Below are 72089 nucleotides of genomic sequence, written 5' to 3'. Positions count from 1 at the left end.
TTGACATTTTAGATATTACAAGGTTTAAAAAATGGTGAATGTTGTGAATTTTAATCAGTTTTCTTGGAAAAGTAGTCATTTTAACATTCAAGCTAGAGCCGCAAAAGTCAAAAATTTGACAAATATATGTGTTTCTGAATAATAAAGATTAAAACAAAATGTTCAAATAGGCGCAATTTTATATTCATTTAATTTTCCATAAAAAATGTACCACTAAAGATAATGTACCACAAGTGGTACGTGTACCACAGTTGGAGAACCAGTGGCTTAACCTTAAACTTTAACATTCATATCTTTATCGATAATTGATTTTTGTCATTTCAAATAATGCGGAAACCTTATAATTGTGTATATGATTTGTTGCCAGTCAAAACACCATAGATAAGAGTTCCTAGATTTTCTCAGACTAGCTAGGATTACAAAGCAGTTTAATAATAATTCTATAATTTCAAAATTTGGGTTAGATGGTAGCAGCATTAGAGGTCTTTCGTTAAGTAACAATTACTGATGTAAAAAATTAAATACAAATATTAACACTTAATTAAACATTTCATAGAATAGACTGACGCTATACTACATTAATACGATATATTAGAAGAATTGAACTACAGTTTATTATGAAAAACTTAATGCGGATAATTTAATTTTCATCAAAAAATTTTCAAGATTTAACCGGCAGATCGGTGATACCGACAAACCGAGTGAAGTGATAAAAAATAAATAAAACAATATAAATACGCAAATATATAAATAAAAATCCCTTACCTGGAGCTGACTTTCTTCGACTGCATTTTTGACATTTTTTTTTTTTACACAAATAAATTACAATAAAAATATTAAAATAGAAAAATGTTAATGGTTAGTTGAAAAACAGAATAAAAATTTATATACAAAGATATTAATAATATATTATATAAAAATGTTAAATGTTAAAATAAGAAGGTTAGATTAAATACAAAAATATTAAATATATGAAATAGAATTAGAAAATTAAATAAAAAATATATAAAATAGAATATGAAAAAATATATTAAATAGAATATGAAAAAATATATTAAAAATCGCTAGAATGGGTAGAAATTTTTAGATCATCTAGAAAAAACCAAGTTTTAATCTAGTATGAGCCGTAATGCTTTTGCACTTAGTCGCGAAGCCAGTGGCGAACGGGCACGTGACCTTTCTAGCCAATCAGGAAAATCAGTTAAAAATTACACTAAAATTTCATTGGATGGATTTGCACCGTTTGCTAATCCCAAATTCAAATCGTTTGTTACCATTTCAATTAATGCATTATTTTATCTGATGCAGAGTAACAGCTGTCACCCTCTTTCCATTCGGCACAAGCAAGGTGTTTTTTTAGTCTAAAACAAACACTTCGTTTCCGAAAACTGCCAGATGTAAATTGAAATGGGTTTCACTTCAGTTTTAGACAAAGGAAATTGATTTGGCTAGCTATTTGTGGGAGGGGGAATATCTTATTGTAGCAAGTACGGTTATATAAATGGCGGGAAAAACTTTCTATTACCACCTGGCAAGAAACTTTCATTTAAAATTGAGAAAAATCTTTGTTATATTGAACTCAGCATATATAATTATAATTTTAAAGATATTAACAACAAAAGAGGCTTATGACCATTTTAAACCAAAGTTTTATTACCGAAACTCAATGTATTTTTCCCTTACTTTATTTTTATGTATTGTTTTTATATATATATATATATTTTTCGATGTCTTGAGTATTCTTTCCACTTTTTTGCATCATTTGTGTTCTAGGTCATGGTTTCTTAAACTTTTTTCAGTCGCGACCCCTTTTTATCACTGAGATTTTTTCGTGACCCCCAGGACCCCATAATATTTACAAAAATTTTGTCGGACCCCATAAGTATTGCGCAAATAAGACACACGCGTGAGTGAAACTGACATTTTTTTTTTCATTTGTCTTGTAATATACAATTCTAAGGTCATTAACTTTAATTTCTAACTTTAAGACATAGAACGTGTGTGTGTGTGATTTATGGCAAAGCCTCGAGGGCTATCTGCCTAAGGGAAGGACTGCCTTCGCGGAGGACTTTCTAAGGGAAACTGGCTCGTATACACGTTACACATGGGGAAAACCACGAAAACGCCCATGCATTCAGCCCGTTCGCGGGATTCGAACCTCGGACCGAACTACCAGTGTTCAGCGACTTTACCGCTCGGCCGCTGGTGGGCAAGACATAGAACTCTGTGAAATTTTTAAATAGGTAACAAACGAAATGACAGCGTCACGTGCAAAGCAAGAAAAATGAACTTTAATATTATAAAAGGAATGCGTCGAAACTTTTTCGTTTTTTCCTTTGTCTGTATTGTCTTATCTTTATTTATTTTCAGATACATTGCGTCAAAATATTTGGTAACTGTAAAATTATTATATTAAGTTAAAAAAATATCAAAACTGCTAAAATTTCGGCGACCTCCAGCTGCAGATCCCGCGACCAACACGGGGGTCGTGACCTACAATTTAAGAAGCCCTGTTCTAGGTAAAATCCTAGTATTCTGCAATTCGATAACATTATCCAAATGATAACATTATTTTTCCCATTGAACAGCTGATGTTTATCCATTTTCACATTAAGTCGCACTTTTCCGTAATTTTGAAAATACTCTCTTGCATGCTGTTCGGTTGAAAACAAGTCTGAAATCATTTTTTCCAAATGCATTTGAAAAATAGATAACTTATACTGTTTTTTACAGAATTTAAACCATTTCAGAATTAATCGGGTTTACATGAATACAAAGCGTTATTATGGCAATGGTACGCAAACTGGGAGTCGCGAACAAATTTTTTTTTTTTTTGGGGGGGGGGTCGCTAAATTCAAAAACATTTATTTGACAACAAAAAATATAACGGCATTTGAAAAGAATTTTGGATGTTTAACATTCACCGGGAATTTTAAATTAATTATTTCCACATATTAATTTTGATTTTATTGTTTTCACCTTGATTCAGGCGTTTTGCTTGAACAACTCGAGAATCGAATTTCAAAGCGCGCAGAGATAATTGTAATATCCATGGTTTACACACTGTGTTCCTTATTTCTAACCAAATTTGAAAAGGACAAAATTTGAAAAAAGGACATTAGCCCACCAAATGTGCATGTGTAACGTAACGTAATATACGAGTGTGCTGAAACCAACCAGCCCGATAATAAAAGGCCTCCTGGTTAACGCAGCACAACCAACACATACGTGTATATGTATGTAATTTGGAAAATAATACATACAATACAATGTACGTATTAGCTTAGCTTTCTTGGATACGATTTCCGATCAATATGCTTTGTAGCTGCAAGAAATTTAGCCATTTTCAAAGTAGCTACACAGTTTTAAATGGTATTCTTTTTTCCCTAATTAATCTTAGTTACCATATGGCAACCCTAGCTACTACGAAAACGTTGGAAACGAAAAAGCAGATGTTATGAAATTCATGACTCAAAAGATTCATTTCATCTGCAGAGTTTTAAAAGGCAGATGCAAAGTTCATAAAACAGTATCTATTTTTCTGCTTTGGCGCCTATCGAAAGATGCAAAGTCATCAGAATTTTATTCGTATTATTTGTTATTATATTAAGACATGTCCGTTAGTGACTCGCTGGGAAATTTTGCTCTCGCTGTGGCCTTTCACCTCAAAAGAACTCAGACAAATCTATAACGAAATGAAAGAATTTTACTTTTGTTCTTTTTTTTCGGTTGGTTAGGCACATGCAGAAGCTGTTCCCACATTTCTTAGACCAGCGATTCTCAATCGGTGGTACATGTACCACTGGTAGTACTCAAGAGAAAAATAGGTGGTACGCAAAGAAACAAAGTATTTTTAAAAATTAAATTCAGGAATCTCCTGAAGAAAAAGAACAATTAACAGAAATTTCCTGTGATCGAACTCTAACTGAGGACTTCAAAAATAACATAGTGCGTTCTTTTGTGGGATTCCGCTAATGGATTGGGGGAAGTTGTCCGTGTTTTAAACTCACATGGCTTGTTTGCAAATTCCGTATCTTCCAGGAAATATTTTGTTGAGAGGAGAAAATAAAAAAACAGTTTGTTACTTCGATTCTCACGCGTTTGCAGGTTTTTTCCTGTACAAATACGGCTTGGAGGTCAAATATCAAAGAAATTTTATTTTCGGAAGCTCGGCTGCTAAAATTCTTCGGAAATTATTTTAAAACCTTGAATGTATTTAAAATTGCATGATTTTTTTCAGTTATTTCTAATTAAATTTTTTTTAAATTTGGTTTCAATTCGAATTTGAAACTGTCTTCGTTTCATTCTTTTTATAATCGTTTTTATCACTTTATTCCAATTTTAAGTATAAGGCAGTGTAGTAATGTAAATGTTTCAGGTAATGAAAATTAATTTTAATGTTATTTCTAAATAACATGCATTCCACGACTACCGCTTACTTGAGTGAAATTTTGGTTTGCTATGTTCTAAATGATAACTAGCGGTCGAGCGAATAATATTTCTTTAATCTTTAACTATTCAAATTCCGATGAACGGATTGACTGCATGAACGTTTCTTGTTCTCTCACGTATATTCGAAATAAGAAAGCTAAACTTATGAGCGTTTCATAACTATGTTTAGAAACCCTTCCTTTTATGAATCCTTTTAATGACAAAATGAATTTTAATTGTGCGACAAATGAAATACGAATTTTTATTAAAGCAGTTATTATGGAACATTTTCTAATTCAAAATTTAAAAAAGTTTCAAAACTTATTAATTTATCCTTTGTTATATGATTTGCGTCAATAATGTCATGTCTGTATCAATTTGTTCAGAAATTAGATACGTTAGTTTAGGTTAATTGAATATGGGAAAGCACACGAAGGCTGCCTACCTAAAGGAAAGCATGCCTTCGTGGAGAGTTTTAGGAGAAATTGGCTCGTATTTACGTTTCACATGGGGGAAACAACGAAAACCAACCATGCGGCCGGCTCGATCGCCTGACGTCGAACCTATGCCTAACTATCAGCATTCAACGGCCTCAACCTTTCAGTAACTTGTAGTGTTCAGAAAGTAATTAATTTTACGTGAGAATCGTGTTTTGGAGGCAATCAAACAAGATATTGGAATACTAAGCATGTATACAGGAATTCAGATGTGTACTACTTTTTAGTTTCCTGAATTTAATCCTCAGTGCGAATCTTCATTAATAGTAACTCAGTACGAATCTTCATTACTTCAATAGAAAGCAACATTAAATAGCTTGAGATCTGAAAATTTCGCATAACAGTTTGATACCTCAAAGGCGATTTTAGCATTCTGAAAATGTAGATCATAAAAAAACTGAAGAAATATTTCGCCATTCGACAAACATGTTTACATTTTGAAATTCCAATGCGTTCCTGTATATGCAATTTTGCATTCGAAGAAAAAATGAAGTAGCAATATAAATCATTGAACAACTGTTCCCTTTCTATTCTAAGGTCAAAGTAGTATCTTACATCTCTAAGTGATAAAACTAAATTTTTGAATACATTAAAACTCAAGATTTTATTTTCTAAAGCTCCAGGGTTTGCATCTGCATTTCTTTCTTGAACCAAAAACTATGAAGCGATTAAATAAATTAAACATCTTATATCCCTGATGTAAAGGCAGATCAACTCTGGGACCGCTATTTTCAATGCCACATGGAAAAAAAATAAATAATAAAAAAAAAAAAAAAATTCTTGGCTCATGCATTGTAAATTTTTCTTACTGCTGGCGTCGTTCAATAATAATTTAGTGCAGTACAAACGCAGTGAGCAAATTCTATTTCTCCAGGAATGAATATTACCAGAGGTTCAGAGGTTTCTAATTCAAAAATTCTGCTGTGTGTGAAATAATTCAAAACAAGGATCGACACACAGTCCTACGTTGCATATTTCGCACTCAAAATACGTTATTTGCATTCGCTTTTCTTTGGTTTTAGCGAACACAACGCATCTTCTCCTACCTTTATTACCTTTTCCTTCAACGTACGCCGACCAGCGGCCGAGCGGTGAAGTCGCTGAACACTGGTAGTTCGGTCCGAGGTTCGAGTCCCGCGAATGGACTGGCTGCATGGGTGTTTTCGTGGTTTTCCCCATGTGTAACGTGTATACGAGCCAGTTAAAAGTATTAACACTCATTTTGTAATCCGAAAATGCTTTTTAAATGGCACTTGCAATAAATAAACTATATTTAATTTGCTCTTCAACATCAGAATAATAATACTATTAAAAATGAAAATGCACATATTGTTTGAAGGCAATGTTTGAATACATTACTGAATTTTCGGTACGATGAGAAGTGAATATATTTAACACTGATTACTTCGCTAGTTTTCTAGTACATAATAGAGGTGCAAGTTTAAAGAACTATTTCAATCGTAAAATGGAACATTTTTTTAGAACAAAATTTCAAGTTATAGCATACATTTCATTTGAAGGTAAAATAATACTTTCTTTTTTTTTTCTTGGGAAAACTGTATTCATCTACCTGCAGTGTGAAAGCGATTAGAGTACATCCTGCATTCTAACGCCCTGAGCGTTGGAACTAGATTGAAAGGAAATCCTGAGTGTTTGCCTGACTGTCGACAAAAGAACACTAATCACCCACTCCTTAAGGACTCGATTCGATAATTTTTCCCGCTTTCCATAACCATGGAGGTACACAACTGTTTTTGGAGCCCATGGGAGAAGGTTGAAAATAAAAGCAGCCAGTCAAAATTAAGAGGGCTGTTGACAGAAAGCCTTAATTAAAAAGTAGTTATAGGAAATGTTAATCGATGCTTAGTATCATAATCTGGATGAAACACTTATTCACTATTTGATCCGTCAACGGCCATACCATGCTGAAAGTGCCGGTTCTCGTCCGATCACTATTTGATCAAGTGTATAGTAAAATGATATTCGGCACTTATAAAGGAAAAAATTGGTTAATGAAAATAACTATGCGTTATATTTTCGCCTTTCCTACTGCAAAACCGTTCTAAGAGATTATCGATTTAATAATCAAATTATTCCTGTATTATTCGGAGCAAGACAGCCATTATTCTTGAATATAATTCCCTAACCCCTTAACAGGGGCGTAGCTAGAGTTTCCAGGGCCCGGGAACAACTGAAGAATTTGCGCCCCTTTCTGTGTGCCAAAAAATGGAAAATATTTCATTAAAAAATTTCGTAGCATCAATTTGAGGCCCCTTGGGTGCTACGCCCGGGGACAGATGTGCCCTCTTCCCCCACCCTAGCTACGCCACTGCCCCTTAAGGACCAGTGCCGGGAGAACGAAGCGCAGTCGCCTACTGAAATGGATCGTTGCCACCGGTCACCGCAATTTCAGCAGTTACGCCTAATTTAAAAAAAAAAAAAAAAATGTATAAAATCAGCATTTTGATAATATGACTTCAATTTTTGAAGTTGCGTATTTAATGTACTTGTTTTTAATGTGTATTAATATAAAGAATATATCATTAATTATTTCTATTAATTTCTATTAATTAAACAGGCAAAATACTAAAATCCTAACTATACACACAGAAATAAATACTATAAACATGAAAAAAAAAATTTACAAATACAAAATTAAAAAATAAACACAAGAATTACCTGTAGGTAATTAAATTCTTATTAAAAAATTCTGCTGTGTGTGAAATAATTCAAAACAAGGATCGACACACAGTCCTACGTTGCATATTTCGCACTCAAAATACGTTATTTGCTTTCACTTTTCTTTGGTTTTAGCGAACACAATACATCTTCTCCTACCTTTTCCTTCAACGTACGCCCACGAGCGGTAAAGTCGCTGAACACTGGTAGTTCGGTCCGAGGTTCGAGTCCCGCGAATGGGCTGGCTGCATGGGTGTTTTCGTGGTTTTCCCCATGTGTAACGTGTATACGAGCCAGTTTCCCTTAGAAAGTCCTCCACGAAGGCATCCCTCCCCTTAGACCTTAGACAGATAGCCCTAGTGTGCTTTGCCATAATCTCAATAAACCGAACCAAACCTTCAACGTACATTTTCGGAAACTGTCTTCCAGTTAGACGGGAAAATTGAGTGTCCGGTGATTTTGGACAAATTTTTTAAAGTTTTTAAGTAAGTCTCTTAGCCATCGCTAACGAAAGGAAACTGAATATAACCCCAACACATGTCCCAAAGCTTCTTCAAAATACATTCAGAAATACTTCATCCTCAAACACTGCGTGACATCAGGTTTATATTAGAAAACTTCCTGTTTTTCTAAATCTAAAAACAGCGCTCATGATGACAGGAAAGTGATCAAGGAAAGACCCCCCACTGGCGGGATATCCGTTACTCATCACTCAATATATACATTATATGTAAAACACATTGTATACCAAAATATAATGCCTGTGTCATTATATATTGTTACGAATTTGCTATTTAAAAAGCTAATGTTAGTTCAATTATAAATTAAATGGTTTTATTTCTCGCGCAGTGCAGCGCGTGACGAATATTAAAAGAAAGCTAAGCCGGAAAAATTAAAAATACAAGAGCGCGTGCGTTAAATAAATAAATATCTCTTTTTGATTTCGAGAAAGTACTGGAAAATTCTAGCGCGTGATTTTAAAATCTTATAAAAGGAGGAAAACATCTCAGTTGTAGTTCAGTAGAGTCGAATTTGAGTTGATACGAATGTTGTTTGAGTTCGTATTATTATTTTGCTCTACGAGTGTGATTCTAAAATTTAGGAAGTGAAGGAAATTTATTTATAAATAGTAAGTGTTTTTCGTTGGTCTCTTTCGAGAGGTGTACTTGGAGTAGCTCATCTGGACAAGTTCGTGAGTATATTTTTGATTTCTACGCTTTCATTATGGACATTGTCTTGTACATCGATAGGATAGCTTGACTTAGTAAATATGGATGAGATAAATGATTTAGCAATCCTTAATAAGCGCGATATGGTTGAGAATATTCTTAAACATGGCACGATTGAGGATTGTAGGCAGATTATGTCTGAGTTTAACTTAGCGTTTAACACGCTTAGAAATGGCTTACGGAAAATCACCCCAGAAATGGAGCAATGGCTCCAAAAAACCTATGCAGAGCTTGAGAAGTGTGTAGCGATTAAACAAGCTGCAGGAGATTCAGTGCAAAATATCTGCGGTAGCATCCCGTTAGTTAATACTAGCAATGATTCGACATCTAATCAAACTACAAAGCAACCCAAACCAGTTTCAAATGTTATTCAGGAAATAAGCAAAATAAATAATTATAATGAAAAATGGATTACACCCAAAAAATACCACAAACGCACACTTAGTGAAAGCAGCAACGGTTCAATGACGTCAACCAAAAATAAATACGCTTCATTAAAAATAGATGATAAAATGGACACTACAAATGTTAGTTCGCTAAACTCACAAGAAGACAGTACTAATAATGAAGGTGATTTCATTACGCCCAACAAAAAGGCTAACAGAATTCCGCCGATTATCATTTCAGATGTCACGGACTGGAAAGCCCTCAGAGATAATATTAAGCAATTTACCATATCCATGGAATGTGTACAGAAAGGTGGTGATATCCACATTAAAGTTAAATCGGACACTGAGTATCGTGAAGTCACGAGATACCTAGACGAAAAGGAAATTCCTTACCATACCTTTCCTCTCCCTCAGGATAAACCGATAAGAGTTGTAATCAAAAAATTATCTGTTCACACCAAACCCGAGGACATTATGGAAGAACTAATAGACAATAACATCCCGGTTAAAACAGTAAGACAAGTTACCAAGAAAATAGACAATGAAATTGTCAAACTACCCACTTTCATGGTTGAAGTCAAACGCAGCATAGAAGGCAAGAAAATATACAACATAACGCATATTCTAGATTTGGCTGTTAAAATTACTCCCTTCAGACCCACTCCAGGACACAAACAGTGTCACCACTGTCAGAGGTATGGCCACAGTCGTGCTCACTGTAAGCACAAGCCCAGGTGTTTAAAATGCGGGCAAAACCATATTACTACTACATGTACAAAAGACAGAAACTTACCCGGCAAATGTTGCCTCTGCGGAGGCCCCCACATTAGTTCGTACCGTGGTTGCGAAATGCATCCGGATAACTTGAAAAGAAAAATTGCAGAAAAAGAATTGCAAAAAGAAGCGAGAAAAACTTCAAAAAATAGTCCCCCTGATATCAACTTAGAAAATTTCCCACCTCTTCCAAGAAGAAACATAACTCAAAATAGCAGTGAAAATGTTAATGAGCAAAATGCTTCATCCACCAATCAGGACGCAGCTGTCGAAAGTGAGAACTTAGGCTCCGTTTCCGATTTCATAATTTGGCTGAAGAAATTATTCCTGCAAGGAAAAAATCTCTTCGAGCGGTTCTTAAAATCTAAATCAATATTGGAAAAAATCCAAGTCGGCTGGGAAGCCTTTGAACTTTTATCAAGCATCAATTATGAATTTTAACCACATTAACAGTAATTCAAGAACTCACCTCACTGCCCCCAGCAGTTTAAATCTTGCATTTTTTAACGCCAACGGTATTCGCCACAAGAACGTTGAAGTTGCAAACTTCCTTACTCACCATAATATTGATGTGTTTCTAGTGAATGAAACTTGGCTCAGACCTAATGATAAGTTCAAGATCAATGGTTACAACGCATTCAGGACGGACAGAGACCATAACAGGGGCGGCGGTACTATGATATTAATTAAAAGGCATCTGCACGCCAACGAGTTTAATATTCCCAATAGCAGCAGCATTGAAACCACTGCGATCGTTGTGCATTCGCGGACAAATGAGCCGATTGTCATCATCTCGGCTTATAATCCCCCCAGAAACATTCTCACCAACAATGACTTGCAAATTTTTAACAATATCACTCACCCTGTTATTATAGCAGGGGACCTGAATTCTAAACATCATAGCTGGAATTCTCAAAGAAATAACACAAATGGCAACAAACTTTACAACTATGCTCTTACGAATGACCTTAGAATTTTTGGACCAACGGAACCTACCAGGTATCATCATACAGGCAGCTCGGATGTTCTCGACATTGTTATTACAAAAAATATCCAGCAAATCCCTTTCCTAAAGGTGATTAATCAATTAACCTCTGACCATCTCCCTGTTAAATTTACTTACCATGGCTTTGAGAAGACCTTGCCTTTAAAGAAAATTATAAACTGGCAGAAATTTAATAATTCTCTAGAACAATTACCTGCACACCCGGCTCTTGCCGATATTGTAGACATTGAGTACAATATCACTAAGATCAATAGTAAAATTAAGAAAGCGCTTGATGATTCCACCAAATTCAAAGATTATAAAAAAGATAAGCTCCCCGACCACATCATTGAGAAAATAAAAGACAAAAACCGCACAGCAAAAATCTGGCGAAGAACAGGCGATCCCACTGTTAAAAGAAATCTGAACAGAAAAATTAGGAACATCAAGACCCTCCTCCTAGAGTACAGATCAAATTGTTGGGACGATTTCTTAGACTCCATGGATTTCTCTCCGAATACAGTCTGGCGTATTGGAAATTCCTTAAGGAATACTAATAACAGAAATATTGGTCCTCTCCACACCAGTAGTGGAATTGCTTATTCTGAACATGACATGGCTGAAGCCCTTGCGCAGCATCTAGAAAAGACGTTCACCAATCATGCCTCTAATAATGATGAGACAGATGAAGAAGTCGATAATTTCATTAACCACCTAGCTGACAGAAATTGTAATAATCACTTCAACCCAACTTCTCCAGCAGAAATAAGTAATATAATTAGCAACTTAAAAGTCCAGGAAAGCTCCAGGCTACGATAGCATCACCAATACGGTTCTCAAAGCTCTCCCAGGAACCTACATAGTCCTCATTACAAACATAGTCAATGCTTGTATGAGGCTCAATTACTTTCCGCAACAGTGGAAGCACGCGCAGATAATTACGTTTGTCAAGCCGGGGAAAAACCCAAAGAACTTAAACTCCTACCGTCCGATCAGCCTTCTCCCCAGTTTGGGAAAGGTATTTGAGCGTGTGCTCCAAAAGAGATTAACTCGACATCTAGAGGATAAGGAAATTATATGTAAAGAGCAGTTTGGTTTTAGAGCCGGTCATAGTACCGTGCACCAACTACTGAACGTTACAGAATTTATTGCAGACTCCTTCGCAAAAAAGAACACAATCGCCAGCTGCTTTCTAGACCTAGAAAAAGCATTTGACAAGGTGTGGCATGAGGGTCTCCTCTACAAGCTGCACCTTGTTCATCTGCCCATCAGTTTTATTAAGCTCATGAAAAGTTATCTTAAAAACAGGACCTTTCAGGTAAAAATTAATGACTCTCTCTCTTCAAGAAAAAGAATTAAAAGCGGAGTGGCTCAAGGAAGCGTTCTGGGACCGCTTCTGTTTAATATCTACACGAATGATATGCCGGTTCCTTTGAATGCAAAAGTAGTGAAATATGCCGACGACACAGCAATTTTAACCAAGTCGCTAAAACCTCAGCTCGCTGTAGATAAACTTGAAAGCGCAGTAAATATCATAGCACACTATTATGATTCATGGAAATTAAAAGTAAATCCGTCAAAGAGCCAAATTCTCCTTTTCAGACGTCATCGGAAGTTCACTCCTGTAAATGTAAATATAAAAATTAATGATCAAGCCCTAGCAATTGTTTCAAGTACCAAGTATCTAGGAGTGGTCTTCGACTCACAGCTGTTATTCAAAGAACACACGGAGTATGCCTTGCGCAAAGCCACCGCTGCTAAAATGTCTCTTTACCCTTTAATAAGAAGAAATGCTAAATTAAATATCAGTCTCAAGAAGAAGATCTATACCAGCTTAATAAGACCCACCCTACTTTATGCAGTACCTATCTGGGCCACTGTGTACAAGACTTATAGACACAAACTACAGGTCTTTCAGAACAAAATACTCAGACAATTTGTTGACTCCCCATGGTTCGTACGTAACCTGCAGATACATAAAGAACTAAAAATAAGACCCATAGATGATCAAATTCTCACCACGAGCCACAATTTCTATGCTAAAATAGAACTTTCTCAATACGAACATATCCGTAATCTGATAAATTATGATCCTACTATAGAAATTGCAGCAAAGCGCCCAAGAGGCATCTTCCATAACAGCAAATGGTGAAATGTGTATATATTGTACATAGTACTATTATCTTTATTTTATCTTCATTGTGTCATTTTACCAGTGTCTTTGAAACTTTATAGACTTATGGACATGATCCGTGTACCTGGATCTTCAAAGCACTGATCTTATATTTGTCATTTTCGTAATCTTCTTATTGTTATATCAGAGACTTTGTAATATTGTGGACTTATGGACATGATCCGTGTACCTGGATCTTCAAAGCTCTGATTATTTATTGCTAGTGTAAAATGTTTTTCACCATTTGCCACTTCGCTCAAATACCGCCGTCCCTATATGTACATAGTGTATAGTTACAGTAACTCATGTGCCTCAGTGTTGTATAAGAACTTTAGTAATTAATTTCTCAGACCAAGACTTCACTGAATTGTGATATCTACTATTTCAAGATGCATTGGGCTGTGGACAGTTCACGGGAGGGTGACTCCCACGTGACTACCACTGTCCAATCCGTGTTTTACAGAAAGGATGAATTTGAATATTTTGTTTAGCTAATCTGTTGCACTTAGTTGTGCCATTTGTCTTCATTTAGATCGTGATATTAGTTTAATTATTCCAATCTAGATAACCTGTTTCAAAACTTGATAATTATTAATATTTCCAATATTTCTCATTGTACGCGTAAGCTGGTGACCACCCGCGTGACAGGCTCCTGCCTGTCACGCGGCTCCCTTACTCACCTACATTTCACAAAATTTGACAAGTTTCGCCTAGTTGGCGCGGCGTAAATCGCCTTAATTAAAAACTTAAGTACCAACGCCTTAGGGCAATTTACCAACAGAGACGGTTAAAGTAGCGGTTGGCTACTAATTGCCGCCTAGCCATTGACTCGATTTCGATTTCAGTTGTAGTTGCTTAGTTTGTTGTTGTTTAGAAAACTGCTGTTGTTGATTATAGCTAATTCGCGGATTAGCGTTCTTTAGCTGTTTTGAATTACGTTCTATTGTACATTTGAGTAGTTAAAAGATAACTACTGTGAGATATTGTAATACTGCATGATAATTTGAGAAAATTTAAGCATTTTTGTTGTGATAATAATAAATTTTTGTTCATTTTTCATCGGACTAGTGCATTCATTTCATAACGAACCCGTACGCACGCAACAATTTTTGGTGTCAGAAGTGGGATTTGAATGCCAATAACAAGAGGGATGGAAGAACAATTGAGACAGCTCATTACTGCTTTTGCTGCTTTCCAAGAAAAGATGGAAGCTGGCCAAACATCTTTTAAAGAAGAAATTAAAGAGAAAATGGATGCTGGTCAAAGGTCCGTTAAAGAAGAAATGAAATTGGGCCAGGAATCCCTCAAAGGAGAAATGAAATTGGGCCAGGAATCCGTTAAGGAAGAGATGAAATCTCTTAAAAATGAGATGAAAGCAGGTCAGGACGAAATGAAAAGAGAAATTACCTGCGTAATAGAAAATAAATTTGAGGCTATGGAAGGCAGAATAGACGCGGTTGAAACTAAAGTTGGACATATAGAAGAGAGAGTTTCTGCCGTCGAACAACAAATTGATGATAGGGTTTCTGCTGCCGTCGCCAAAGAAGTTGACAGCCTAAAGAAGTGCATAGCGACGGTAGGAAACAATTCTGAAGGTTTCAAATTTTTATCGATGCCTGCTCGTTCCGTTCTGAAACTATCTACATATGATGGGAAGACCTCCTGGCAGGTGTATAGGACACAATTTTCTATCGATACAGAAAGCTCTTCGAATGGCAGATGTAAAGGACATAAAAAGCGCTCTGTTGTACGCCATGAAGTTCGAGGCAGCCCAGCAAGCAACTAGTAGAGATCGCTACCCAGTTAGAGCTGTGCGAGTCCATGAGCCAGTGGATCAACTGATGGCTCGTTTAGATGATTTAACCAGACAAGTCGAAGATTTGATACGGAGTAGGAGCGAGAAGAAAGTGGCTCTAAGGTGTTGGAGATGTGGTAGTGAAGGCCACATACGAAGAAACTGCAAAACACCCCGAGGTACGGAAAATAAGACCATTTCCCAGCAACGACGCAGTAATCAAATTAGTGACCATATCGAGGAACGGAGGTTGCCAGATAATGAAAAACCTTGTTTTAAAGCGCTTAAAATTTATACAGTGAGTGGCAACAGTAACGGAGTGTCCATTAATGGGAATATCGATGGAGTTCCTTGCAATATGATCATTGACACAGGAGCTAATGTTACCATCATTAGGAAAGATTTAGCTGAACAGTTTAAAGATAAACTTATTTGGACGCCATCCTGTGTTACACTTCAGACTGCGTCTGGTGATAAGATCGACATAACTGGGAAGTTAAACGTAAGCATCACGTTTGGAAGTGCCGCCTACCATCACACGGCATATGTGGCGGATATCACAGATCCATGCATACTCGGATTGGACTTTTTAAGGAAATACAATTTTTCCTTAGACTTGAAAAACAACAAACTGCTTTCAGCATCTGATGGCATGACTATCCATCCTCAAAAAGGATCCTCGCCTGGAAATGCCGACGCTTTGTCCGAAAGATCCAGCTCGGGAAGCTGCCGAAATCATACTAGGGTCGAAAAGAAACGCAAGACTACCAGCTCTTCTCCAGCCCAGATGCTCTTTGGTCGAGACCTTCGTCTGCCTAGTGACCGCCAGTTTGATCGCCGTACGGATGCGCCTTCATCGCCTGAGGAATATATTCAAGATCTCCAGGCCCGGTTTGAAGTGATACACAACTTCGCACGAGAGCGAGTCAACTTGACGACGGAGAAGATGAAGACCCGCTACGACACAAGAGCTACTGAACATCAGTTCCAAGAAGGAGACAAGGTGTGGTTGTGGAATCCGACTCGACGGAAAGGACTTTGTCCGAAATTACAGTCACCTTGGGATGGCCCGTATACAGTCCTAAAAAGGCTGAATGACGTCGTGGTTCGGATTCGTAAGTCTTCGAACTCTAAACCTAAAGTCGTTCATTACGACAGGTTAGCTCATTACTATGGCCATAGTACATAATGTAAATAATTGTAAATAGTATAAGACCATGGTCCATTTTGTTTTTAAATGTGTATTTGATTTGATTTGTATTTAGTATTTGATTTGCATTTAGTGTTTGATTTGTATTTGATAGCATTTGATTTGTTTTATTTATTGCATTTATTGTTCATGTTGTTTAATATTGTAATGTAATGCTTATTAATGCATTTATGCCACAGTTGTAAGTTTAGCTTCCTGTCCAGGGATTGTACTGCCCGGGACGTGCAGTCCTAGGGAAGGGGGCAGTGTTACGAATTTGCTATTTAAAAAGCTAATGTTAGTTCAATTATAAATTAAATGGTTTTATTTCTCGCGCAGTGCAGCGCGTGACGAATATTAAAAGAAAGCTAAGCCGGAAAAATTAAAAATACAAGAGCGCGTGCGTTAAATAAATAAATATCTCTTTTTGATTTCGAGAAAGTACTGGAAAATTCTAGCGCGTGATTTTAAAATCTTATAAAAGGAGGAAAACATCTCAGTTGTAGTTGCTTAGTTTGTTGTTGTTTAGAAAACTGCTGTTGTTGATTATAGCGAATTCGCGGATTAGCGTTCTTTAGCTGTTTTGAATTACGTTCTATTGTACATTTGAGTAGTTAAAAGATAACTACTGTGAGATATTGTAATACTGCATGATAATTTGAGAAAATTTAAGCATTTTTGTTGTGATAATAATAAATTTTTGTTCATTTTTCATCGGACTAGTGCATTCATTTCATAACGAACCCGTACGCACGCAACGATATAATGACCATTCAAGGCATTATATATAATGACCTTTTAAATCCAGTAAGAGAAACAAAAACACAGGCTCTTTCCTGAGAAATGTGAGCAAGACGCATTAGGCGTCCAGAAAGCTGATAGTCTTTCTCCATCTGTAATAATGTTGTAATGTTACTTTTTAACTAAAAGCTTATGTTAAGTTTTAAGAAAAGCTTTCTTAAAACTTAACATAAGCTTTGTTAAGTTTCAAAGTAAATAGAAAAAAGTAAGTAAAATAAATACAAAACAAAAACAAAATCTGAAATGTTTCACATTTTAAATTATCAGGTTCAATGTTTCTTCTAACTTTCTTCGGAAACATACAATGACCTGACTAGAACAGAGAGCTTACTAAAGCTATGTTCACTAATTGTAGTAAGTGGACAGGATACAGACGAAGGGTATACAAAACCCTTTATTTTTTTCTTTATATACAATGACTTCCGTACTTCGGAATACAATGACCCTCCACTCGGGGTCTAACTTAAAAGATATCAAAATAAAACTAAACTCTAATTTAACTTTAGAATAAGATTGGCCTTATAATAACAGAAAGCGTATGTAGCACAGAGACTGTGAACACTACAATACGTTTAATTTATCAAGAGGATTAAAACCTCTGGCCTGGAAGGCAAAGTAGCAACTGCGTAACTTCTAAGGTAAGCGGCCTGCTTCGAACTCACGGCTTCCTCTCTTCTGCTTGGCAAAAAGGCCACACTTAAATACTTGGCGTTCGCCAGACAACTTTGCATAAACTCCTTCACGCTTATAATTCTGGCCGGAAGTAGAAAATAAGAAGTGATAGTAAAGATTTAAAATAAAATAAACGTTAGTAAAACTTAAGATCCTTACATACTTCCCGCCAGAGTTAATTAGTTTGAAACTGAGGTCTAAAACGACCTTGTTGAAAACTTTTAGCTCTAGAAACTAACGCGAGGCCAAACTTTTACAAACATAACTTAGCTAGAAACTAGAAAATTTTAAAAGAAAGAAATTTGTTACAATAGCAGCTCCCGGAATATACAACAATCTTTTTTCTTTTTCATCTGTACTGCATCAAAACAGGAGCTTTATTCAATTCTGGTTCCTTCCAGAGATCTGGAAGGAAAACTAGTTTAATGAAATGTTACAGAATGACATTGTAAATAACATATAGAATATACTTTTCTTAACATTCTTATTTCATTCATGACTATTTTAATTATCTCTCCCCGTGCTCTCTGACATGTGTTGTAAAAACACCAAACACGAATGTGTTTCTGTCTATGTGTTCAACACTTCCTCCTACAATCAAAACACTAACGTGTTAAAATTCAACATACGAGACCTCTTAACACACCCTAATTTCAACTCTAGACCCTGAGGTACTATTCTGAAAGTGGCTAACTCTAAAGTGTAGCGTCAGAGAGCCTAACTACATCATTCAACCTTTAACACATATTCAGCATGATTTAATCTTTACAGTCACACGAATAACAAAATTTTTTAACATTACTTTCACTTTTACCATATCACGGTATTTCTAAACATTCAAAATAACAGTTCACATGTATACAAGAACATATGAAGATGCCGTTAATTTTACACATTTGAAAACATACATTAGTAGTACATTGTTAACTTCTATTCTTTTCAAAGCAAGTGCCAATTCTTTCTACATTGAAATAATACTACATTTCAAAAAGTCTTTCAGACTAAAACTTCTTTCTTGTTAGAATGTTTTAAATAAAATTTATACAATTTAAGTCTTTATACAACGCTATTATACATCAACTTTAGTTTTACGCGCGAGTAATTGAAAAACATAATAAGAAAATCGGTCACAACTCATTTCTCGCCCTTTTGGCGATAAAGGTAGACCTCGCATGAGGTAAAACTTCTTCAAATCTGCCACTTGCAGTAAGAATGAAAGATTAACTTAAGTTTGTAAAGTAACACAAAATTTTACTTATCTTTGTAATATTCAGACATCCTTTTCTGGGCCCAGTCTTTAAAGGTGCTGCAGACCGTTGCTTGGTTGATCCTCCTTCTTGTACGGGCTCGCCCTTCAGTGCTTTCCTCTGGAAGCTTCCGTTTTTCACCACTACGGCCACCCTTGAACATCTTCCTTCTGTCCTCTGCTTGTGGTCTTGGCCGCTTGAAGGCAGCTGGTCTTGGTGGAACCGGGAAACTTCTGTCGTGATCCTGCTTGGACCTCGTTGTTGGCCGTTCAAATTTTTCTTGTACTTTTTCCTCCGCCGCTGATGGCCCTTCCGCAGTTCGGCGACTTTTGCTGCGGAGAGTTCTGTCGGATGAGTCAATCTTCCGTTTCACAGCCGGGTTATAGTTGCCGTCCTTTCTCCCGGTCTTTTCCACATACGTCGTCCTTCTCCCTTCTTCATTCTGGGGGTGTTCGTGAACTCTGTTTTTTGGACGGTGGAACGACTTCTTTTTCTTTGTACCTTCAATTTTTCCGCGGGGCAATTTTCTTTTCACTTGCTTCTGTCTCTCATTGGCTTGCCCTTGTACTTGTCGTTTTCCCACCTCTGGAACTTGTACCTGCGGTGTCTGCCGTACCGGATCCTGCAAAAGATCTGAAAAGATTTGCATTTTATTACGGTCATAGAATGGTTTTATCTGGTCAATGTTTGCGGAACAGGTTTCGCCATTTCTTGCCTTTAATACTACAACAGCGTGAGTTATTTTTTCTATAACATATGGTCCTTCAAAGCGTGGGAAAAATTTGGCAGTTTTATCTTCTGGTGCTGAAGAAAGTGAATGCTTAATTTTTAGTACTTCATCCCCTACTTTATAAGTTACTCCCCGTCGTTTCAAATCATAATAGAGCTTCTGTTTTCTTTGTGCTACTTCCGTATTCTTCTTTGCTTCCTTAATTAGTTTTTCTATATCACCCATTTTAAATTCTGGGGCTCTTTGTTGCACATAAAATAATTTATCTAACGGTGTTATAATCTTTCTGCCTAGAAATAACTCAGCAGGAGTTTTGCCCGTTGTATCATGTTTTGCGGTCCTAAGGGCGAAAGCAAATTCATTGACATAGTTATCCCAGCTTTTATGAAAATTTTTAACATAACTACGGATAATTTTCACTATATTTCTGTTGACCCGTTCCGCTATATTTGATTGCGGCCGATACGGGACCATTTTTAAATGACGTATGCCCAGTTTTTGGCACATGTCTTCAAATATATTACTTACAAATTGAGGACCATTATCCGATATAACTTTTAGGGGCGCCCCGTATTTTAAAATATATTTATTTAAAATAGAATCGGTAACTAATTTCGCGGAGGCTCGTTTTAAGGGAACAATTTCGGTCCATTTACTAAAATGATCAACTATAACAAGGAGATAGCGACTTTTGTTTAACTGACTTTTTGGGAAAGGGCCCAATAAATCGATACCGATTATTTCATTTGGAAATTCGGATTTAATACTATTTAGAAACCCGGCCGGGCGGAAATTAATATAATTAACGGCTTGACATGTTGGGCAGGACTGGACATACGCCCTTGTTAACTTTTGCAGTTCAGGAAAGTAGACTGCCTCGCGTACGCGTTGAGTAGTTTTTCGAATACCAGCATGAGAAGCTAAAGGGCTGTCATGGAGCTCTTGCAGGATATTTAATCTAAGACTAGCTGGGATAACAGGTCGAAATTCGTTGTTGGAATTCGTAGTTTTTGTATAAAATAATAGACCATCTATTAGTTCGTAATGGGCCGCCCTATTTCTTATCGCCACAATATCTTGGTGGCTAAAATTTTCAGGATCCTTCAAATACTCATAAATACTTCCAAACTCAGGATCCTTACCCAGTTCGGTTATTACAGTTTCTCGGGAATTTATTGTACACGCTGTCAGCATTGCAACTTTTACGGTATTACCCTGTTCGTCTAATTTAATTCGTGACAGGGCATCTGCTACGATATTTTCCTTTCCGGGGGTATGCTTGATTACCGGATTATATTCTTGCAGCTTGAGTGCCCATCTTATTAACCTTGGGGATAAATTTTTTCCAGAGTACAATCTAGTTACCGCCGCATGATCAGAATATACTGTTATCGGCGCCTTTCCAAAATAGACTCGGAACTTTTGCACTGCTAACAGAACTGCAAGTGCCTCTCTCTCGGTCGCGGAATAGTTTCTTTGTGTTTGATTTAAAGTTCGGCTAAAAAATGCTACTGGCTGCTGATTTTGCGAAAGTACCGCTCCTACCGCATAATCCGAAGCATCCGCTGAAATTTCTAAATTTTCATCCTTTTCAGGAAATTTCAACACAGGGGCTTGCGTTAATGCTTGTTTTAATTTTTCGAAAGCACTATTGGCTTCGGCCGTCCACGAGAATCTTGCCTTTTTCCTTTTTAATTTTAACAATGGCTCAGCGATAGCCGCAAAATCTTTTATAAAGGACCTATAATATGAACAAAGTCCTAGAAAAGAAGAGAGCTTCTTTGCCGTGTTTGGAGTGGGATACTTTTGTACCGCGATTATTTTTGATTCATCTGTCTCGATCCCTTTTTGCGATATTTTGTAACCTAAATATTTTAATTCAGGGGCTGCAAATTTGCATTTTTCGACATTAACTTTTAGACCGGCCTCATTTAATAAAGAAAACACCTGTCTTAAATCCTGTACATGTTGGTCTAGATTATCACTAGTAATAATGATATCGTCTAAATAGATAAATGTGGACTTTCCGAGAACAGGTCTTAACACAATGTCCATGCATCGCTGAAATGTTGCTGGGGCGCCTGAAAGGCCAAACGGCATTCGCAAAAATGCATAAGTGCCAGACTTGGTTATAAAAGCAGTCTTAGGCACGTCCTCAGGCCTGATCCCTATTTGAAAATAACCATTCGTTAAGTCTAAAGTTGTCATAAATTTGGTTGATTTTATGTTCCTTAAAATTTCTTCTATAATCGGTAACGGATATACCGGATATTTCGTTATGGAATTTAATTTACGGTAATCAATAGCGAATCTCCACCTTTTTGGATGCTCCAAAGGATAATCATTATTTTTCTTACATAAAACCACCGGACTAGCATAACTACTTGAGATAGGCGTTACGATCTTTTAAGTAGCATATCGGTAATATGCCATTCTATAATTTTTTCCTTATTCTTATCATACCGGTATGGTTTTTGACGAACCGGCAATGCATCTCCGGTGTCAATACTATGGTTAGTAACCTGGGTAAATCCTGGAATATCACTAAATAAGGAAGCAAATTCACTTACCACTTGTCGGATTCTATCTTGCTCGTCATTAGGCAGGTGGTCGAGATTTACCCTTGGCGGTTCAACCTTTTCTACACGCACTGGCTTCATCGTCAGCTTAAGAGACGCTTCATTAAAATCCAGTGTAGCTTGTGCGTCTGAAAGAAAGTCTATTCCTAGTATTAAGTGTGCTTGCAAATTCTTTACTATAAAAAACATCACCTTTACTTGTTCGTCCTTGATACGGATGTACAAAGGTACTTTACCTACGCACTTACATTGTTCTCCTTGCGCCGCTAATACTGTTGTATTATCCGCATTATATATGCGGTATTTGCGAAAATACTTTCTAAAAAAGACTTCTGCCACACAGGAACACTGCGCGCCGGTATCCAGGAGTGCGGTGGCCGGGATATTATTTACCAAGACTTCAATCTTCGGAAGAGTTAAATTTTTAACCATTACTGTATTTAACTTGTAGGAAGAGGGGTTTTCGTGGCCTTCGGATTTCCGCACCCTCTCGTCAGCAGAAATCCGTTTTAGTTTAAATTATTTTTTCTTTCGGTGCTTTCCTTCTTTCTCCACTGGCCTTGAGACTTTTTTCCTGGGTTGCTATTGAACTGTCGACGTTCGCCGGCTGTTTTTGAATGCTCGGGTTTCCTTGCCCACTGATTCGCTTTTTCTCCGTAGCCATGTGCTTGAGTTTGCTGTAGTCTTGGCGTACCAAATTGGTTTCGCTGTTGATATTGGCGTCTTCTTTCGACGTCCGCCGTTCTTCTACTTTCAAACTGGATTGCTAGCTCAAATAATTTTTCCAGTGTAGTCGGATTTCTCAATTCAATAAAGTCTTGCACTTGGGGTAGTAACCTCGGCAAAATCACTTGAATTATTTCAGGATCCGGACGGTTTCCATACAAGAGCTTGAAAACGTGAATTTTTCTTAAAATAAACCTGGAGAGGTTTTCCATTCTTTGTTGATATATACTGAAAAGTTCTGTTTCTAATTTCGCACGATCCCTTACAACAGGGAAGGCTTTTAGTAGGGCAGTCTTGAAATTTTCGTAGGTATAGGTGGGACTTCCTGCTTGACCCAAGAGACTTCTGCCGATACATTTGAACCAGTTAAGCGCTTGGCCCCTCAAAGCGCTGGTAGCTAAGGTAACTTTTTGAAACTCGTGCACGGGGTAGAGCATGAAGTGGTCATCCAATTTTTCCAAAAAACTGGTTACCTGTGAGTTTCCATTAAACGTTGCTTCTGGTTTTATCGAAGCGCGCATGGTCTGGACAATATACCCAAATCCTTCCAGGGCGGCAGCTGGCATTTCTGGATTCTGAGCTGTTTCTGCAGGCAGCACAGGTTCTTCTTGAAACTCGGCCATGGTTATTCTTCGTCGGGCGCCACTATCAGGTTCAATGTTTCTTCTAACTTTCTTCGGAAACATACAATGACCTGACTAGAACAGAGAGCTTACTAAAGCTATGTTCACTAATTGTAGTAAGTGGACAGGATACAGACGAAGGGTATACAAAACCCTTTATTTTTTTCTTTATATACAATGACTTCCGTACTTCGGAATACAATGACCCTCCACTCGGGGTCTAACTTAAAAGATATCAAAATAAAACTAAACTCTAATTTAACTTTAGAATAAGATTGGCCTTATAATAACAGAAAGCGTATGTAGCACAGAGACTGTGAACACTACAATACGTTTAATTTATCAAGAGGATTAAAACCTCTGGCCTGGAAGGCAAAGTAGCAACTGCGTAACTTCTAAGGTAAGCGGCCTGCTTCGAACTCACGGCTTCCTCTCTTCTGCTTGGCAAAAAGGCCACACTTAAATACTTGGCGTTCGCCAGACAACTTTGCATAAACTCCTTCACGCTTATAATTCTGGCCGGAAGTAGAAAATAAGAAGTGATAGTAAAGATTTAAAATAAAATAAACGTTAGTAAAACTTAAGATCCTTACAAAATTACGTCCAAAGGGGCGTTTTTTAACATTTTGTGTGTTACCTTTCTTTATTAAATATCATGTTCCTCGCACTTAAACCATAAGATCCACTGCAACAGCAATATCGCAAAATAGTTTTAAAACGAGCATATCTTTAGAATTTCCGATACAGAGACTCACGCGCTGGAGATAAAAATGTTTTTTCTGCACAACGTTGCCATTGCTCGCTTTGAAATCCTTGAGTTTGTTAATCAAAAATTCGTCAAAGTTTTAAAGAATAGGAAATCGATCATAAAACAAATTTCAAATTTCAAATTTGGTCTTCCACATGCTCATATTCGTTGGAGGATTACTTTATTCAAAATTCGATGACTCTATGTACCGTTGTTTTATCACAATACGAGAAATATACATACATTTATGCAGATTTTTCATTATTTAATTTCTTCAAATATAATGCAGGACTCTAACATTTTGTGGCAACAGTTTGAAAAGTGAACCGACATTTATGAGTCCGACGCAAAATGCCAAAACGAAACTAATAGTCCTTCAGGATTCAAATCCCTTTGGACTAAAAACAAAAAAATCCTAACGAAATGAACAAAACCGCCTGTTGCTCTTAAATTCAAAGGCGCACTTATAAAGAGCCGTGATTTCCAGTTTGTTTATTTCAGTAAATCTCTCAAAACCAGAAGCACAAAACAGAAGCTAATGCCAGTACATGAAGGTCAAATGCCCTACGAATCAATCCCTGTGAAAACAATTACCACTTAGCTCCATTTACTGTCTTTTAAAAATTCAAATAAATCGTTGCGTTTTAATGTTACGTATACGCAACGCTGGGTTCGTAGGAGCAGAACCGTTGCGTCGCGTATATGGGACGCTGGGTTGGTAGAAGTGGAATTGTTGCATCGCGTATACGCGACGCCAGTCCTGCAAATGACTAATTTGGTTTTAAATGATGTTCCTTAGTTACATTGATGGTGTAAATGTTTGTAGAAACTATTAGTAAAAACAGTTGTTTAAACCTTTATTACTGATCATAAATATTTACTATATTACTAAAAAGTTTACTTTTTAAAAGTAGCTCAGTTATTGCACTGATAAGCTGTAGAGTCATTAGGTTATTTTGAAGCAGGAGTGAGGGCTTATTTTCTAAAATTAGAAGTGCCGGAGCCCTACGAAAAACTATCAGAAAAGAAGAACAAAAACAAACAAATACACAAAATGACTAGAAAAATAATTAATAATTAAACTTTTAAATAATTAATTATTAAAATTAAATAAACAATAATTTGAATAATTAAAAATGTAATATTAAAATTTAATAAAATGTAAAGACATACATAAGGTATTTCTCTCGCCTTCTTAGCATGCCTTCGAGGTGTAAGGGTCAGCACGCTCGGCGCGTATTCGAGAGGTCCATGGGTTCGAGTCCTGGCGAGGACACTGATCATTTCTTCAGTTTCCTGACATTGAAAAATTCTGTAGGAATTACTCTACAGTGGCGCTCGAACTAAAAAAAGTAAAAAAAAAACTAAAAAAAAAAAAGGTGGTGGATGGTGATTCTCCACCACCATGATTTGGCGATTAGTTCCCCTAATGCCTACTCGCCATTTAAAAGGGGGTAAGGATTGTAAGAATTGGAGGCTCCCTTCAGCCCACCTGGACACGAGTGTCCCCCATAGCTCAAAAGAAGGGCCCCCCTATATCCACAAACGAGGGCAGGCAGTAAACCAGCTACCCCCAAACAACAAACAAAAATACTAAATCAAAAATAAATAACCACATCTAACACAAACCAAAAACAAAACAAAAAATATCCATAAACACTAATTCACAACATAGAACACCACAGATATCTAAAACCCATATAAATACAAAATTCATTTAAAAGGGGGTATTTCTCCCACCTTCTTAGCATGCCTTCGTGCTCTAATGGACTGCACGCTCGGCGCATATTGGAGAGGTCCGTGGTTCGAGTCCCGGCGAGGACATTGCTCATTTTTCACGTCTCCTGCTTAAACTAACATATAAATACTCTACATAATAATTTATTAAATAAATTGGAAATAATTAAATATTAAAATAAAATACTGGACCTAGACACCAGTTTTGGTTTCGGCTGCAATTACCATTTCACGCAAAAAATAAAAAACAGCTCAACTGGTCTCTAGTCTAATTTAAGCTCTGAATATTACTACTTCAAGGGATGATAGAAATGCAGATCATTCTTTTTTCAGCACACCAATAAAAAACGTTAAAATGGTTAAAGCGTCACTAATACGAAAATGTAGAGAATGCTATAAATAACTTTAGCGGATGACCTGTAGGTATGAGGAAAAAAAAAAAAAAAAAAGAGTCCAACATTTTCTGACCACGATCTTCTCTCAATATAATTCTAGCTGTTAAGCAGAATATGACAGTGGACCAAATTTTCAGCGAAAGTCGCAAGTGACAATTTGCATCCCTCTACCTTTGGTTATATCATTTCTAAAAAGTCTGCAGGTGTTCCTTTTCGCGGGAAGACATTACCGCTGGAATGAAAAATTTACCCGCTGTCATAAAATCATGGTACTTTCTAGAGAAAAAGAATACGAATTTTTGATTAACAAAATCAACGATTTCGAAGCGAGCAAAAGCAACGCTGTATGACGGGGGGATGTTATTTTATCTCCAGCGCCCGAGACTGTGTATCGGAAATTCTAAAGATATGCTGTTTCTAAGAGAAGTTAAGTTAGGTCATAGTAAGGGTCTAGCGAAAGCTGGTGCTCGCTTTATCATCAAGTGATTTTTTGAACAGCGGATGAAATGGGAAACAGAAAATCGGTGGGGAAAGGCAGTGGACGAAATGGCACTATTTCGAGCCAGGGATGAAACGAGAAAGGACAAAAGGACACTAAGCGGTGCCACTTAATCCCGGAGAAGGTATGGATGTTTGTAAATGTATAGCGTCGATGCGGCATAGAAGCACTCTAAATATGCGGCGAGCTCAAAGTCCTCTCGAGAGGCTTTTGGTAGGGGAAGATCGGTGGCAGACCCTGGGGCCCGTTCCGCGAGGTTTTTTCCATCAAAATTGGGGGCCAATCTGAGCGAAGTCGCACTGCAACCTGTACGGTGGTCTTGCCAACGACAGACGCAATCTTGCCCTCCTCACCACCAGAGCCTACTGGAAATCTAAAATCTAGCCGGAGCCAATAAATAAGAAGCCTCCGAAATGTCTTTTATGTAACTGAGCACCAACTTCAGTAGAAATTTGATCTCGAAAATTTTATTTTTAGTAGTAAAAGTAGATTAAAAATCGCTTATCAAATTTTAATTTATCACTTAACGTTATATTAAATTTTAACTTTAATTATTAGTCTAAAGGGGCTTTGCCCCTGAAGAACTGTTGTTTTCGTTTTGAGATTTTGCGTTGAATCACTATACATGTCCGTTTCACTTTTCAAACTGTTGCCACCATATGTTAGAGTCCTGCATTATATTTGAAGAAATTAAATAGTGAAAAATCTGCATACATGTATGTATGTTTCTCGCATTGTGAGAAAACAACGGTACACAGGGCCATCAAATTTTGAATGACATCATCCTCCAACGAATGCGGGCATGTGGAAAACCAAATTTCAAATGTGGAATTTGTTTTATAATCGATTTCATATTTTGTAAAACTTCAACGAATTTTTGAGTAACAAACTCAACGATTTAAAAGCGAGCAATGGCAACACTCTACGAAGAAAAAAAAAAAAACTTTTTTATCTCCAGCGCGCGGAACTGTGTATCGGAAATTCTAAAGATATGTTCATTTTAAACTTATTTTGCGACATTGCTATTGAACTGAATTTTACGGTTTAAGTACAAAGAAAATTATATTTAATAAATAAAGGTAAAACACAAAACGTTAAAAAAAACTCCTTTGGACGTAACTTATAATCTGAAACTTTTCAGATTTTTATAATTATATTTTATTTAATTATTTAGTCATTAATTATTTAACTGTTTTAGCAATTAATTAATAGCCCAAAGGCTATTAGTATCCAAACGGTGTATTGCGTTCAATCAGTATAAAAGTCTGAATCACTTTTGAAATTGTTGCGAGCAAATGTTATTCATTGCCTTGTATTATATTAAAAGATATTAATAATAAATAAGTAAAAAAAATTCTGAAAAATTTCAGATTTTAAATTACGTCCAAAGGAGCGTTTTTTTTTTTTTTTTTTTTTTTTTTTTAGGTTTTGTGCGTTACCTTCATTTATCATTTATTATGTTCTACGTGCTCAAATCATAAAATTCAGTTCAACAGCACTATCATAAAATAATTTTAAAATGAGCATAACTTTAGAATTGCCGATGCAGAGCCTCGCGCGCTAGGGATACTTTTTTTTTTTTTTTTTTTTACAATGTTGCCATTGCTCGCTTTGAAATCGTTTACTTTGTTAATCAAAAATGCCTTGAAGTGTTACAAATTATGAAATCGATAATAAAGCAAATTCCAAATTCATATGCAAAATTTTCAACGCAAAATGCCAAAACGAAATTAATAGTCCTTAAGGGCAAATTGCCCCTTTGGACTAATGAAGAATTTTCATGAATGTATGCATGTTTTTCATATTGCGAGAAAAGGACGGTACCTAGATCCATCAAATTTTGAATAACGCAATCCTCCACCCAAACATGGGCACCTGGAGGCTCGAATTTGTTTTATTTATTTTTTCATATTTTATAAAACTTTAACGAAGTTTTGATTACCAAACTCATAAATTTCAAAGTGAGTAATGGCAACACTGTACAGAAAAAACTTTTTTATGTCCAGCGCGCGAGTCTCTATCGGAAATTCTAAGGATACGCTGTTCTTAAATACTTTACTGTATATTTCAAATTTTGCAAAACTTTAACGAATTTTTGGTTAACAAACTCAACGATTTCAAAGCGAGCAATGGCAACACTGTACCGGAATAATAATTAAAAAAAAAAAAAAAAAATATTTCCAACGCGCGAGACTGTCTATAAGAGTTTCTACAGATGGGCTATTTTCAAATAATTTTAGCCTAAATGTGTATGTACATGTAATGAAAAAAACGCCCCTTTGGACATAATATAAAATCTGAAAGATTTAAAAAATTTTTAATTACTAATTATTTTATTAGTCATTTTAAGCTTATTTAATTTTTTTCGAAATGTGTATGTGCATTTAATGAAAAAAACGCCCCCTTGGGCATAATATAAAATCCGAAAGCTTTAAAAAAATTTTAATTACTAATTACTCGTATTTTATTAGTCATTTTAAGCTTATTTATTTTTTTTAATTATTAATGATTTTTATCAGTCACTTTTATTTATTTATTCTTGTTCCTATTTTCTGACGGTCTTCCATAGGCTCAGGCGCTTTTAATTGTAGAACGATAAATGCTTGAAAACTGCTTGAAAAAGATTAATTTCTTGAGCTTTGGTTCTGATGTTACTGTCAGACAAGTGAGATAAATGACAAACCATGGAAGGAGGAATAAAAAATAAAAGGGAGGGGAAAATGGTTGCTGCAAAATTGTGCACATGCAGATGCTTTTCCAACTCTCTCTCCATACTCTTGGTTTAGAATTCAGTGTTTACAGTATATTTCTGCTTATTCATTATTACGCAGCTAACTGAATTACAGTCGAAGTGGCACTCGGGAGTATAAAGTCGTTTCCCACTACAACCATCTGCTTGATCAAGGTTCTTCAATTAAGTTGATGCATTCCAGTTTTATTTTGCCGGGTCTGGTAAGTGAACCTGGGAGTGGAAGATTTGAAACCAAAATATGCTCGAGTGCTGCGTAATAAATTTGCAACAAGAGCTTAATGAAAATGGCGAATTTGAACGGCTTACATAAAGCATTTAGCAATTGATGCATCCAGATGCTGCTTTTTGGGTCTGGTCAGTGCAATAAGCGGTATTTTTTTTTTTTTTTTTTTTAAATAATCATGACCTGAAATAGAAGATGTATTACGACACCTCTAATTAGTAGTTTTCTTCGAAATAATAAATAAAAGCGAAAGATGGCATTTTTGTTTTAGATAATATAAATTAGAGATTTTCCAGTCGGCATTTTATAGCTCATGAGAACCTGTTTATATATAATATTCAAACACTCATAGAAATTATAAATAATAATAATAATAAAAGTTTGATAGGTTTTAAATTTTATATTACGCCTAAAGGGTTTCTTTTTTTAACGGTTTGTGTGCTACTAGAATTTCCGATACAAAGTTTCACGCGCTAGAGTAAGTGCTCCGCAACCTTTTCTCACCTGCGACGCACAAAAAATCTTTCTGGAATTTCGTGGCACACCAAAGAGTTCCGAGTTATCAAGGAAGTGCCGAAAAAATTCAAATGCTGACACACTTACAATCACACACACAACAGTGAAATATATAAAAACATTTAAAATAGACATTATTAAGGAAAAAAATTGTCATTGTGTATTAAATACATGATAAAAAATTTCAAAATGTCAAATACATGTATTTGATTGCGGCACACCTATATCCTACTCATGGCACACCAGTGTGCCGCGGCACTCCGGTTGCGGAGCACTGCGCTAAAGATAAAAATGTTTTCTCTGTACAACGTTGCCATTGCTTGCTTTGAAATCCTCGAGTTTGTTAATCAAAAATTCGTTAAAGTTTTACAAAATATGAAATCGATAATAAAACAAATTCGAAATACGGACCTGTGTTCGGTTGGAGGACTACGTTATTCAAAATTTGATGGCTCTAGGTACCGTTATTTCTTCACTATGCGAGAAACATTCATTTACATTCTTCATTATATAGTTTCTTTACACATGGCGATAATATTTCGTGGCAACAGTTTCAGAGGTGAATCGACGTAAAATGCCGTTTTTAAATTAATAGCCCTTCTGGGCTAATAATCTTACAAATCTAATATTTAGCAATCGTAGGTATTATTTTCCGTTCCGATTTTTCAAGAAATCACAAAGTCCACAAGATTTTGCAAGAGTAATATTTCGCACCTTTAATTATTATTTTTTTTCGCACTTAAAACATAAAACTCAATTCAACAACAATATCAAATTTAAAAGCGCATATCTTTAGAATTTCCGATACACAGTCCCCCGGGGTAGAGACTACCCCACCACCTTCCGTACAGTGTTACCACTGCTCGCTTTGGAATTGTTGAATTTGGTAATAAAAAATTCTTAAATCTTTACAAAATTTGTAATACACATAAAACAAATTCCAGGGTCGGGCTTTCAGATGCTCATTTTTGGGTGGAGGACTACGTTATTCAAAATTTGATGGCTTTAGGTACCTCTGTTTTTTCACAATGCGAGAAACACATGATGGCAGCAATTCGAAAAGTGACGAAACGCTTTTACTGATTTTTAGGAGTTTTTTTCATTTACACACAAATACATGTTTCGAGAAAATTTGGCTAATGTCCCTTTGGGTTAGAAACATTTAAAAACAGCATATCTTCAGAATTTACTTAGAAGTTCCCCCCTCAGGTGCAGTGTAATCACTGCTCGCTTTGGAATCCTTGAGTTTGTTCGTTAACGCTTTACAAAATATGAAATAGACAATAAAAGAAATTCCAGATTCGGGCTTTCATGTGCTCATTTCGGATGGATGACAACGTTATTTAAAATTTGATGGCTTTAGGTACCGTTGATTTTTCTCAAAATGTGAGAAACATACGGTGGCAGCAGTTTGAAAAGTGATAAGACGCTTTTAGTGATTTAACGCAAAATACCGTTTGGAAACTAACATCGCTTCTGGGCCAACGCTCCTTTGGGCTATAAAAAAATAAACGAAAAAAAAAAAAAACTCACTGCTCATTATGTCATGCAACTTTTAAAAAGTTTAAACTTCGGCGTAATTTAGTTATTAATTTTGCAACTTTTAATCCTTTCAGGGGCGATGGTTTCGCCTTGAAACCGCATTTTGTACATTTTTTTTTTAATTTAGAAAATTTGGTTTCATTTTCTCAAAACCGCTGCTAAAATTAAATTACTTCTTAAAGCTGATAAAAGATGGCACTAGACTTAAAGCTGATAAAAGATGGCTCTAGACGGGCACTAAACCTTTTTGGGCATCCATTAATTGATACGAGTCGTTCAAATATAGCTTGTTTTTTCACTGTTTTTTTGCGGGGGGCTATTTTAAGAACAAAAAACACAACAGTTTTTAATTTTTCCACAATATATTTTATAAGCAGGCATCAATGATTAATGAAATGTCCTTAGTTCACAAAAAAAAGTAATGAAACCCAGTGGCGTAGCTAGGGTGGGGCAAGGGGGGGACATCTGTTCCAGGGCGCAGCATCCAGGGGGCGCCAAATTAATGCTACGAAATCTTTTAAGGAAATGTTTTCCATTCTTGGCACACAAAAAGGGGCGCAAATTCTTCAGTTGACCCCGGACGCTGGAAACTCTAGCTACGCCTCTGATGGAACCCTTTTAATTTTGAATGTTTTCAGCGCGGTTTCATTATGAAACCACCGCCCCTCTGAGACATCGAAGAAAGGATCAGATGACGCAGTCGAGAGATTTTTTACAGCTGTGTTTATTGCTTTCGAATCACTGCTGTAAGCAGTTGCACCATATCTTCGTTTGAGTGGCTTCAAAGATGAAGATTTATGGAGCTTTTGAGAGAGGGAAAACATTTCTTATTGAAGAACACTCACACTGAAGAACACTCACAGTTGCGTTTTTATTCTGCTTCTCTTAGCCGTCGCTTTTCTCATTCTTCTAGTTCATAGTAAAATATTTGTATACATCTAAATTAATTTTAATTCCACATATAATTGTCTTAGTTTTTAACATAATTTTTAAAAATATTTCATAGTTTTATGTAAGTAATTTAGTGCATTATTAGTTACTTTTTGTCTCTTCCTGTTTTAAATTTTTTTATTTATAATTAAAAATGCGTGTTTATTGCAAATATTACATACTTCATTAGTTGTTCAGTAATTTACTACTGTAATCTGCAATGTGGGTTACGTTCAAATACTTTCCAGCAAAGTAAAGATAAATAAGCAAATGCTTAGTCTTAAATGCTCTAGACGGGCGCTGGAAACCGGTCCCCTTTCCATAAGGGGGAACCAAAAAAATTTTTTTTCACTCATTTATGTTGTCTATAGGACAATTGCATGTCATTATGCTTACTTTTTCATAACTTTTAAAAAATTATAACATTGCGTCCTTGAAAGGGTTAAAGGAATAGATTGACTTAAAACCGGAAGTAATTTTAGTCCTTTTTACTTTTTTATTCGGAGACCACTGTTAATTATTTTTATCTGTTAAGAATCGTTCAAAATGCAATAATTGGTCTTAATGTCTTCATCCTGATTCTTACTGTTTACATCGAAATATTGATTTGCAGAAATTAAACCTTTCTGACGCACTGGGGAAACGGTGTAGGACCCTACCCCTTGTAGAACAAATATGTTATTTCGAATACTGTCATGAGTAACTAGTATATATTTAGAATTATATATATATATATATATATATATATATATATATAATTAAATGATGTTTTTAACATTTTTTATTATAAAATAGAGATAAGATAAGAGATAAATTAAAAGATAAATTTCCAAAAAGACTAAAGTGTGCGTCAAGTTTCAATAGACCTGAAGTGCTATCTGGGAAGGCCGAGAAAGGTGGAATGAGCTGGCTATAGCCTGATGCAGAAAAAACATTCGTATATATATAATAGGCAAAGTAGTGCGAGTTTCTTGGTGCACTAGTAATAATTAAACCTTAAATCTATAACACAATATTAAGAGGTACATATTAGATTAAATAAGTTATACAATATGGGTACTAAGTATGGCCATAGACCGTTTAATATTATTTGGGTCATTAAAGTCGTAATCGTAAATCCTTATAACTGGGTTGTTGATATTAACAAGATTGGCATAAAAGTTCCGGCGAGCCGGCAGTAAAAACACTTAAGTTGTTCTATACCCAATTCTTCATGTAACTTTTGATTTCGAACGTACCAGGGCGAATTGGTAATCTGTCTTAGGACACAATTTTGAGCCTGTTGCAATTTTTTTCTATAAGATTTGCATGAATATGCCCAGACCGGGTAGGCATAGCATAGTATGAGACGCAATACGGTTTTATAAATAAACAACTTTTTGTCTACATTGAAAGTACACTGTTTCGTTAAACCCTTCTCCGCGTCTTTAATTCTCCTAGTTTTATAATATTATCCATTTAAAATTTTGACTAACCCACCGTTAAGGAGATGGCTCTCGACAATCTGCAATAATGATAATAAAAATAACAACAATAACACTCTGCAGTTTTTGCACACGCATTCCCTGCAACCGTCCCTCTGGGCAGCAACCTGAACATTTTCATAAAAATGCCAGCGACTTCAAGCAAATTGGTCATTGTTCGAAAAGGCAGAACTTTCAGAAGGATGCCGACGGGGATGCCCTCTTTATGCAAATCAATCACTGTTCGAAAAGAAAAAAATCTTAGAGCAGCTTTCGATCTTTTATTTCTGCCAACTCTTCCTTGAAATTTTGTTAATGATCTGAGGGAACTTAAAGATTTTATTTCTTCTCCCACACGTCCAAGAATATTATGACAAAGAAAACATTATTTTTAATCCAAAGGGGCAATTTGCCCAGCAGGACCGTTAATTTCGTTTTGGCATTTTGCGTTGGTTCACTATAAATGTTGGTTCACTTTTCGAACTGTTGCCACCAAATATCATCTCCCTGCACTATATTTAAAGAAATTGAATAATGAAGAATCTGCATAAATGTATGTATGTTTCTCGCATTGTGATAAAACAACGGTACCTACAGTCATCCAATTTTGAATAACGTAACATTTCCACCCGAATATGGGCATCTGGAAGCCCAAATTTGGAATTTGTTTTATTATCTATTTCATATTTTGTAAAACTTTAATGAAATTCTATTAACAAATTCGACGATTTCAAATCGAGCAACGGCAACATTGTAGAGGAAGAAAAAAACTTTTTTATCTCCATCGTGCGAGACTGTGTATCGATAATTCTAATCTTCCTGCTAATGTGCTTTCTTTTACGCATCGGATGATTATCTTTATTAATTACAGTAATAATTTTGAATCCTGAAATTGAATTTGATTTTGTATAAAATAAAAATATATTCATGTAATGCTAAATACACCTCGTTCATACTAAATAATATTCTTCTGCAGGTTTTATAATTTCTAGGTCTTTAAAACTCTCATTAGTACACAACTACCAATTCAAAATAATCAAATAGAAATAGATAATTTGCATTTGTACTAAACATAGTTACCAGCTTATACGAAATTTAATGGCAAATTTGAAAAATCTGATTGCATCACATTACTTTTTTTTTCATGAATTTAATACGGTGATTTACTTGGAAAAAAAATCTCAATCAGACAGAGAGATATAGGTATTTACTTTTCTGAAAACAAATCCAGAAGCATTTACATTTTACAGCGTTGCTGTTTATACATATTTTATACAGCAGAGTCTTTATTTTATACAGCATATATGTTTATACAGCAGAGTCCCGCAAACTCGACATTATGTGGACCCAGTTCGGTTATCTGATTTAAACAGCTTTTAGAAGCCCACTTCTTTAACTGCCTGTCATGGTATTGCCCTAAGGAAAAATTAGAATAAGGCGGTAACCGCCGCGCCTCAATAGGCGGAGCTAGAATAGTACATGAGTACACAATGAAATTTAGAATTTAGAAGTACATCGGGAAAAACTGTTTGATGAGTTTCCGAAATGTCGCGTTTTACAGAATAAGCAGTGGGTTTTTCAGAACTCTTAATATTTAACTCTTTCATGAGCGCGATATTATTTCTATAATGTTTTAACTAAAAAACTCTAGAAATTGAATATTATGATTCTAGAGACAAATAATATATGAATTAACACCAGAAAGACTGAAACATAGTATATACCTATATTGCCATAAAAGCAGTCAAAATGCTGTTCTCATGTGTAAAGAAATTTGTTTAAAATTAATTTTTTATATTTTTTACTTATTTGTAAGTATTAACAATAAAAAGAATTTACTTCACTTGGAAAAAAAAAAAAAAAAATTATGCATTATTCGTACATTTTAAGCAATTGAAAATGGAAATCTTTTTATGTGTACATCTTCCGCAAACATACTTTTGACATTTTTCACATCTATTATTTGTTTTGTTGTGGCAAAGTCGTACTTGACAAATTTTTCGTTTGTTAGAATATATTGTATTTGATGATGTTGCAGTTGATCTTTGTGGGTCTTCATGTTCTGATGAATTTTTCTGTCTTGCTGCTCTGTAATCGTCGGAAAGCTGTTCTGCTAATTCAAACGAGACCTGTTTTCGTTGTATTTGTCATCTTGTCGCTTCTTTGTAAAGGATGGGTTATGGGTTATTCAATTATGGCAAAGCACACGAGGGCTATCTGCCTAAAGGGAGGGATGCCTTCGTGGAGGACTTTCTAAGGGAAACTGGCTCGTATACACGTAAAACATGGGAAAACCACGAAAACGCCCATGCAGCCAACCCGTTCGCGGGATTCGAACCTCGGACCGAACTACCAGTGTTCAGCGTCTCGGCCGCTGGTGGGCTCTTTGTAAAGGTAAGGTTCCAAGCATTTATAGCAGCCACAACTGCAACTTATCATGCATATGCCCAAAGGGACAATTTATCATGAACTTGTATGTTATCATGTGACAGTAATAAATATATGTATATATATATATATAAGCTGTTATTCCAATCCAGAGCCGAACTGGTCATATAAGAAATTTACTCAATTCAGTAATAAAAGTCCTTTGATTATTTAACATTTTCCAAGTAGTCAAAACGACTACTTTTGGGCAATACATGTACATATATAATTTATTTACTAAAGAAACATTGGTTATATTATCTCCTAAAATAAATTTAGTAGAAGCACATATATATACATCGGAAATGAAGGAGGGGGAGGCAACTACAATGATTTAATAAACTTATTTATATGTTGTACAAGTTGTCAAGTGTTGTCAAATGTTGTCAAGTCACAAAACTATAAGTAGCTGTGTTATTATATACGTAATTTTTTTTTAAATTTAAATTGAAAAGCAGTCAAAATGGCTTTAGGCAATCTAGTGTTAAAAAAAAATCTACTCTTGCCCCTTTCGTATTCACCATCTTTCATAAAAAATCCGTACATATTCTCTTCACACACCAAGGACTTGTTCGGACCTGATCTTTTCCCACCCTATCAAAGTAGTCCGTCCAACACCTAAATCCTAGGTAATTTTTTTTACACTTTCCCCTTTGTTCAGTCTCTTTAAAGCATCTCGTTTTATTGCCATTGTCCTGTTAGCTTTCTTTTCGAAAGACATATCAAAAATTCACCACAATATGTTAAGACCGTAGAGTCATTAGGTTAATTGGAAGAAGAAAAGATGAAAAATATGCAACCGCCTTCCGGGAATCGAACCACGGACCTCTGGAATACCGGCTCAGCGTGCTACCGTTACACCACGTAGGCACGCTAGGGAAGTGGGAGAAATACCTTATATACTCCCCTTTTTAAAGGGCGACTAGGGTTTTATGGACCTAGTCGCCAAATCCTGGGTGCGGAGAATCATCATCCACAACCCTTTTAGTTCGGGCGCCACTTGTAGAGTCATTAGGTTAACTGGAAGCAGAAAAGATGAAAAATATGCAACCGCCTTCGCCGGGAATCGAACCACGGACCTCTGGAATACCGGCCCAGCGTGCTACCGTTACACCACGAAGGCACGCTAGGGAAGTGGGAGAAATACCTTATAAGACTTGTACGCTTAGATGTGAACTGAAGAACAATACCACCAATGAACTGGCGTGAGTTTAGTTTGCAATAAGATGCAACCACAAAACTTCATTCTCCTAACGCTGGGATTCTCAACCAGTGGTACCCAAGAGAAAAACAGGTGGTATGCAAAGAAACAAAAAGTTTTTAAACATTAAATTCAAAAATCTCGTGAAGAAAACTGACTAACTTTTGGCTGAACCGGAAAAAAAAAAAAAAAAAAAAAAGTAAAGGCATTTCAAATAAAGGTGTTAAAATTTTATTGCATTTTTCGCAAAACCTATTAGTGTGAACATACATTTTCTTCCATGCTATATTTGAAAAATAAATACAGACCAAAATTAAAAGTGGATCCTAATTTCCGGTTAAAACGAAGTGAGAAAAAACCAGACATAAGAAACGGATCTCTCTTAAACGGGCCCAAATTTCGCACTAAATTTTAGAATTAAATTATTATCACTTAAATTTTGATAATTAAAAAGCTAACCAATTTTTAATCGAATATTTTTTATGCGTGCATATTTAATACAAATAAACAGGTTGTGCAATTGGCAAACTATATTTTTTTTTAAATATTTGAGAAATTGAAAAATAATTATTATAAAAATTAAGTGGTGGAATTAAAGTTTTTTAATTTTCGTTTAGATGATACGCGTTAGACAAAAGGTTGAGAACAGCTGTCCTAATTTCTAAAATTAGATGAGTCGGAGCCCTACCGTAGACACTCAGGAAAGAGAAACAAGAAGAAATAAATAAAATGCTTAATAAACTCATTAATGATTAAAATAATTAATGACTAAAGTGAATTATTAGATTAAATTTATTATATATTAGATTATTAGTCCAAAGGGGCTTTGTCACTGAGGGATTATTGTTTTTGTTTTGCGATTTTGCGTCGAATCACTCTGAATATCCGTTTCACTTTTCAAGCTGTTGCCACCCCAATATTATCGCCCTGTATTATATTTGAGGAAATTAAATAATGAAAAATCTGCATACATGTATGTATGTTTTTCGCATTGTGATAAACAACGGTACCTAGAGCCATCCAATTTTGAATGACGTAATCCGCGTGCGAATATAGGCATCTGAAATCCCAAATTTGAAATTTGTTTCATTATCGATTTCATATTTTGTAAAACTTTAACGAATTTTTGATTAACAAACTCTACGATTTCAAAGCGAGCAATGGCAACGTTGTAAAAAAAAAAAAAAAAAAAAAAAATTATCTACAACGCGTGAGACTTTGTATCGGAAATACTACAGGTAGGTTCAATTTAAAATTATTTTGCGATATTTATCTTGAACTGAATTTTACGGTTTAAGTGCAAAGAACAGGATATTAAATAAGTAAAGGCAACACACAAAATGTTAAAAAAATGCCCCTTCGGACGTAATTTAAAATCCGAAACCTTTCAGATTTTCTTTTTTGACTTTTTTTAATTTATCTCTAATTTTAATAAATGTAATAAGTAATTTTTAATATAATTTTATTGCTAAAAATAAAATTTTCGAGATCAAATTTCTACTGAAATTGTTGTTCAATTCCATAAAAGAAGTACCGAGGCCTTCTTATTTAGGGCTCCGGTGCGGTCTGACTAGAATTATAATTTATCCTAAAAACTAAGAAGTACCGAAGCCTGGCTCTGGCGCAATCTAAGCTCTGGTTTCGCAACAATAGAAAGGAATATGAACCAGCGGCCAGCAGCTACCAGACTTTCTTCGTATCCTCCAAAGAAGCAAACAACGTTGCCATGTAATTACAACATATCTTGAAATTTGTTAGACAGTTCCAAGAATTAACGGCAGAATGCGAAAACGGCAAAAATTACGGAAAAAGAACACTCAAATTCTTGAACAGAACAGAAAAGATACACGCGTAAACAATAATTATATGCACTGTACGTAATATTTGCTCTGTTTGGCCTAGACATATCTTAAAAAAGTTGTCGAGTTATACGGATGTCGAGATAACGGGAGTCGAGTTTGCGAGATTCTACTGTATTTAATTTTAATTAGATTTACGCATTTTAGTAATTCATTTTGTTATCACACATTTAGAAAATGGGTGTCTAAAGCGCGGCCCAAACGCAAATTATGAAAGTATTTAAATTTACTAATCTTTATTTAAAAAAAATAAATGCTTGAATTTGATTCGTTGGCATTTATTTTAAAATAAAAATTTAAATAAAAACATCTTAGTACGTCATTTAAATTTAAACAAATTTAAATTTAATTTTTAACAAACACGTATAAATGTAAAAAAGCAAATTTAAAGCCTAAAAAAAGAAAAAAGCCAAAATAATTTTTTTAAAAATTTTTTAATTTAAAAAAAAGTGCAAACATATAAAAGATTTAATTCTCGAACTAATCTACAATATCATTTAAATTCAGAAGCATAAGTAAATTAAGTGCAAAATCAATCCATGAAAATAATTTTACTAATTTAGCAAATTAAAATTAAACTAAACAATTTTTTTAAAAATGCATAAGTGAAATTTCAAATTGTTTCCTTACAGGAGTTTTATAAAGATTACCTATACCCCCGCAATAAATATCCTAATTTTCACAATCATGCTTTCAGCTTTTGGCAGTACCTATATTTGTGAACAATTATTTTCAAGAATGAAGCATACAAAAACAGAACAAAGATTGTAGAGTCATTAGGTTAAGTTAATTGGAAGCAGAAAAGATGAAAAATATGCAACTGCCTTCGCCAGGAATCGAACCACGGCCCTCTGGAATACCAGCCCAGCGTGCTAAACCACTACACCACGAAGGCACGCTAGGGAAGTGGGAGAAATACATTATAAGATCACTGACAAACATCTTTAAAATGCCGTCTATTGAACCCGATGTCGATCTGCTTGTTCAACAAAAGCAAATTCAACCATCTTTCATCGATTCGAGTTTTTTCAATCTTTATGAAGTCCAAACTAAATGAAATGAAACTTTTATAAATTAATTATAAATATGTACCTATACATATCTAATTCAAATTTTACAAAATTAATAATAAAAAGAATTTATTTTAATAAAACAACATAGACCTAATTTTTATTTCAATTTGTTGAAAATATTGTATGTGTGGCCCAGCATTTTTTTTTTTTTTTTCTTTGCAATGCGGCCCCACAATTTTTTTTTTTTTTTCCTTTACAATGCGGTCCTCAAACGGTCACAGTTTAAGACACCCACGATTTAGAACAAGGAAGAGAAATTCAGGCATATGGATTTATGTATCGTCGGCATCATACCAAAAATCAAGAATCTTCAAATATGTTTGCTTCAAGAGATTGAAAACAGGAACAAGTTATCGTTCCCAGAAAATAAATCTGTTCCATTCCTATCACAAAATATGCGTGTCGCCTTCTGATATAATGCGAAGCATTGAAAATAAATAATACAAGAAATGCGTTTAAGTGAAAATAATACAGTACAGATTAGCGACTCTGGCGACGTACACTGCGCAAAAACAAAAAATGGAACACTTCCGGTATGCATATAAGCAAAATGTACACTGCTAGGACAACGGCTTAAGTTTGGCCAATGACAATCCAGATAAGGATCAGCATTAACTCCGCCCATATGAGTGATGTCACATTCCTGACGTTTGTTTACATTCTGCTATTCGGCGTTAGGAAGTGCGTTCTTTGAATGAAAACATTTTTACTTTGCAACGTAAATTTGTTCTAGTGATACTATTTTTAAATTTTCCTTTAAAGTATTATTTCCTTACTGTTCCAGAAGGAATATAAATTTGTGTCTCAAACATTACAAAATTTCTCACTATATGCGTGAGTGTGTATACACACGCATGCTCACATACATATATTTTCAATATGTAATTAATCATATGTCAATTATATCTATCAATATGTGTGTGTTTTATGCATATAAATATGAGTGAGTGTGTGTGTATGCGTGTATTCATTTTTCAGAATGTCAGATTTCTAGGAAATAATCTACAAAGCTTTTTTTCTCTTAATTTTTCCCATCTTCACATTCAGTTTTTTTAAATAATTAAGCTGAATGTATTGATATTTAATATTTCTGCACAACTTGATTTATCACTTAAAAATGCATTTATTTAATTTTGGATAAAGTGGGATGTTAATTCCAGTAATATATGATTTTTAATAGTAGAATAATTTCTTTAAAGAAGCTTTTGTTTGTTTTTATTTTTTAATTCCTTTATAAGAAAATTACGTAATAATATTACAAATAATTAATTTGTTACTCCTTACACATGTCTGAAACAGGTTAACAGAAAATTTTCATTCAATAGCTTTATAAATTTATTTTAAGCAGTATTTTAATTTAATAAGAACTAGTGTTGATAAGTGAATTTCCATTGCTTTCTTTATACATTTAGTTTAGAATTCAGTTTTCAGTGCATGTAATTATTCTCCTTCATGGCCCTCGAGCCCATCAGCGGCTGAGCGGTAAAGTCGCTGAAAATTGGTAGTTCGGTTCGAGGTTCGAATCCCGTTAATGGGCTGGCTGCATGAGTGTTTTCGTGGTTTTCCTCATGTGTAATATGTATATGAGCCAGTTTCCCTTAGAAAGTCCTCCACAAAGGCATCCTTCTCCTTAAGCAGATAGCCCTCGAGGCTTTGCCGTAATTAAATAACCTAACCTAACCAAACCTTCATGGCCCTCCCCACACAGCCCAACAGAGGCTGAGTGGTAAAATGACTAGAACGCTGATAGTTCGATCTGAGTTTGATTTCAGTTGGACAGGCTGGCTGCTTGAGCACTTACGTGGTTTTCCACATGCGCAACATGGATATAAGAGTTTTTCCCTTAGAAAATCCTCCACAAAGACATACCTCCCACATAGACCTTGCATGCTTTCCATAATCAAACAAACCAAACCAACCCTCCAAGCAAAACAGCTCCTCAAAAGAAATTCTTCATATCTGTCAAGCAAATGACATTCGTTAATGTAATAAACTGTAATCATATATACTAAATCAAACTCAGAGTTGTTATTAATTATGCTTACAGAAACAAAGTACAGATTTTGTTGATTAGTTTGCATTTTAAGAAATAGTTGAATAAATTTCTGACCTTTAATAAATACAGTGAACTCTAAGATGACCACCAGCAGTTCTACATGATTTTAATTTTGTGTAAAGCTTGTCATTTCAAAAAGAAGGTGTTCAGTACCAGAATTTGTGTATTGAGGAGAAGTAGTCAGTTTCAGAAATGATCACAAAGAAAAAGTTTACTGTGTTAAAATGATAATCTGTTCCTAACTTTTTTGCAGGATTTGATTTGGTTTATGTGATTTATAGCATTTTATTGCTCGAGGGCTATCTGCCTAAGCAGAGGGATGCCTTCATGGAGGACGTTCTAAGGGAAACTGGCTTGTATACACGTTACACATGGAAAACGTCCATGCAGCCAGCCTGTTCGCGGGATTCGAACCTCAGACCGAACTACCAGTGTTCAGCGACTTAACCGCTTGACGCTGGTGGGTTTCTTTTTTTGCAGGGAAGGAAGTGTAGGACATAACATTTCTAAATAGTCCATGTTAAGATTTAATCTAGGAAATGAATAATGTTGAAGCTGAAATTAAAATTATATAAATTTGAATATCATGTAATGTTAATCTCAAATTTCGTTTCCTGTGATGTGATTTTTTTTTTTTTAATGTAAAGATCAGGCTCTGATATATTGATATATATATAAACTTTAAATATAGTATGAAGTCTTATATTTGAGTATAATACTGAAAAAGGTTCGACATATGAGAAAATAAATATATGTTTTCTTCACATGTTATGGAATATTCATCCTTGACTTAAAGGAGCGTGAAGTTACACAGTTCTAAATTTAAAGTTTAGAGAAAAATGTATGATAGTCACAAGCTTGACAAAAGATCCTTTGCTCAAATGATAAAAGGCTTTGGGGAACATAGATGCTAATTAGAAATATGTGCTAAATACGAGGCAATTGGCATCCACAAAAATGCAGAGTATTAATTTTAATACTGTTTTAGGTTCTTACATATTGACCTTGGTTCTTACCTTGACCTTGACCTTGATTGGTTCTTACCTTTGACCGGCCAAATAGCATGATTTAGTGCCCTTGGTTTAGTGATTTTTTTGCCCTCGGTTTGGTTTGGTTTATTTAATTATGCAAAGCACTCAAGTGCTATCTGCTTAACAGGAGGGATGCTTTTATGCAAGACTTTCAAAGGGAAACTGGCTCTTAAACACATTACACTTGAGGAAAACCATGAAAGCGCCCATGCAGCCAGCACATTCGGCAAAATTGGAACCCTGGGCTAAATATCTAGTATTCAGCGACTTTACCACTCAGGTGCTGGTGGTCTGGCCCTCGGTCCTATTAAACTAAAATTCATCTATATTTATAAACGGCCTATCAAAAAAATGCACACACTTTAATAATAAAAGAAAATTCGGTTAATCTTCAGATTATGTTAACTTGGCAATTTTTGGGTGAAAATTTGGGGACCAAACCTGCTAGTTTTTTTTTTTTTTTTTTTTTTTTTTTTTTTTTTGGACGCCATTTTGTTTTCACATAGTAAAGGCTTTTTTTTTTAACTCAACATTTTTTTCCAACAATCTGCTAGCCGAATTACGCTTATGCTAGAACTTTTATGGAACAAAAGTGCTTAATCATCATGAAGATTAGGTTTGAAATTGGGATAAAGTGCAGAATCGCCCACTGCTTGCCGCGTTTTTAAGAATTGCACATACAACACCGTATCCATGTACACATCGACCTATTTTCACTTAAAAAAAATCCCAGAATTGCACAAATATGGCATTGCGCACACTCTTGACTTTATCCATGTACACTGCTAAAGTCCTAGCTAGTAACCTTTATCACCTTACCAAAATGTCGCCAAACTACCTGCTACCATATTCCAAAGATTATTCGTAAATTCTTGTGCTTTAGTATTGAACTTAATTATAATTAAATCATACATATCAGAGGCTATGCTAGGTTTAATAATAATATTTATGAATATGTACAGTAACTTAGATTGCTCAGTCACAGCGGTAGCCATTAACAGCTAGAGTTATAGCACAATATTGAGCAGTTATTTGAACAATGTTTAGTCGATGTGTCTGAGGCGACTGCTGCACATTCTGCCATAATTTTTTGATGAAGGACCTCTAGCCTAACCGATTTCTTGTACTACACAACATCGCTCAGAGTCCTCCAAATCCATTTTGGTTCACTGTCATGTGTTACATATACGAGAGTACAAACATGTTAAGGAAATATCATACTACATATTATAAAGATAATTCAACTTAGAAGCCAATATATAGATATCATCTATTAAAGTTTCTATGTATTTTTCTGACAGATCCTTTATGTGAAGTTGTACTTTTCATTAGTCCCACCTATTAATTAACTTAGGGGTTTTATTGTACGGAATATCTATGAAACTGAACTGATAAATTTTCATATCTGTTTATTTGTTTGCTTTTCATATATTTTTTATGTTGCTTTACATGATGTCAATTTAAACATAAGAAAGCAGAGAACAAAAGAAATTCACACTGAAACTAAATTTAAAATTAGTCTGAAGATTACCGATGTAAAATAAATAGTGTCTAATTTATCAAAATCACATAAGAGGGCAAATAAATAATTAGCATATTCAGATATTTATTATAAGCAAAAATTTTACATTCTTAACAGTAAAAATGCACATATTACAATGCAATTACTTTATTACTTGCAACCACCTCAGTAGAACTCGTCAAATTTTTAAAATGTGTCAAACTCTAGAAACCATGCTCATAACAATCCTTTAATAGGACAATGTCGCCATTTTCGTATACATTCTTTGTGTTGTATTTCAAGTTTCAACATTTTTATGAACAAATTGTGATATTTTTTGCCTTAATTTTAAAATATGCTCTTTGGAATTTATCAACAATGGAAAAAACTACAGTGTAAACTCTACAAGAATACAAAATTTCTAAAAGAAAGAAAAAGGAAATGCATTTGGTAGATAGCTGATGCTGCTGAAGTTTGTGTGATGCCGAGTGTCTGAAATTATTTAATTTTTTTTTAAGCAAAAACAAACCGCTTGGGGAAAAGAATAGGGCAAAACAATTACAGAAAGATTTTGAGATGAACGTGCTTTATTTCCTTATTTAATAATTAAAATTTATATTTCAAATTCTAAAGTATGTTTTCTTTTTATAATTCGATAATGTTAGCCAACTTATGATAGATATCAATAATTTGGGTATCTATTTAAGAAAAGTTGTGCAAAGCATCAACTGGCACCCAATGAATAATTTTTACCTTTTCATGTGTTAAATCCAAATTGAGCTAAGGTGGTTGTGTTAATATGTAAGTATCATTAATTTTACAGGCAATACACTGTATTCTTTTATATACTGTAATGTTTAGTTTGTGCTGAAATTATGTAGTGGCAATTTTACTTAAGAGAGAAATTTTTCAATATTACAAGTTTACATTTTGGTTAATTTTTTTATGTGATAAAAAGCAGCATGTTAAAAGTTGGATTTCTTAAATTTTGTAATAGTACTAAGTATTATATTTTAAATTACTCGATGACTAATCCAGAAATAAATAATTTAATTCTGTATACTCAAAGAAAATCATTTCTGACTGGCATAAAAATCAGATTTTTGAAACAGTAGCAGAAGAATCATTAAAAATACTTAGTTTTAAAACTCGAATGCAATAAAAACAGGTTAGCATGAAATGTCTGAGTAAAAGCTAACTTGTGATCATTATGTATATACAGTCATTTTTATGTAAAATAAATGTTACACGATTTCTTAGACCTCTGCTTTTCAAACTCTATCTATTAATCTGAGAATTTGATTATTTCAGTGTATTAAATAAATGTATTATAGACGTCAATATGTTTGTTTTTTGTAACATATACTTTGAACATTTTAATTAAATAATTTTTCTTCAATAATGTGTGAATATATTTTACTTATGATGAAGAGAAATTAACATTTAAAAAAGGAATTATAGACTGAAAATATTTTGTAAAAGAAGATATTGGAAAAGGAAATTATTGCAATTCATAGAACTTGTAAATAAATAAATGTAATAATTAGTGTAATATTGTTCTTATTTATTAAAAATGGATATTAAATTATTGATAATAGAATGGACTTCTAAATGTGAAGCACTTATGCGAACAATAATACTAATTCATAACATTCTGATCTTGATTTTAGTACTTAATGTAAAGCATTATTGACAGCTTAGTGGAACTCATATTAAATAGTTACAGTGCAATCTGAAGTCCAATGTATTTATTACAAGATAATGAAATTATAGTGTGGATTTTAATTCAAAACTCTTTTCACATATCTTTAAAAGCCCAATTTTAAACGGTACTTTTCTGTTATCAGGACAGGATTCAGACAAATAATGTATGTATCAACGAATGGCTTGGGTTTCATTTTAGTTTAGTATGGCAAAGTACACTAGGTCTATATGCCTGTGGGAAGGGATGCCTTTGTGGAGGACTTTCTAAAGGAAACTGGCTGGTATACACTTTACAAATGGGGAAAACTACAAAAACGCCCATAAAGCCAAAGAATTTGCCTGGATTCGAATCCAGTGTTCAAAGATTTTACCACTCTGCCACTGGTGGGCCTATGCACGTGTATATAAGTGTGTGTGCATACACACACGTAACATGAATACATACAAAATCTGGTTCCGAAAATAGAATAGTACCTTTTAACTGTATATCTTACAGTTTTGATTAATTTTATGTACTGTCATCAATAATACATCTTATTAGATACATCAATGCATCTTATTATCATTAATTTCTTACTAACAATTCAATTTCAATTGCCATGAGTTGATGCATGACTCATACATACATAATATATAAGTTGGTTCAATATAAAGATCACAATATAAGTTACATAGCATATTTACAATAATTATTTATTACTCATACATATAATGTATAAAATCAGGAGTAAATTGTAAAAAAATACTTTTAATGAAATTGGAAATAAATGAAAATATAATAATCTACATGTCATTACAATTTTTAAATGCACAAACTTCACAGTTAAAAATACATACTGATGTAAGAAAATCAATATTAAATGCTTTTTCTCAAAAAAAAAAAAAAAAAAAAATTGCCTGTTCAAGACATATTTTATCAAGTGCAACCATCAGTGGAAACCCAGGTAATCAGTCTTTAATACGACAAAATGTAAAATTTGAAATATAACTTTAAGTTATTTTTTTTAATCCATTCAGTTTTGGCTTATGTAAGTTTCACTGTATTTAACTAGATGTAAAGAACTATAAACACACATTCACTTGAAGGTATGTTTCCAGGAAATAAAAGTATACTTATCGGATTCAATTCAACATTACACCTTAGAACACGTAATGATACCTCATTGTTAGGCATTTTCGATAGTCTTGAAATAGCATAACTGGTAACATATATTTCTAAATTCAGTTCTTGTTAAATTATGTTAAGCATCATTTAGCATTTGCAGTTTTATAACTAAATTAGGTTTCAGTAGGCAGTGGCATAGCTAGGGTGGAGCAGAGGGGGCGGCATCTGTCCCCAGGCGCAGCATCCAGGGGGCGCCAAATTGATGGTACAAAATTTTAGAATGAAGTGTTTTCCATTCGTGGCACACATAAAGCGACAGAAAATCTTCAGTTGTCCTCGGGCACTGAAAAATGGCGCTATGCCTCTGTCAGTAATTCTATTACTCTAAGCACTTACAGTTATTCACTATTATTTTCTTAACATTTTAACTAAACAATGTGCTTCCTTTCTAAGAATGCATACTTAACAATGAAAATTCCAAATATTGTAGTATATGCTTTACCAGAACTATAATGTCAGTTAATAGTGATTTTTTAAAATTGAATTTGATTAAGATACCTCATTGTTAGGCATTTTCGATAGTCTTGAAATATCATTACTGGTAACATATCTTACTAAATTTTGTTCTTTAGCATTTGCAGTTTTATAGCTAAATTAGATTTCAGTAGGTCTATTACACTAAGCACTTACAATTATTCAGTATTATTTTCTTTACATTTCAGAAAAATAATGAACTTCCTTTCTACGATTCCAAATATGATACATGCTTTACCAGAACCATAATTTGTCAGTTAATAGTGATTTAATCTTCATAGATAAGCATATCCAACAGTCTTGAAATATCAGAGCTGGTAGCATATCTTAAATATATTCAGTTCTTGTTAAATAACATGTTCATCATTTAACTTCAGTAGTTTCACAGCTAAATTACATTTCAATATGTTCATTAGAGTGGACACACTTTTTCATCTTTTATACTCTTTATGTTCTAATAATGAAATGAAGTTTATTTCTAAGAAAGCATATTGAATCCTGTAAATCATATTGATTTCTTAATCAAAGCACAATTAATGTTGTAAATATTCAAATAGATATATATGAAATTTTCTTGACACACACTATGTCAACAGTTACTGGCAATAGTTACTGGTGGCAATTTAATTCAAAATATTTACTGCATTAATTACTGACACAAAATAGCACTTGGATTCACTAACTTAACATAACCTTCACTTGGTTTAATTCCCGCAAGTACATTTTATATAGTAGATGATTTAAGTCATTGTCACTTAAAAGTTTCTGATTATCAATATGCAGAATAGGTGCTACTTTGGTAGACGGTTGCACGGATTTTGGCGATGGTTTGGCGAGTAATACAACTTATGGTAAACCCATTGCTGGTTAGTTATTTATGGTAACCGATACTTTGTTGTCATTTTATTAAAAAAAATAATGCGTTTTATTATGCATAACTTCCGTGTTTTAAATATTATTTATGCTTCTAAATATTAAAAATCAATTTAATTTTACATTTTTATTTGAAATAAAAATTTTGTTGTTTATAATATTTTATAGAATTTTATGTTGTTTATGATGTAATCAATGACGTCACCTTACTTAAAAAGTAATTGGTTTTATTAATATCTATAAATTTAATCTAATGTTTTAAACATTATTTATGGCTGTTAAATATTAAAATACAATTTAATTTTGCATTTGTTTTAAAAATGATTTTATTATGAATGATTATTTAAATAATTTTAATTCTATGCGTGATGTAATCAGCTCCCTGATTGGTTACTGAATATTTGTGCATTACCGCGCCATTTTAAAATTTTATTATTCATCTCTTCGAATTCGTCAGATTTCAAATGGAATGAATATCTTCGTTTCGAAGATGAATGTTGTTATTGGTAATTACCAAGAATTATTGGTATTGGAATAAAAAAATTGCCCTTTGAGACCTTATTTTGGCCAACCTGTCTTTGCTAATCAAAGATTTATTTAGAAATTGTTAATAGAGTCAGAGGAAATTTATTTTAAATTTTTTGAGGAAACCGCCCTGTTTCTTCAATGAAATGCGAGATATGTGGATAACAGATGAAGATGGTTAAAAGAGCCAATTCAATTATGATTTCGATTTTTTTTTGTGGTACTTATCAATAAACAAGAGGTTAAATTACTCAAAAAATGTAAGTACATATTTTTCTTTTATTCTATAATTGTATACTTCAATTTTTGTTAAAAAAATTAATACACTATTTTCAAAAATTGCTGAGATAATTATTGTCACATATGTTTTAATGTTAATTATAGTTTATATAATGTATTTTAAAGTATTTGAATTTAATAATATTCTAATTCTTTTAAATGTTGGTAGGATGGTTTTTAATTCGATATTCAATTTCAGTAATATTTTAATGTAATTAAACGTTGGCACAATATTTTTATAGCGGTGTTTTTATTCTTTTTTTCGCTATATGAAAGTAATAATAGCCTTACTTTAGTATTTTATACTCATAGTAAATGTATTTATTTACACTTGCCTGCCATCTTAAAAAACAACATTTACAACAAAAAATTAATCCATTACTTTTAACGATATTTATTTATTTATTTATTTTTTTTTTTAAGTTTCGAATACTTTACTATGCGTAGAAACAGCGTTTTTCAAGATGGCTGATGATTGTAAAAATCGCGCCAACAATTGCGCCAACGTAAATCGCCAAAAATCCGTGCAACCGTCTACCAAAGTAGCACCGCAGAATAATTTGTAAACCACACTTTACATTGTATCTTCCAGCCATCAGTAACTTCCATCTGACTAGACCTAATTTTGTATTGGAACAGAAGAATAATCCTTAATATTTGAAACAAACATTAAATCGTTATATACAGATATATACACTTTTATTCGGTAAAACTAAATGTACATTCAAAAAACGCACTTCGTAACTCTGAACAGTAGAATGGAAACAAACGTCAGAAATATGACGTCACTAACGTGGGCGGAGTTAATGGGACCCTCATCTGGACTGTCATTGGCCAAATTCAAGCCGTTGTCCTAGCAGTGTACATTTTGCTTATATGCTTCCGGTATCTCCCGTTCTACTGGGCCGAATGACGAAATTCAAATTCCATTTTTCATGTCTCGAAAGCGCGACTTAGGATAGTCCTGAAATAACACACCAATTTTTTTTTCCATATTTCCATTCTACCACTCAAATCATTCCAGATTGCCAAGTTTTGTAAAAATGGCACGAGTAATTTTTAAAAAATTGGCTCTCAAAATTTTAGCTCCTACTTGCTAATTAAATTTGATATATATATATTTATTGATATCTCTTTTTTACTAAACTTTTTTTTATTATTATTATTCCTTTCACATTTCGAAATTTAGGTTCATTCCAACTGAAATTCCACCATTTTTTAATTTGTATTTTTAAACAAATTTTATAAATTTTTCGAAACAAATTTTGAATTCTGACCTATAAAATTTTTAACATCATCTTAAAGTAGTTGTATTTCTTAGCATATCTACAAAAATTAATTCAGAATTTTTTTTTAATTCAGAATTTTCTAAGATATACGTGAATTTACACATTGAAGCGTTAAGAAATTTGTGATATTTGTTATAAGCGGTAATAAAGGCAAATGTGATTTACGCACTTTGTTAAAATTAGTTGAAAGTAAGAACGATGACTTTTTCCCGCTCCTGTATAGTTAAAAAAAGGAACGAAAAATACTTTGCTATAAATTAAGAAGTTCGCCGAGTGAATTAATCTTGGCGCAAACTGATTAGGTTAGGTTAGGTTATAAAGCCTCGAGGGCTATCTGCCTAAGGGGAGGGATGCCTTCGTGGAGGTCTTTCTCGGGGAAACTGGCTCGTATACACGTTACACATGGGGAAAACCACGAAAACACCCATGCAGCCATCCCGTTCGAGGAATTCGAACTTCAGACCGAACTACCAGTGTTCAGCGACTTTACCGCTCGGCCGCTCGTGGGCCTGGCCCAAACTGGGGGGAAAAAAATGTGCCAAGGTGGAGTTTTTAAATTTCTCCATAAGTTTTTCACCAAAAATTAGAAAATTTATTATCTAGTCATAATTTAAGTCGTAGAATCGAAATATGGAGGGAAAAAATTGGTACGTTATTTCAGAAAAAGTCCGATTTTGTGTCAAAATACCTATATATAAATCTAATGGGTAGGGTACGAACTGCGCGAAATTTGATCAAAGATCCCTTCCCCCCTTTTATCTAATCCACGAATTGCGCGACGTTTCTTGTCTCCTCTTTCTTTACCAAGAAAATTGGACGCTACAAAAAGTCATTTATCACCATTAATGGGACATTTTATTCAGACTGCAAGCCTCTATTTTGGTTTATCCATATTGTAAAAATTGTGCATACAAAACAAATACTAATTTAAAATCTGCCGTGCGCTCAAGTAAAAATGAATTTCTTTTATTTTTAAAGTTTTATGATAAAGAAATAAAAGAATAATGAGCCAGATCTTTTTTATTCTTTGTAAGAAGTAAAAACTTTCCAAGTTGTAGATTTTAGTCGCTGATATATATATAATATCTATATATCTATATAATATCTATATATCTATATATATAATATCTATATGATATATATATAATATCTATATATCAGTTTTGAATAATAAAATTGATAGATTAATGACATACACAAAACTGATACATAATCAACCTATCAAATATCGGATTTGTAGAGCCCCTTAAATAAGTTTCTTGTCTAAATAAATATTAACAAATCATCTGAGATAGCAGAATGGTTTTAACTATCAAATTTACCATTTTAGGTAAACAGTTCTAATTTAATTTAAACAATTCTCTTTATTAAATCTAAAAATTGGATTTCTTAAGTGGTTCCAAATTCACACTAATATTATTGCAATATATTGCCGTATTAAGCTTTCCATTTTTAGTCATTGAAATTATTTAACTATTTATGGTTTATTATGTATGAATATTCTAAGTTTATTTAACTTTCTTAACAAATTCCATATTTTAATACTAGAAACGTTTAAATATTTATTCTGTTTTCCAGTTACTCTACCTGATGTACTTTGGCATACATTTAATTTCTAATGCACAAATAATTAATAAATTGATAATTATGAGCTTCCGCAGAATTTTCATAGTTAAAAAAAAAAAAAAAAAAAAAAAAAATCTGAAATGTTTCAGATTTTAAATTACGTCCAAAGGGGCGTTTTTTAGCATTTTGTGTGTTACCTTTCTTTATTAAATATCATGTTCCTCGCACTTAAACCATAAGATCCAGTGCAACAGCAATATCGCAAAATAGTTTTAAAACGAGCATATCTTTAGAATTTCCGATACAGAGACTCACGCGCTGGAGATAAAAATGTTTTTTCTGCACAACGTTGCCATTGCTCGCTTTGAAATCCTTGAGCTTGTTAATCAAAAATTCGTCAAAGTTTTAAAAGATAGCAAATCGATCATAAAACAAATTTCAAATTTCAAATTTGGTCTTCCACATGCTCATATTCGTTGGAGGATTACGTTATTCAAAATTCGATGACTCTATGTACCGTTGTTTTATCACAATACGAGAAATATACATACATTTATGCAGATTTTTCATTATTTAATTTCTTCAAATATAATGCAGGACTCTAACATTTTGTGGCAACAGTTTGAAAAGTGAACCGACATTTATGAGTCCGACGCAAAATGCCAAAACGAAACTAATAGTCCTTCGGGATTCAAATCCCTTTGGACTAAAAATCAAACTCCCTTATATTCGTATCTTGGGATTTTCAGTTCCCTTGTAATCTATTCCTTTTTCACATATTGTTGCACTGTATTCAAGTTTCATATGTATGTTATAATAATTCAAATTTATTTACAATTTATACGTCAGAGTTCCAAACGCATACTAATGTTGTTATAATAGATTTCATGCTAAGCTTTTTTTTAATTTAACTATTAATTTCTGCAAACATTTACATGATTACTTTAATTAACAAAAAATATTTCTAGCACACTTTGATACGGAATAATCTTTTGCATGCCACTGAGCTATACTAAATTTTCCAGTCTAGTTCAGATATCATGACTATTATTGATGTCATTTATAAAAAATACAATTGATATGCTTTATAATTATTTAATTTATGATATTATTATAATATTCCTTGCTGTAATATTGCAATTAATGAAAGATGTTTGTAATGCTAATATGTATGTTTACTAATACCTTTTATTTTCTTTGTTAGCTCTCGCGTTTATTACTGTTATTCAAGTAATTAGCCTGCTTGTTAAACATTCTTTACTTGTTCTCGTGATTGTAATATATAATTCTATTTCTTTATTTTTATTTTCCTCTTGGCTACAATTGGCTTCGAAAAGTAAAACCCTGAAGGCAAGGGGGGGAAGGAAAGAAATTTTGATTTGCGCAGTTGGACTAGACCAGGACGGGGGGGGGATTTTCATTCGCGCAGTTGGAGTACACCCTAAGTCGCGCTTTCGAGACATGAAAAACGCAATTTGAATTTCGTCAATCGGCACAGTAGAAAGAGAATAAGGTGGTGTGGTGTGGTGCATTTAATTATGGCAAAGCACACTAGGGCTATCTGCCTAAGGGGAGGGATGCCTTCGTGGAGGGCTTTCTAAGGGAAACTTGCTTGTATACACGTTACACATGGGAAAAACCACGAAAACACCCATGCAGCCAGCCCGTCCGCGGGATTCGAACCTCGGACCGAACTACCAGTGTTCAGCGACTTTACCGCTCGGCCGCTGGTGGGCTAGAAGGGGAATAAAGCCTTTCCCCTTTTTTTTGCGCAGTGTAAAAACGTATGCATGTCTGTGTATATGTTACCGTGAAAGACCGAAATTGGAGAATGTCGACTTTCACCGGAGAATGTCAACATTCACCAAATACGTCGGTGAAAGATCGAATATTTCTTTACATTCTTGTACATTCGGACCCTCACCGGTGCATGTCGACAATCACAGATATGCTCTGGTGTAGGTCGAAAAGAGAGGAGTCTATGTACACGCTGCCATTCCAAAAGGAAGTGTTCCACAAATAAATGCAGTCGTAAAAGCAAGGGCCTCTTCTGCAATTCAAAGTGTCATAATAGTTGAAGTTGTTGCAATAAATAAGATTTGAATCACATAATTTGGTAAGTTTATAACTTCTGTTATTTTCCTTTCTCATTTTGAATGTACTGTGTGTTTTAAGTTCTTATTCCGAGTTTCAAGTGCGTTTTTTCGCGAATGAATTACAGAGAAGGAAATATAATATTCTTATATATTCACCGGTGTAAGTCAGAAATAAGAGTATTTGGAAAATATTCGGACATACACCAAGCGACTATGTTAATGTTGACATTCACCGGTGAAAGTCGACATTCTCCTGATTTCGGTCTTTCACGGTAACATATACACGCACACATACACATACATAAGTCCACACATACATACATGAGTCCACACATTCATATACACATATAAACACATACATACATACGTCCACACATACATACATTTCTGAATCCAGTCCCGATAACAAAAGAGTACCGTTATTGATCGATACTTTACACTTTTATCAGTACTTTTAATTAATATTCCTGTATATCTTGGAAAAAAAAAAAAAATCTCAGAATTTAACTTACCATGAAGGTAAGTTTAGGCTCGAATGGAAGACGATGATCTGTCTCTCTGGTCAGGGATGGAATTAGCGGAAAACTAGTGATGGGCCTCCCTTGACGTCAGAAGCAGCGAATCTGCTGTAAAAACTAACCACGTCGGGAAACACAAAGCCTGGACCCACATAGCAATACGACCCAACCCCGGAAGTGAATAATTTATGAGGTGGGGTGAATTTCTCTTTCGGTCAAGAAGTCTTAAATGGAGCAACTTTAACTAATCCAGCAGGTTAAGAAATTTGTGTGAATACTACTACACTTCAGTGTGGTACTGAAAATAATTCTCGTCAGATTCATTTAATATCATTCCACAGCAGATGCATTTTTGAGAGGTGCTGAATTCATTTAATTTTTAGCCCAAAGGGCATTAATTTAGTTTTGCCATTTTGCGTCGGAAACTTTAAGTGTCCGTTTCACTTTTCAAATTCTTGCCACCAAATATTATCACCCTGTGTTAAATTTAAAGAAATTAAATAATGAAGAATCTGCGTAAATGTATGTATCTTTTAAAACAACGGTATCTAGAGCCATCCAATTTTGAATGACGTCATCCTACTGCGAATATGGGCATCTGGAAGCCTAAATTTAGAATTTGTTTTATTATGGATTTCATATTTTGTAACATTTTAACGAATTTTTGAATAATAAACTCAACGACTTCAAAGTAACGGTAACACGGTACGGAAAAAAAAAAAAAAAAAAAAATCTAAAAGGCTTCATATTTTAAATAACGTCCACAGGGGCTTTTTTTAACATTTTATCTATTACCTTTATTTATGCAATATCATGTTCTTTGCATTTAATCCATAAAATTCAGTTCAAGAGCAGTATCGTAAAATAATTTTAAATTGAGCGTACTTTTAGAATTTCCGATACACAGTCTCACGCGCTGGAGATAAAAATGTTTTTCCTGTACAACGTTGCCATGGCTCGCTTTGAAATCCTTGAGTTTGTTAATCAAAAATTCGTTAAAATTTTGCAAAATATGAAATCGATAATAAAACAAATTTCAAGTTTGGGCTTCAGCATGCCCACATTCGCAGTAGGATTACGTCATTTAAAATTCGATGGTACCGTTCTTTATGTACCGTTCTTTTACCACAGTGCGAGAAATATATATACATTTATGCAGATTTTTCATTATTTTATTTCTTCAAATGCAATGCAGGACTCTAACATTTGGTGGCAACAGTTTGAAACGTGAAATAGACATTTATAGTGATTCAACGCAAAACGAAAACGACAGTCCTTCAGGGGCAAAGCCCCTTCGGACTAATAATTAAAATTAAAATTTAATAAAACGTAAAGTGATAAATTAAAATTTAATAAGCGATTTTCCGCGCGCTGGAGATAAAAAAGGTCCTACCCCCGCCCCCCCCGGAGAGTGTTATTGCTCGCTGTGAAATCGTGGAGTTTGTTAATCAGAAATTCATTAAAGTTCTATAAAATATGAAATCGATAATAAAACAAATTTCAAATTTGGTCTTCCACATGCCCATATTCGTAGGAGGATGACGTCATACAAAATTCGATGGCTCAATGTACCGTTGTTTTATCACAATGCGAGAAATATCCATACATTTATGCACATTTTTCATTATTTAATTTCTTCAAATATAATGCGGGACTCTAACATTTAGTGGCAACAGTTCCAAAAGTGAAACGGACATTTATAGTGAACCAACACAAAATCGCAACACGAAAACAATAGTCCTTCAGGGACAAAGCCCACATGGACTAATTGTCTGGAAATACACCCATATGGGGTCAGGTCATAAATTTAGAACCCCTTTTTTCCTGGGGGGGCTGAAAAGTAGGGAATAATCTTGCTCCTGCTCCTGACAAAATGTGGGGGTCGTTTAAACATCTAACTTATCTACATTCAGTTTTATACAGAGGAAAATACAAATTGAATTCTTCGAACGAATGCAATTTTGTACAATGAAAATGTATTACTTAATGATAAACTGTAAGATAAATAACATTTTTTTTTTTAAAGCCATAGGTGTAGAAAGACAGATATTTGTTACACGAATGAATTTGTAGTAAATATTGAGTTTTTCATTTCGAATGCTATGTTCCATGTATGCGAAGTAGCTGAGTATGTGAGATAATAGTCAAAACCGAATGGCTTTCAACCTTTTCACGGCTAAGGACTGTTTCTCAATTACAATGTGGTCGCTGCTTTTTAGTTAATTTTCTAATGACATAAAGAATAACTGTTTTTATTTGAGACTTATGAATAAAATAACGCAAACTAGACTGCAGAAAATTCTTAAGATTGAAGTTAAATAATACTGAAAAATTTTGTGTTTTATATGTAGTAGTATTAACTACTACTATAATCCTTAAATGGAATCCTTAAATTATATATATCTATGTATAGGTATATATCTATGTATAGGTATATATCTATGTATAGGTATATAAATGGAATCAAATATAGAACAAGGTATAAAATATTTTTATTATACAATGTTTATTACCATACGTATATTTACGTAATATCAATATAAATAGTTAGTTAGGTTTCGTACATATATAATTTATTTTTATATTTGTATTTTTTGTATTAGATTCAGTATTGTATACGTATCTGACGTTTAATTTGTTCTCTTTTTGGGTTACCACTTTAAGTAAGAAAGAATTGTTAGGGTCTTCATAGGGATTACATTATATACAATCAGTTAGGATCCGACTTTTCCTTTCTTTTAATCATTATATATATTGAAATACTACTTGATAAGTATACATAAAATATAGCAGTTTTTTAAGCTACTTATTTATATATCTATTGTTTGGTCTGGTTTGTTTGATTATAGCAAAGCATTTGACGGTTATTTGCCTAAGGGTAAGGGTGCCTCGTAGAGAACTTTCTAAGCAAAACTGACTCTTATGCACGTTACATGTGGGGAAAGCCTCGAAAACGCCAATACAGCTGATCCGGATTCGAACCCCGTATCGACCTGCCAGAGTTCAACGACTTTAAGCTCAGCCGCTAGTGAGCCCCCCCCCCACACACATCCACACATATACATTAAATAGTATTTACATGTCGTTTATAAAGTATAATTGAGCGCAATTTAATCATAAAGAGTTAGAAAATATTCTACGGAATTACTTCACTTCGTAGACTTTTTGTTAAGCTTCACCATATTTCTTAAAGAGAATCTCAATGCTAGTTCCATTTCCAAGCTGTTTATGTACCTTATTTTTCATGCTTTGAATTATATTTAGAAAATTATTTCACTTGGTTATAGCTGAAAATGCAGTTTTTTTATTGAAGAATTTAAGGGTAAGAAGAGAATTATGTCCTTTTCTAATTATTCTTGAAGCATTTAAATTAAAAAAAAAAAAGCGCACATTAATACGGATCACTGAACTAAAGTGCTCGATACAGGACAGATTAATTAGCTACTAAATTTTGATTTTCGTTGAGTAAAAATGAATTCATCTGCATTCTATAAGAAAGTAAATATTCAAAAAATGTTTTATTTTCCTATTCTCGCAGTCATAATATTATTCTTAAATATTCAGCTAATTCATATTCAAATATTCCAATCCATTACAATAAGTAATAAATCGATACAGTAAATAAATAATTAAAATCAATTAAATGGAATTTTAATTGATTTTAATTGCCATTTTCCCTCTGATAAACCCCTCTTTAGAGTTCAATAGCAGTCGATCAGCTTTTGTTAGGGGTTCATTTTTCTTTATGGTATGCTTACGTTATATATGTATGTTTTATGCATTGCTCATACTTGTCAATTGCAGCTTTTAATATCTTTTGGAAAAAAATCAATATGAGAATCCAGAAAATGATTCTTAGCGACGCTAAAACTAATATTACTAGGCACTCTCATGCCACAGTGTTTAAAAAAAATCCCATTGTTTAAAGGTAGATTCTATGCTCATATTTTAGTCTAAAATTAAAAGATGCGAGTCAAAATTAAGGGGGTTGCTCTTAGAAAGCCTCAATTAGAAGTAGTTATATGAAATGTTAATCAATACTTATAATTTTACGGATTAAACACTTATTCCCTATTTGATCACGTGTATGGCAAACAGATATTCGTCATTCATAAAGAAAAGAAAGGTGAATCAAAATGAGTTTTCAAGGCCTTTTGCATACATTAGCAATACTTATTCTCGTAATAACAGATACGTATGTGTTATTCTCTTCGTAATTTTCAGTACATATATTTATATTTATAATTAAGAAATCTTTTGAAAGCAGCGTCAAACAGCTGTCAAAATTATATTTTAAAATTGTTATTTAGAAATGCGCTTATAATGGTTTTTATATTTACGAAAGATACTTCCCGTTTACTCAGGCTCACTGTATTCAAGTCGATAGGACCAATTGAATGGAAAGATCAATTTCTTAATTCATTTCCAAGTTTCAAATCGGATGAATGGACTCGCGAATAAAATGGCACATTAAAATACGGTCACTGAACTACAGTGAGCTATGAAAATTTTAACAAAGGTTTCGTACTTTATCTTATGAAAACAAAATATCAGAATCTAATTAAATGTTTCACTTATTAGAAAAATAGAAAATATAAATATTTGTGAATAAAAAGAAATTATCTTTAAAAAAATAAAATTTAAATGAAAAAAATAAAAGAATTACAAAATATTGCAGAAATTACATAAAATAGCGAATAAACTTATTTGGCACAAGCTCGCTAAATATAAAACAGATTGTACAGTCAGAAAGCTCGCCTTGTCACAGAAATATACTGTTCATCGGGTTTAAAGGTTATTCAGACTAAAGTGCGAAGTTCAGTGAGTAACTTGTATTTTCCTTTGAATGTATAAACTAGCCAAAAAATTGAGCACTTGACAATTAGATGCAAATTTAACAGATGGGAGCACTTGACAATTAGATGCAAATTTAACAGATGGATTGAATGAACCCTACTGCAACGTACCACTTTGTGTAAGCATTTTCGTGGATTTCCTTAAGGTATGTAAATATGAGCCCATTTTCCTTAGAAATTCTCCATGAAATCATACCTAGCCAACCCTCATATGTTTTGCCATATTCAACACAAAATCATTCTTAAGATGATTAATTAATTTTATGTTAGATGATACGAAGCTTTTCAAAAACTAGGATGCTTTCCGTAAACAATTAGTATTAATAAGGGCTGTTCAACTGGAATTAGGTTGGATTATTTGTTTATAGCAGTGCTTTTCAGCCGACTTACATGTACCTGTATGTATTGCTCAGAGGGGGGTGGAAGGAAATTCCTGAACGAAAACAATGTAATAATGAAATGTTAATAAACAAATAAATATAACTTTTCGTATCTTATGTAATTTGTCTCCATTCTGATACCATGTGCATCATTTATTTCTGATATACTGATACTGAATGAGATCTAAAAACAATTTTTGTTTTAAATATATCTCCCCTTATGATCCCTAACACAGCCGTTTACTTTCCCCTTCCGTAATTAACGTCAGTCTCCTGCTCTTGACCGCATTTGCCATGCCACCATTGTCTCCAGTGCGCCAGATTGTGTATCGGAAATTCTAAAAATAGGCTCATTTTAAAAATTATTTTGCGATATTGACGTTGAATTCGATTTCATGGTTTAAGTGCGAAAAGCATGATATTTAATAAATAAAGGTAACGCACAAAACGTTAAAAAAACGCCCGTTTGGCAGTAATGTAAAATCTGAGAGCTTTCAGATTTTTTTATTACAGTTTCTCTTTCTTACGGAATAAAAAAGAGCTTGCAAAAATTCTCACACAGTATTTTATTATTAATATTCTAATATGTTTTACTTCATCAAAAGCAGTTACGACTTTCATACATTGACATGGGTATAAAGCCTCTGAATATAAAAAAACCTGTTCCGAAATTTTATTTCTAGAACTTTTTTTGTTTTCCTCTCTAGTCTGGTAAAGGAAATGGCAATTTGTTATCATTATATTCTTAAAATATTTTCTAAAGTTATTTGTTCTTGAGGATGAATAACTCGAAGTACGATGATTTTAATGAACTAAACAATTACATTCTGCTTGACTTCATACTTTTTTTACGGAGCTTTTACCTTATAAAACTATTTGAAAATCTATAGCATGAATAACGTATAACTTTTTAAATTAAAATTTATTGTTTTTAGATAAGATAAATTTAAACGATTTCGTAAAAGGAAAACAGAATTTTCGAATAAGAGTGATTATTACTTCTGATTTTATTTCTAGGAATCAAGCAAACAAAAATATTTATGGAAAAAAATTTTTTTTAATTAAAAACTAAAAGCTTTTAGATTTTACATTACGCCTTAAGGGGCGTTTTTTTAAAGTTTTGTGTGTCACCGTTATGTACTAAATATCATTTTCTTCGCACTTAAACCATAAAATTAACTTAAACACCAATATCGCAAAATAATTAAACTGAATTTTATGGTTTAAGTGCGAAGAACACGATATTTAATAAATAAAGGTAACACAAAAAACGTTAAAAAAATGCCCCTGTAATATAAAATGTTAAAGTTTTCAGTATTTTTATTTTTTTTTTAATCTAATGGCCGGATATAATTTATCTTTGATAAGTTACTTAAAAGTTGCATCTGCATGGGTAATCCATGCATGGCGACGAAAGCATGGAGGTAGGGAGTGGCAGGGATGAGGAGTAAGGAACGCAACGGGGGATGCAGCTTGAAACGCAATTAGAGAAGAAAATGAAGGAGGGAGAAGGGGAGTCAAATCGGCAGCTGGTTCCTGCAATTTATGGTCAACAGTAACTGATAAAGAAGTGTGAAACAGAATTCCTTTCGTGGCAACTCTTGATACATTTCGATGTTTTTTTTTCCCCCTTCCAAGTATTCCAGCACCGTAAAACTGCTCCCGAAACAAAAATGGGCGGGAAGAGTGAATCATGGGAAAAGAGAGTGAAAGATTTGTTTATACTTTTGGAGAAAAGTCGCAACTTTGCTGTAATGAGAGGAGTGAACCCAGAAAGATCAAATCACACTCCAAACATTCAGAATAATCAATTCAGCTCTCGTCAAGGACTTTCAACAACTAGTTCTCAATTTAGTAGAAAAAATTGCAGCAGCTTTTAATCATAAATCCTGCTTCGTTGCCTGCTTCCTGGACATACAAAAGGCGTTGGCAGAATTCGGCTTACAGGTTTGCTCTACAAAATCACCCAAATTGAAAGCGAACAAACATATCAAAGAATTAATAAAGTATTTCTGCATAAATGAATGTCCCAATATCCCGCTTTTCGTTCCCATCATTGTAATAAATTGTATTTTTACAGGTCCAAAGGTGCAATTTGCCCAGAAGGACTATTAATAATTTCGCTTTGCCATTTTGCGTTGCCTCACTATAAATGTCGGTTAACTTTTCAAATTTTTGCCACCGAATATTAGAATTCTTCATTAATGAAATTAAATAATGAATTATCTGCATGGATGTTATGTATGTTTCTCGGATTGTGATAAAACAACGGTACCTAGAGTCATTAAACTGTGAATATTGAATATTTCCACCCGAATACGGGCATTTGGAAGCCCAAATTTGGAATTTGTTTTATTATCGATAACAAATTTTTGATTAACAAACTCCTCTATTTCAAAGTGAACAACAAATGGCAAGGCTGTACGGAAAAATCATTTTTATCTCTAGAGCCCGAAACTGTATATTGGAAATTCTCAAGCTATGCTCGCTTTAAAATTATTTTGCAATATTGCTGTTGAACTTAATTTTATGGTTTAAGTGCGATGAACATGATATTTAATAAATAAAAGTAACGCACAAAACGGGAAAAAAAAAAAAAAAAAAAAAAAAGAAAAGAAAAGAAAAAGAAAAAAAAAAGAAACATTTTAGACGTAATATTATAAAATCTGAAAGCTTTCAGAGGTACTATTTGGTTTCGAGAGCCGTAAAAAATCGCCAAACTACTGTTGATGCCAATGCTGCCAAAAATAATTGCGGCAAGAAAGGAAGTATAATAGTAAATAACTATCTAAGATTGATGTTTTAATTTAGATGAAAGGTTAATTTCATATAATACTTTTTTATTATTATAATTTATATGAAAAAGGCTAAACATTACTGAATGGAAGCATAAGAGTAAATAACTATTTCAGATCATTATTGTAATTTATATAAAAATTGCTAAACATAAATGAATGGATGCCTGCATCGCTATTTCGCTACCGACTGATCGCTAAAGCATAATTTCATCTCGTTGGTTGTTCAAACGTAATTTTCTATAATGAATGATGCCTTTTCTTTGAACATATTCTCGGTAAAGTGCAGAATCGCTCACTTATTTGTTTGCCGCTTTTTACAAGGGTAAAAAAAAATTGGATTTTTTTCAATGTTCTTTTACTTTTTAAGTGAAAATAAGTCAATGTGTACATAGGTAAAGTCAAGGGTGTGCGCAGTACCATTTTTGTGCAATTCTAGGATTTATTTATTTATTTTTTTTAAGTGAAAATAGGTCGATGTGCATATGGATACCGAGTGTGTGCAATTCTTAAAAACGCGTCAAACAGTGGGTGATTCTGCACTTTACCCAAAATTCTATTGCCGAGTTTTCGACATGGACAATTCCCAAATTCTTAAACCCATAGGATATCAAAAAATGATTTAAAAATTAAACTAGTATTTTAATGGCGTTTTAAGAAATATAGAACTATATAAACTTACGCAATCTGAAATCAGCGCGTACGCGAGATTTGGCGCTTTTGCGCGTACATTTTCGTTGCAATTTTTTTTATTACGGCCCTCGAAACCGAATAGTACCCTTTCAGACTTTTTTTTTTATTATTATTTATATTTATTTGATTTTTTCCTTACAATTATTATTTGAAAATTGTGCTACTAGTTAGTAATTTTCTTTCAAATAATAAACAAAAGCAAAAGATCAGATTTTCACTTTGAAGGTAGGCAGTTAAAAATATGACACAGATATTTTGCAATTGGCTGCAAGGGTGTTTTCGTGGTTTTCCACATGTGCAGCGTGTATACGAGCCAGTTTCCCTTAGAAAGACCTCCACGAAGGCATCCCTTTAATTAGGCATACAGCCCTAGTGTGCTTTACCGTAATCTCAATACATGAATCAAAACCAACACCCTGCGAGCAGAAAGACTTCTGTCTGTCTTCGGTTGAAGCATAAACAGAAAACTTACTGCTTAATATGTCGTGCGACTTTTAAAAAGTTTAAGTATAGACGATTAAATAATTATAATTTTTGTCTAATCACTTAATTAAGTAAATTACTAATCGAACGTAATCAACTTTTAGCTAACAGATTACAGTTTAATATCTCAAAGACCTTAGCGGGGACAAAGGAGCTCTTTACGTTCAAACGTAAACAAAAGGTTTGCTCCTCATGATATGAACCTTTAAAAAGTCTAAGCGTAATTTAGTTATTAATTCTACAAAACTGAACGGAACTAGATCGGAAGAAAATGCAGCCGTTTTTGTTTTATTCAGGGAGAATTGTTAATTATTTTTATCGCTTACGAATCTTGAGATATAAAGTCAAATAATTTCTTACTTTCTCCTTCATGCCTTTACCGCTTCCATCATGTTTAGCAAAATTCAGTCATATAATCTTGAAGGCCTGCAATTCTGCCAGTTTCTTAATACAATTCATTTCAAATTCTATTTAGCCCACCAGCGGCAAAGCAGAAAAACAGCTGGAAACTGGTAGTTCGAACGGTGTTCATATCCTAGCTGCATCGGAGTTTCGTCATTTTCTTCACATTTTTGGCTTGGTTTATTTGATTATACATTATTTGATTACAGTAAGGGCAGTGATACTTTTCTGGAGAAATGTCTAAGGGAAACTGGTTTGGTTTGGTTTATTAGATTACGGCAAAGCACTCGAGGGCTATCTGCCATAAGGGAGGGATGCCTTCCTGGAGGACTTTTTAAGGGAAGCTGGCTCGTATACACGTTATACATGGTGAAAACCACGAAAACACCCATGCAGCCAGCCCGTTCGCGGGATTCGAACCTCGGACCGAACTACCAGTGTTCAGCGACGTTACCGCTCGGCCGCTGCTGGGCGTCTAAGGGAAACTGATTCATACTCACGTTACGTATGGGAAAAACGATGAAACGGCCGATGCAGCCAGCCCGTTCGCCCAAAATTGAGTCCAGATCAAACTACCAGCGTTTTACTGCTGGGCTGTTAGTGGGTCCGTTTTTCTCACGTGTAAAGTAACCGGAAGCCAAGAAAGGGGTATTGTCGTAACTGGCGATGTAGCGAATTTTGGTACTTATTATTACTTTTGTAACAGACAGCGCCACCTCTTTTTCCAGTCATTTCATGACACAGTTGGATGTGCCGTCCGCCAATGAAACAGCCAATTAAAAATATTCAGAACTACCTTTCCAATTTGCATGATCAGATTTATTCTTATTTAATGTTTCCCCCCCGCTTTGTAAAATATTAATTTTTTTGTGCTGTGTTTTATATTACGGGTAAGAAAATTTTCAGTGTGCGAATACAAGGGTGAATTTTTTTTTTTTTTATTAAATTAGCTGGTTTAAGTATTTCACAGACTTACTTTGCATTAATATATTTCTCATTCAATTAATTCAGTTCTCACTTCGTGACAATACAAAAATACATAAAATATCTTTATTAAAAATTGAAAAATATAGAGAAACTTAAAACACCAAAAATAATTAAAACAATTTTTACAATTAAAATTATTGTTTCTACGCAAAAACAAGCAGTTAAGCCAGCGAGCAAGAAGGCAGATTTTTCGGTTCACAAAACTGAGTTTACTTTGGATCCCACTCGGCAGAAAGACACTAAAAGTGCAGAAACTGACTTAATTCACTATTTTGCTAAGTTTCAAATGTAAACAAATATAGCAGCTATAGTAAAAATATTTAGGCTCAGGCGCACTTAAAAAAACTTTTAAATTGCTGATAATTTTACAACTTTTGCATGCAGTTTAACTAAAGGCATAAGACCTTTAACCGGAAGATAAGAACAACATAATTCAATCAATTTTTAAAGCAAAACATGCACAATTTACCAACATATAAAAATAATTTTAAAAAAAAACTGAGCTCACGCAGCCGAGTAACAAAGTGGATATATCTGCATATTTATTTACTTTTGGTGCAGCCGATAGCAACCAAAAAGGTAGGTGCACAACTACATGTTATATCAAATATAAAATTTCAACGTTTTTGAGTCTACTCGTTTTTGATATATGCGAGCCTACATGCATACACAGATACATACGTACGTACGTACGTCCAGACGTCACAAAACAAAACTGCCCTGAATCCTTTTTTAATCCTTTTTGTAACCCGTTTTGGGAAAAAGAGTCCTTTATACTGTTCTCACCTACAGATGTCAGGCAAAAACATCTTTAATTGTATCCGATGGTAGTCAATATGGGTATTTTCAATTGAAATAGGATACCCGAAAATTTTCATGATTGCAACACTTCTTACAAAAGTGCAACTTACTTCGTTCACTTGGCTGTCTCATTATGTAGAACTTACTTCGTACGTAGTTTCGATTGCAACTTAATTCGTACAAGGAAGTAAAAAAGAGAGATAATGAATTTAAAAGAGGCAAATTTAATAGTGTTGCCGATTGAGGTTAGTTTAGGTTATTTAATTACGGCAAAGCCTCGAGGGCTATCTGCCTAAGGGGAGGTATACCTTCGTAGAGGACTTTCTAAGGAAAATTGGCTCGTATATACGTTACACGTGGGGAAAACCACGAAAACACCCATGCAGCCAGCCCGTTCGCGGAATTCGAACCTCGGACTGAACTACCAAGTGTTCAGCGACTTAACCGCTCGGCCGCTGGTGGGCTGTTGCTGATTGAGACAATAGTTATTTCATTTGCTTCTTCTTTGTAACGTAAACGTGAAATTTATTTGAAAGTAACTGACAACAGATTTTCGAAGAGAGCATTTTAAAAACTCTTGCCAAATTCAACGGAAAAATTGCATGTGAAAGAAACGATAAGCATGAAACAAACAAAACAAAAAGGATGCATGGAAAAGAGGTAGCGCCATCTATTATAAAACTAATTAACGAAATTCGATAGATCGTCAGTTGCGACAATAATAGGGAAGAAATCCCTTCCCTTAGGCAGATAGCTCTCGAGTGCTTTGCATTGATTTTAAATGATAATAATTCAGTTCTGCAACTAACTAGGGATTCTCGCAGTGCTTAAATTGCGCCGGAGCCCACGAGAGGCCGGCTTCGGTGCAAGATAAATTACAATTTTAGCCGGAGTGCACCGCAGCCCTAAATCAGATGAGCTCCGGTACTTCTTTTTATAAAACTGAACCACAATTTAAAGGGAGAAACATTTAGAGTTCCTAACGTTTTAGTTTAACAATAAGCAGACTTTGCAATACTCTATTTCCCTAGAAATACGAACTCACGAGAACATGAAACGTTCAAGTAAAGTCCCCTCACTCACATGCGGAAACCTTTCCCTTTAAGGACAATAAACTTGGGGAGAATTTGTTTAAAACGCGTTAATTTCCCGCCATTCCATTCTATCTATTGTATTGTTATGGATGCTTACAGTTAGTTATCCTCCCAGGAAGGAAAATGTGTGTTCTTAAATGAACGTTAAGGTGACAGCGAGTACAATAAGAGTGGAATACTGAGATAGAAAGCTCAAGCACGTCCTATACATTGTCTTCCCACAGTATCCACTAATTGGAGGGGGGGAAGTGCAACCAGCAACATTACATTTATCCTTAGGTGTTAGATTCAGAACTCATTTTACCCCTGACACACATCTGCTTGATGGCTATAATTATATCAGCAGAGTGCCGGGGTCAAAGAGGACGTTCTCTCTCACCAAGATTCCCTTCATTTTTTCTTTCCACCCACTTATACCCTCATTCTGTCAATGAATATGTATTAGACTTTCTTTGATTCTGTTTCGCCCTGGAATTTTAATCAGCTATACTTTATGTATATTTAATTTTTGTGATTATAAAAGAATTCCACCCCCCCCTTAGCTTAAATTGGGCCGGAGCCCACCGGATATTGGCTTCGGTGCTTCTTAGTTTTTGTAGTAAATTACAATTCTAGCCGGAACGAGCCCTGAATGAGAAGGCTGCGGCACTTCTTTTATGTAACTGAATAACAATTTCAGGAGAAATTTTATCTCGAAAATTTTATTTTAGCAATAAAATTATATTAAAAATTACGTATTCAATTTCAATTTATCTTTTTACATTTTATTTAATTTCAATTATTTAATGACTTCAATTTTTAATCATTTCAGAAAATAATAATTTATTATCTAATAATCATCAATTCAATTATAATTAATGATATAATAATTATTGATTAAATAAAAATTTATAAACGTTCATTTATAAGGTATTTCTTCCACTTCCCTAGCGTGCCATCGTGGTGTAACGGTAGCACGCTAGGCCGGTATTCCAGAGGTCCGTGGTTCGATTCCCGGCGAAGACGTTTGCTATTTTTTCATCTTTCCTGCTTCCAAAAAAATTCTAATATCTCTACAAGTGGCGCCCGAACTAAAAGGGTTGTGAATGATGATTCTCCGCACCGAGGATTTGGCGACTAGGTCCTCTAAAACCCTAGTCGCCCTTTAAAAACGGTATTTCTCCCACTTCCCTAGCGTGCCTTCGTGGTGTAACGGTAGCACGCTGGGAAGAATGTAAACTGACCGAGAGTGTGAGGACGAGATTTGGAAAAATAAATGAACAGAATGTAATTGAAAAAAGAAAATTCTTGAATAGCTATGCAACAGAAATTATGAGGATTGCGAATGAAAACAAGACTATCATAGGAATAGGATATTATTTTTTTTTTTTTTTTTTTTTTTTTTTTTTTTTGTTTTGTTTGTCTGCCTCGGGTGTGCTGCGTTAACCGTGAGGCCGATTATTGTCGGCCAGGAGGGTTGCAGCATACTCGTAAACTAAACTAAACTAAACTAAACTTAGTTGGGGAAACTGTAGAGTAATGTCTAATGAATGTAGAAGCTTTGAAACTGAAAAACAAGTTTATCGATTTGGTATGAAGCAACGACAAAGTCCTGAGAAGATTCAAATAACATTCTTATTTAACGCTCGAAAGCAACAGAAAGCACCACTTGTGCTACAGATGAACCTCCACTACTTGCGGTATTTAACATAATATTAAATTGAAAATTACATAATGCAATCTGAGACTACACGCTTAATGACTACACGCTCAGGTAATGAACGGCGCGTATTTTAAAAGTCGGCTATCACGATGGCTAAAGCCGCTATCAAATTTTGGCAAATCTGGCGGCAGTTCGTAACTGCAACGCGGAGGCTCCCAGAAGCTTTTCAAATCTTCGGCTTCAATATAAAACAATTCCTTTCCATTTTGACGAGGAATGCGGAAACGTTTCAAGTCATAACAATTGGTTGCTTAACGTAAAATCCTACACCTTTAGAGTTTATTTCCCTTAGCAAGAAATTTGAAAAATTAGAAATCTCCTCGTCGGGATTCCAACCGCGGATCTTCCAACTGCTAGCCGAATGCACTACCATGAAGCCACGCACACAGCGAATGAAATGATTTCTTACATCTTCCCCAACTTTATAGGCAAACCGGGGAGATCCCGAGATCCAGTCGACCAAATGTAGGTGGTGATGCGTTATCATCGTTCTAGGGTCGGTGCAACCGATGTTGTTAGAAGTTAATGAATCATCTGGTAACATAATTTAGAGCTGACCGGGCCAAAATATCTCTGCGTCCCCCCCATTTGAGTTCGGACGCCTGGACAGCTATTATATACACTTAGGATCAGAAAAAATTAAAGATAAGCAATGCTCTTGTCAGGATTCAAACGAAGGATCTTCCGCACTGTATTCGGCTGTACTCACACCACAAATGCACTCACGAGAGAGCATGCGAGATGCGATAAATCCTTATATTCTCATTTCCTTAAACAACGAATGGGAAAAGCGAGAAACCCATTCGACCAAATGATAAATAATACTCCACCACATCGCACGTCAAAGAAGGGGCATTAGATCATCCATACTCAATTTACAGGCCACATACGGCCCAGCGAACACACGTGTGTGGGCCGAAACGATATTTATGTACAGTTTTCACAGCTTTCCACATACTGCTACTGTAAAATTTTATATTTCTTAAACGCATGTTTAAAACTCTAGCTTTGCATATCTAATGGCAATAATTTTGTGAGGCTACTATTACAATACTAATAGCTACTATTTGCAATACTAACAGCTATTACAATAATAATAGCTACTATTACAATACTAACGGCTGCTGAATGTACGATAGTACATGAAAGACCCGAACTGTTTTATTTGTGTAATTGCGTTTTCGATTTTCGATTACAGTAAACGTCGTTTCATGTGATCGCGGGTAATATCATCATTCGGATACTGTAATCTCAACTGTCCCTTCATTTGTATACGAAAATAAGAAAAATGCATTGCTCACTGGGATCAATGGTTCGGTTAGTACGATCAAATATTACATAATTATTTTTTCAAACTGAAGTGAAGTTGTCAAATACGATTAAAATAGATTACAAAAATTGACACGTGACAGACAAATGTCCCCAAATAAGGAATTAGATGACCGAACAGCTTGGTTTGGATTTTAATAACCCATTTAAAATTAAGCAAAAGAAGCAACCTTAGTTTGGCACAGATTTTTGTGAGTTTTCAGACTGAAGTCTCTTTTCTCGAGGTGCAGGAAAAAAAAAACCTTTCAGCAGAATTTTCCTCCCTTTTCCTTCTTCCACGAGACTATGGAGGGCAACCATGAAAACATCTAATAAGGTTGCTTTTTTTCGTTTTTCGTTTTTCATTTTTTTTTTTTTTTTTTTTTTTTTTTTTTTTTAAAGCCCAAAGCGGCGATTTGCACAGAAGGGCTATTGATTTCGTTTGGCATTTTACCTTCATTCACTGAAAAATTTAGTTTTGGCATTTTGCCTTGATTCACTTTTTAAATTGTTGCCACCAAATATTAGAGTCCTTTATTATACTTAAAGAAATTACATAATGAAGAAACTGCATAAATGTATGTATGTTTCTCGCACTGTGATAGACAACGGTACCTAGAGCTATCC

Source organism: Stegodyphus dumicola, chromosome 10 (genome assembly GCF_044657685.1).
Source record: "Stegodyphus dumicola isolate Sdum_Otavi_A_Nest chromosome 10, ASM4465768v1".
NCBI lineage: Eukaryota > Metazoa > Arthropoda > Arachnida > Araneae > Eresidae > Stegodyphus > Stegodyphus dumicola.
Note: the sequence above shows the minus strand (reverse complement) of the source record.